The sequence below is a fragment of the Carcharodon carcharias genome, chromosome 16 (genome assembly GCF_017639515.1).
Source record: "Carcharodon carcharias isolate sCarCar2 chromosome 16, sCarCar2.pri, whole genome shotgun sequence".
NCBI classification, from domain to species: domain Eukaryota; kingdom Metazoa; phylum Chordata; class Chondrichthyes; order Lamniformes; family Lamnidae; genus Carcharodon; species Carcharodon carcharias.
This window is the reverse complement of record NC_054482.1, coordinates 13361597-13433685: the sequence shown is the minus strand read 5'-3', so window position 1 is coordinate 13433685 and position 72089 is coordinate 13361597. Positions and strand designations below refer to the sequence as shown.

Here is a 72089-nt window from a genome sequence, read left to right as displayed (position 1 = left end):
AACAACCATTTATTATTACTCTCTATTTCCTGTAACTTAGCTAATTTCTTATCCAAATGCCTACTTTCCCCTTTATTCCATGACCTAGGATTTTGCTCACAAGTCTGTTGTGTGGCACTATCCAAATACACCACATCAACATGGTTTTCCTTTAATGAATCCATGTTGGTCTTCCTTAATTATCCTGCGCTATAGATTTTATCCTGAACTATTGTTTCCAGAAGGTTCCCTGCCACTGAAGTCAAACTGACTGGTCTGTAATTGCCCGCTTTATCCTTGTACCCCTTTTTGAACAGGGGTATAACATTCGCAATTCTCCAGTCCTTTAGCACCTCCCCTATGTCTAAGGAAGACTGGAAAATTATCGCTTGTGCCATTGCAGTTTCCATGCTCACTTCCCTCAGTCCCCTTGAATCCACGTCATCCAGTCCTAGAATGACTAAGTTTTTACAATTTATTACTTTTGATTTACTGCGAAAGAATTCTTTTCGTTCCTTTGCTCCACATAAAACTCAGACTAAGTGCAACTATCAATAAAAAACCTTTCCTTACCAGATGTTGGAGGCAAAAACTTACCCTCAGCTCTGTTGAAATCAATGCAAACAAGGTGGTTCAGTTAGCTTAAGCGTGGTTGAATGGAAAACACGGGTGAATTCCATGAGGATGCTGCAGGCTACTCTGGGACATCTTGGCTTGATATTACAACAATAAGTTCTGTGAGAAAACAGGCTAGAGAAGAAAGACCTTGAGGCAAGGAACTGTAAGCATCTGAAACAGATAAGTTTCAGTCAAGAGGAACAATAAGACGACCATAAGATGTGGGAGCAGGAGTAGGCCATTCAGCCCATCGAGTCTGCTCTGTCATTCAATGAGATCATGGCTGATCTGATAATCCTCAACTCCACTTTCCTGCCTTTTCCCCATAACCCTTGATTCCCTTACTGATTAAAAATCTGTCTATCTCAGCCTTGAATATCCTTAATGACCCAGCCTCTACAGCCCTCTGAATTCCACAAATTCACTACCCTCTGAGAGAAGAAATGCCTCCTCATCTCCGTTTTAAGTGGGTGCCCCCTTACTCTGAGATTATGCCCTCTGGTCCTAGACTCTCCCACAAGGGGAAACAGCCTCTCAGCATCTACCCTGTAAAGCCCCCTAAGAATCTTATATGTTTCAATAAGGTCGCCTCTCATTCTTCTAAATTCCAATGAGTACAGGCCTAACCAACTCAACCTCTCCTCATAAGAAAATCCCTCCATACCCAGGTTCAACCTAGTGAATCTTTTCTGGACTGCCTGGTGTGGTCTAACTAGTGCCTTGTATAGTTTTAGCAAGACTTCCCTATTTTTATACTCCATTCCCTTTGAAATAAAGGCCAACATTCCATTTGCCTTCCCTGTTAGCCGCTGAACTTGTATGTTAGCTTTTTGTGATTCATGCACGGGGACCCCCAAATCCCTCTGTGCTGCAGCTTTCTTCAGTCTTTCTCCATTGAAATAATATTCAGCTCCTCTATACTTCCTACAAAGTGCGTAATCTCACACTTTCCCACGTGATATTCCATCTACCACATTTTTGCCCACTCACTTAACCTGACTATATCCCTCTGTGAATTCTGTGTCATCCTCATCACTTGCCTTCCCACCTATTTTTGTGTCATCCGCAAACTTGGCAATAGTACATTCACTTCCCTCATCTAAGTCATTAAGATATATTGTAAATAATTGTGGCCCAAACACTGATCCCTGTGGCACTCCACTAGTTACCGATTGCCATCCTGAAAATGCCCCCCTCCCACCCAACCACCCCCCCCCCCCCCCACCCCCCCCCCACCTTATTCCAACTCTCTGTCTTCTATTAGTTAGCCAATCCTCTATCCATGCTGATATACTACCCCCAGAACCATTGGCTCTTATCTTATTAAGTAGCCTTATGTGCGGTACCTTATCGAACGCGTTTTGGAAATCCAAATATATTACACCTACTGCTTCCCCATTAACTCCCCTGGTTGTCCTCTCCTCAAAGAATTCTAATAAATTTGCTCTTCATGAAGCCACGCTGACTCTGTTTGATTGGATTATTGCATTTCTAAATGCTCTGCTATTACATCCTTTATAATAGACTCCAACATTTTCCCAATGACAGATGTTAAGCTAACTGGCCTATAGTTACCTGTTTTTTGTCTCCCTCCATTTTTGAATAAGGGCATTACATTGGCAGTTTTACAATCCTCTGGAACTTTTCCAGAATCTAAGGATTCTTGGAAGGTTACTACCAGTGCATCCACTATCTCTGTAGCTACTTCCTTTAATATCCTAGGATGCAAACCATCAGGTTCAGGGGACTTATCGGCCTTTAGCCCCATTAGTTTCCCTAGTACTTTTTCTCTAGTGATAGTTATTGTATTTATTTCCTCCCCAATTTTGCCCCTTGATTATTTAGTATTTTTGGAATGCTATTAGCGTTTTCTACTGTGAAGACTGATGGAAAGTATTTATTCAACTCCTCTGCCATTTCTTGGTTCCCCATTATTATTTCCCCAGCCTCATTCTCTAAGGGGCCTATGTTCACTTTGGCCTCTCTCTTCCTTTTTACATATTTAAAGAAGCTCTTACTGTCCGTTTTTATATTACTTGTAAGTTTACCCGCAAAGTTTATTTTCTCCCTCTTCATTATTTTTTTGGTCATCTTCTGTTGGTTTTTAAATCTTTCCCAATCCTCTGGCTTACCATTAATCTTTGCCACATTGTATATTTTTACTTTCACTAAGGATACTTACTATCCTTAACTTCCTTGGTTAACTGTGGTTGGTTTATCCTCTTCCTTGAATCCTTCTTCTTCACTTGGATGTGTCTTTGTTGTGAGTCGTGGGGCAGGATTTTTCAGTCTGCGTGGAGGGGGCGGGCCTGATATGGTGATGCGTAAAATGACGCGTGATAATGTCAGGCGTGCGTCCTGATGTCATTGCGCAGTCCCACGGTATTTCGTTCGGTGGGCACACGCTGGAGTTGGCTGCACGCCCACTGATATGTAAACGGCCTATTAAGGCCATTAACGAAGTAATAGATGTAATTGTGAATGCTGTCTGCCCAACCTTAAGGTTGGCGGGCAGGCGAAATGACCAAGCGGCCTTCACGTTTTTTAGGAAACCTCATCCACGAGTGGGATAGGTTTCCGAATGCTTTTATTAAATAAATAAAAAGTATTTCCTAAATATAAAAACATGTCCCATCTTATGTGACACAGTCACATGAGGGGACATGTTCAAATAAAATTTTTAATCCTTTTAATTATTTCAACGTCGATTCAACTTCCCTGAGGCAGCTCCGTGCCTCGGGGAGATTGAAGCGCTTTTTCACGTAGGTGCGCGAAAGAGCACTGGCCCTGACTCTCCCTCCTCTCCCCGCCCGCACAGGTAGCACTGAGCACTATGGCTCATGTATTACGCTGGGTGGGCCTTTATTGGCCCGTCTGCGTAAAATGGCGGCGTGGAGCCAATCGCGGGTGGCGATGAGTTCAGCAACTGTTTCCACCAAGCCTGCCCACCGCCTGAAAAATTCAGGCCATGAACTATTTTCTTAAACATCTGCTATTGTTCATCAACCATTTTTTCTGCTAAACTCCTTTCCCAGTCCACTCCAGCCAACTCTGCCCTCATTCCTTTGTATTTACCCTTAGTTAAGTTTAGCACAGATGTTTCTGAACAAAGTTTCTCACTCTCAAGCTGAATGCTAAATCCCAACATGTTATGGTCACTGTTTCCTAGGGGATCTTTTACTCTGAGATTATTTATTAAACCTGCCTCATTACACATTACCAGATCCAAAACAGCCTGATTCCTGGTTAGATCCACAACATATAGCTCTAGGAAACTGTCCCAAATGCACTCCACGAATTCTTGCTCATGTCTACCTCTGCCAATTTGATTTTCCCAATCTACATGGAGATTAAAGTCATCCATGATTAATACACTGCCTTTTTTTACATGCCCTCTTTATTTCCTGATTTATTTTTTGTCCTACAGTATAGTTACTGTATAGACTACTTCCACCAGTGTCTTCTTCCCCTTGTTATTTCTTGCCTCCACCCATATGGATTCTACATCATCCAATCCAAGATCATTTCTTGCTATTGTACTTATTCCATCTCGTACTAACAAAGCTACCCCACCACCCTTTCCTTCCTGCCTGTACTTTCGAAAAGTCATATACCCCATATCTCCTTGTAACCATGTTTCCGTAACGGCTATAAGATCATACCCATTAATCTCTATTTGTGCCACTAATTCATTTATTTTGTTCCAAACACTACGTGCATTTAAGTAAAGAGCCATTAATTGTGCCTTTTTACCATTTTTCCCCCCTTTGACTCTATTTGCTGCTTTTTTTTTATGTTTGTACACTCTGTCCCTTCCTGTCACACTGTGGGTATCATTACTTAAGTAGCTGCCCTGCAATGTTGCCATATTCTTTTGCTTTGTAAGCCTACTTATCGCCTCTCCAGAACCCTCCCCCCACTTCTGTTTAGCTTAAAGCCCTCTCTACAGCCCTAGTTATTTGATTCACCAGGACACTGGCCCCAGCACAGTTCAATTGAAGCCCATCCCACCTGAACAGTTCCCTTTTACCCTAGTACTGATACCAGTGCCCCATGAACTGAAACTCATTCCTCCCACACCAATCTTTGAGCCACGCATCTAACTCCTTGACTTTATTTACCCTATGCCAGTTTGCCTGTGCTTCAGGTAGTAACCCTGAGATTATTACCTTGGAGGTTCTGCTTTTTAATTTAGCTCCTAACTGTTCAAATTCTTTCAGCAGAACCTCCTTTCTAGTCTTATCAATGTCATTGGTACCAATGTGGACGACAACAGCTGGATCCCTCCCCTCCCACTCCAAGTTCCTCTCCAGCTGAGGAGATGTCCTTAACCCTGGCACAGGGCAGGCAACACAGCCTTCAAGGCTCACGGCTGCAGAGAACAGTATCTATACCCCTAATTATACTGTCCCCTGCTACTACTACGTTCCTATTTCCTCCCCTCACTTGAATGGCTCCCTGTACCATGGTGCCGTGGTCAGTTTGTTCATGGTCCCTGCAGTCTCCACTCTCATCCACACAGCTTGTAAGAACCTCGTAACTGTTGGACAATTTCAGGGGCTGAGGTTTCTTGAATGCTACCTCCTGGGACCCCATACCTGCCTGACCTGCAGTCACACCCTCCTGTCCCTGATCACAGACCAAATTCGAATTATATAACCTGTGGGGTGTGACTGCCTCCTGAAGCCAAGTGTCCAGGTAACTTTCCCCCTCCCTAATGTGGCACAACGTCTGCAGCTCAGACTCCAGCTCCTTAACATGGGTCCAAAATTCCTTGCGCTGCAAACACTTACTACAGATGTATTTGCTTGGATCATCTTGGTGCCCAGCAGATCCCACATGCCACAGCAGCAACACATCACCTGCCCTGCCATCGCTCTCTTGTTTAATTTAATTTATTAATTAATTACTCTAGTATCCCTGCTCTTTACACTTTATTGAAATTAATTATTTACTCCAGTATTGATCCCATACTTAATCAGCTATGTTTAAGAAAGAGAAAATAAAGACTAGAGATCTAAACACCAACTATAGAACTTTATTTTAATTTAACAAGACAAGATCAACGTAAAAGGAAGTAAAAACATGAGAAGATGTGACTGTTTATGGTCAATCGTAATGTCTCCTAATCAGGAATGAATAACGGATTATGTCAGATCACAATATGATTTTAGCACAATAAAAACTAAGATCATTAATAGAAGGAAAGGTAGCTGCAGATAAGTAGAATGAGAGTTTTGTGAAAAGGCTGAAATCAGATAATTAAAGTGGGTTCCTGGAAGTCAGACTCCAGCTGGAATCTAATGGAAAAGAAACTATTGAACAGAAAAACCTTGAAGAGATAAGGCCTAACGTCTGTCCTGCAGAACTTAACAAACCAGTTTCTACCGTTTCTCTGAGAATAGGGCATGTTGCTAACTGGCTTTAGTATACTTCACTGGGAGTAATCTTGCGTTATTATCCTGGAGGCCTTTTTAAAATCTGAAACTGAACTCCTCAATCTCCCTTTGCAAGACCTCCATCTAGTTTTTCCCTATGTTATTGGTTTCTGTGCAAACTAGAACTTCAGCGTGTACCCCTTCCAAAATTTAGTCCATTATCTCGGCACCTGAATGACCAGACAATGTGCGACTTTCAATTGTGGCCGTTGAAAAGATTATCTAAACCTTTAAGGATTGCATTTCCTTACTGCCATATTGTTTCCCTCAACGTTATTATTTGTCCCTCTCTTCCCCCCTTCCCCCCAAATAACTACGATAATACGCTCCAAAATAATCATTTGATAGTACAGAGCTTGAGTATTGCTGAAAAAAAGAGACATGTCAAAGATTTTTATCTGGCACTCATCAGGACACTTTTCAAGAATACCAGTACAAGGGAAAAACAACAATTTATGCTGTATGAGAAGAGAGTGCTGATCAGTTGGCAAGTGGACTCTGATTGGTAGAGGCATTGCCGTGGCGAATACACCAATTGATGGTGACTGACTGTTAATGGCCAAACATTGTTGGAAATTTAAACCAGGCAGCTTGACCATGATTGATCAAGGCATTGCCTTGACCAATGAGTCAGTGAATGGCTACCACTTATTTTGTTTAACTGAAATAAGTGCAATATGTGTACATGTTCTTTCTGTCTGCAATGAATAGGACCCTATGTATTAATATATGTGACTTCCAGTACACGCAAATGCACCACATTGTGAGCCCAGCTGACAATCTTAAATCAGTTGTCAGCATAATTCTTAGCACACTGAGGATTATTTAGCAAATGCAGTCCAGTCATGGAATTACATCTAATGTTGGAGACTGTGTTTTGAGTTTTGCAAGCACGGGCTGGTTGGGTACGGTCTGTACCTTGACCGTTGTGAACAGTGGCTGGGACATGCAGTTTGATATGATCCTCCAGTCTTTGAGACATACGGCTTACATACCTAGCATCACACTGGCACTGAAATTCATACACCACATTACTCATTTGTGTGATCGGCAGTACGTCTTTTTGGCTTGACGGCAGCATCCTATTAATGGCGAATACCACTCGTGTTGCTATAGCAGCGTGAAACAGCTAGTTTCACCTGTTGCTCAAATTTTTGAGATATGAAAAGCTTCAACATGTCTCTTTTTCAGCAATACTCAAATTCTCCAAAATGTTAATGTTCCTTGTGATTGTCCTCTCCTGTATACCAATCAGGCCCTACAGTGTTTCCTGGACCTCTGATAGCAAAATCCTTCCTCACCCACTTTCCAGGGAATGGTCATCCATTTCTTTCCTCTAAATCAGTATTTATTTTCTCCAGGATGACCACCTCCATTTCCATACCAGCGCACACTGAATTGCACAATGTGCATGCCACAATAGAATGGAAGGAGTCTAACTGGGCCTTACATATTACACTTGGTCATTTAATGGTTCCTACATGCCACTGTAGGATGAGGGGTTTAAATAGGTATCAAAGGCTACCAAGTAGGGATTTAATGGGTCCCCTTGGACGACTGCTTAGTCATTTAATGGATTCTGCTTGCCACTGCTCATGAAACCAATGGGTCCTGTGTGCCACTGCTTGAGGATTTAGTGAATCCTGTCAGTGACCACTCAGACATTGAGTAGCTTCTATAAATCACTGTTCAATGCTCAAGGGACTAATGGGTCCCCTAAGCACAAGGATTTCTGTATGCCTGTGCATGGCCCCTCAGGAGTTCGACAAGTCAACAATTTGACAGCCTTTATGTGCAACTGCTTGTTTTTTCCATTCTTGTCCCTTGAGGAACTCTAAGTTCCACTGGCATTAACAAAAAAAAACAAATAATGTGATGGGAAATGGAGCTTTCAACAATAGTTAGTGCAATTAAAGCAGTGGATTAAAGCAGAATGTCAAATCGATTATCTTCGGTGCTGATGTGTAAAATACAAACCTTTTGGCCATCTTTTCTTTCCTCTCTGGCATCATTGCCATCATATTAATGACAGAAGGAGCTTAGCCAGATCTAAAAATATAAGCACAAAATTAAAAGGACATTGTATCATACAGGGAAATTGATGTACCTCACTGATATTATAAAAGCAAATGTATTTCCAGTATGTGGCAGCACCATGCTGTGCTTGACAGAAATGAATACATTTTAACTTGCTATTCTACTAGTGATTGAATCACCAGGGATTTAGATGAAGGAGGGAAATAGTTTTGTCATAAGGGCCTGCTTTGGAATCACTAGACCAAAGTCCATGGTGCAGAGCAGCACCAAGGTTGAAAAGACTAAACGAGATGGATGGGGTACATTAGTAAGCAGTATTCATCAGTGCATGTGATGCTCGAACAAGTCATCTTTATTTTTCCAATTTCTTCCTGAAGTTACTGGTTACTGCTGGGAATCAGCAACCTCATGGTAGTTCTTTATATACAAGTCTAGGTAATGAGTCTTGATGGGCTACTCACAGTCCAGCAACCAGCAACCTCAGTCACCCCAATGCAGTTTTCGTCCAATGATCCGCATGGATGCCAGTTATATTGTATTAATTTGGACGTCAGACAAGGACCAAGATGAGCAACACATCAGCAGGACTAGGAACAGCAGCAGCCTTCTCATCGCAGAGCTGTCACTCCACAGGAGGGGATGTGCTGTGAGTTGCAGCTCGCAGGAAGTGATAGGCACAACACAGTGCATCGGCAGAGGATGTGCTTCCTGGACATGATAGACACGCCAGTGTCTCAGGAGGCTCAGGTTGTCATGTCAGGTGGGGGCCTGCTGGAACAATGCTTGTCGCCAGCTGGACCTGGTGGCGACACTTTACCAGAGGCTGTCAAAGTCAACACCACCCTCAACACCTCCTCGGCCCAACCGTCTTCAGCTGCTTCATCAATGACCTTCCTCCTAACATAAGGTTAAAAGTGGGGATGTTTGCTGATGATTGCACAGTGTTCAGCACCATTCGTGACTCCTCATGTACTGAAGCAGTTCATGTCCAAATGCAGCAAGACCTGGGCAATATCCAGACTTGGGCTGAAAAGTGAAGTAACATTCATGCCACACAAGTGTCAGGCCATCTCCAACAAGAGAGAATCCAATCATCACCCCTTGACGTTCAATGGCATTACCATCACTGAATCCCCCACTATCAACATCCTAGGAGTTATCATTGACCAGAAACTGAACTGGGCTAGCCATATAAATACTGTGGCTACAAGAACAGATTACAGGCTAGCAATCGTGCGATGAGTAACTCACTTCATGACCCCCCCCAAAGCCTGTCCATCATTTACAAGGCACAAGTCTGGAGTGGGATGGAATACTCTCCACTTGCCCTGGATGAGTGCAGCTCCCACAACACTCAAGGAGCTTGACACCGTCCAGCCCGTTTTATTGGCACCACATCCTCAAACATTCACTCCCTCCACCACTGACGTACAGTATCAGCAGTGTGTATCATCAACTAGATGCACTGCAGGAATTCACCAAGGCTCCTTTGACAGCACCTTCCAAACCCATGACCATTACCATCTAGGATGATAAGGGCAGCAGATGGATGCGAACATCACCACCTGGAAGTTCCCTTCCAAGCCATTCACCAACCTGACTTGGAAATATATCACCGTTCCTTCACTGTCGCTGGGTCAAAATCCTGGAACTCCCTTCCTAACAGCACTGTAGGTGTACCTACACCACATGGACTGCAGTGGTTCAAGAAGGCAGCTCATCACCACCTTCTCAAGGACAAATAGGGATGGGCAATAAATGCTGGCCCAGACAGTGAAGCCCACATCTTGTGAATGAATAAAAAAAAACTTATTTTCCTCTGGTTCCTTCACAGCTAATCACCACAAATTGTAAAGAAAATATAATTTTTTTTTCAAAATTACAGTGGAATACTGTGAAGCAGGCTTGTTGGGGCTGTGTGTGTGTGTGTGTGTGTGTGTGTGTGTGTATGTGTGTGACTAATTTAATTAGACTGAAGACAGTCAGACTGCAAGGTTTAAATCATAAAAGAGTTTGGTATAAAGCATGCATTTTTGTAGTGGAGATGAACGAGCTAAAATGAGATACCAGTAGATACAGCATCAATAAGAATTTGTTTTAGGAGATAACTGAGGAGTACATTTTTAGCTATTGAATTTCAGATTAGAAAACAGAAAGTTTTACAACTGGCAAAGTTCACAAATAAGTAAAGCAGGGTTAAGTTTATTTTCGCAAAAGTGGTGGCCATAAAGACAACATGAAAGGTTTTTAGATTCTGGGAAAGGTAACTTTCAAAAGAAAGTTAAGAACAATGGGTAAAGATAAAAGGGTGAAAATATATTTAAGGAAAGGTTGAAAGCTGTGTGTATGTGTATATGCATGGCCATGTGCTCTTGAAGAGTGTGCTGTGCCTAGAAAAGGGTGTTTATTTGTGAGTCTAGCTAAATAGAAATATTTTGGGAAGCATTATAAGACTAAATTTAACTGTGTAAGTGTAATCTTGTATGTTTAAGTTTTCTTTCATTAATAAATATTTTAATTTAATATTTAAAATCTCCAAGAGTGGTGGTGGAATCTTTACTTCTGACTTCAGTACACTTATCTTCTCGTAATATATACAAATTGCAAAATCATTGTGATAGCCTGAACAAGTTTCCCTTTGGGATTTGGTCAGCCCGGCAAATACCACCTGCCACATCATAACAAAGGTGACTGATGTCAATGTATGTCAGGGAAAGCAATTACACTTTGCCATCAGTGATGCCAGTCACATACCCAAGGACCTTCTGTATGTTGAGGTAGCTGGCGTCCAGGATTCCACTTCAAGGATGCTTGCAAGCGTGACATGTAGGTGCTAAAAATTAACTATCTCATCTGGGAACCACTAGCTGGCAAAAGTGAAACTATGACACTCTCTGTCCACTGGCATGCACTACCATGACGATCAGTGGCTACAGCAGCTTGGCAACAGATTCCAACACCAAAAGCAACAACGCACAATGTCACTTGGCAGCTTCATGTGTGGTGCTTGTGGCAGAACCTGCCTCTCAAGGATTGACTTTCATGGCCATGCACAAAGGTGCGCTAAATGAAGATCCCAGATCCAAAAGGATTGTTTGCTATGTATCCTGATCTGTAATAAATGGAAGAATGCCATTACAAGATGCCAGTCAGAATGAGCGGACACTCAAGTTTACAGCTCTGTTGCAGGGTGTCATTGATTGCCCATGTATGGTGAGTAAGGCAACCCCAGATCTCCCAACTGTATCAACTGCAAGTGCTTCCAGTCCATCACATGCAGCTGGTGTGTGACCACAAAAATCTTTATGCAGATGTGCACAAAATTCCCAAGCATCTATTCAGATACTTTGTCCTGCGCCCAATCATCCCCAATTTATTCGCACCTCAAAGCAGGGTGGCTGCTTGGAGATCAGGGATATCCTCCCAAAATGTCGCTGATGGCACCCATGAGGAATCCAACCAGTGAGGCCAGGAGCAACATAATAAAAGTCATATGAAAACCAGCAAGCCATATTGAGCAAACCATTGCCATGTTGAAAATGTGTTTCAGGTATCTTTCAACAAATCTCAAGGTGCTCTTCAGTATGCACCAGCCACACTCCAGAATGGTAATGGTCTGGTGTGTTCTGCACAACATTGTACAGCAGTGAAACTTGGATCTTCAGGTGGAGCAAGGTGCAGGGCATAAGTCCTATTCGAAGGTGGTGAGGAGGATAAGGAGGAGGATGAAAAATGTGGTGCGGCCAATGCTGCCAAGCATGCCCTCATAATGCCAGATTCATATAGAACATAAGAAGGACATAGGAAATAGAGGCAACAGAAGGCCATTCAGCCATTCAAGACTGCTCCGTCAGTCAATACGATCAAGGCTGATCTTCTGCTTCAGGTTCCACCAGTGCACCTGTCTGGCCGGCGCATGTTAAACCAACTTCCCCATCCCCCCACCCCACTCTTACCCCAACACTAAACTGTCTTTAAATCAACCAAGCATCTCTTTCACATCGCCTCATTGCTCAGCATCACTTCATGTGTTCCCATCCATCACAAGTGAGGAGGTCACTTGCCTGGCAGCAGCCAAATGGGAAAAGCAGGAAAGTAGTGGAAAGAAATAATATTGGTGTGGCTCAAAAATGAATCAGAAACTTGCCAATCTAACATGGTGTAACATACCCATGTGTATACTTTGTGCAACTGCAAAGACATAAGAAACAGGAGCAGCAGTAGGCCATGCAGCCTGTCCAGCCTGCTCCACCATTCAAAATGATCATGGCTGATCTTGGGCTTCAGCTTCACTTTTCCACCTGCTCCCCATATCCCTTGATTCCCTGAGAGACCAAAAATCTGTCTATCCCAGCCTTAAATATGTTTAAAGATGGAGCATCCACAACCCTCTGGGGTAGAGAATGTCAAGGATTCATGACCCTTTGAGTGAAGAAATTTCTCCTCATCTCAGTCCTAAATGATCAGCCGCTTCTCCTGAGACTGTGCTCCCATGTTCCAAATTCCCAGCCAGGGGAAACAGCCTCTGTGTCTACCCTGTCAAGCCCCTTCAGAATATTGTATGTTTCAATTAAATCATCTTTTATTCTTCTAAAGTTAAGAGAGTATAAGCCCAATTTACTCAGCCTCTTGTTATAGATGTTGGTGTAGTGGTAATGTCACTGGACTAGTAATGCCCAGGCTTTGGGGATATGGATCAAATCCCACCATGGCAGCTGTGGGATTTAAATTCAATTAATACATCGGGAACTGAAAACTAGTCTTGGTAATGGTGAGCATGATAACTATCACTGATTGTTATAAAGACACATCTGGTTCAGTAATGTCCTTTAGCGAAGGAAATCTGCCATCATTACCTACATGTGACTTCAGATCCACAGCAATGTGGTTGACTTTTAACTGCCCTCTGAAATGGCCTAGCAACTTCAAGGGCAATTTGGGATGGACAACAAATGCTGACCTTGTCAGCAACTCACATCCCATGAGAGAATAACTTTAAAATATCCTCTCATCCCAGGAACCAATCTAGTGAACCTTTGCTGTACGGCTTCCAATGCAAGTCTAACCTTTAAATATGGAGAACAAAGTGTTCCAGGAATGGTTTCACCAAAGCCCTGTATAATAGTAGCAAGATGTCTTTATCCCTATTCTCCAATTTTGTTGCAATAAAGGCCAACGTGCCATTTGCTTTCCTAATTGTTTGCTGTATCTGCATACTAACTTTTTGTGGTCCTTGCAGGAGTACGCCCACATCTCTCTGAACATCAACATTTACACTTTTCACACCTGGTAGAAAATATTCTGCTTTTCTATTCTTATGGTCAAAGTGAATAACCTCATTTCCCCACATTATACTTCATCTGTCACCTTGTTGCCCACTCAGATAGTCTATCCATATCCTGTGTCATCCTTACAGCTTGCAATCCCAGCTAGCTTTGTATCATCAGCAAACTTAGATACATTACTCTCTCTTTGTCTAAGTCATTATTATAGATTGCAAATAGCTGAGGCTCCAACACTCATCCTTGTGGCACTCCACCATTCACTGCATGCCAAAATGAAAATGCTCCATTTATCATAACACTCTGTTTCCGGTCCGTTAATCAATCTTCTATCATGAGCCCTTATCTTGTGTATTAACCTTTTGTGTGGCACCTTGTTGAATGCCTTTTGGCAATCCAGGTAGACTACATCCTCTGTTTCACCTTAATCTGACTTCCTAGTTACATCCTCGCAAAACTCCAATAATTTTGTCAAAATTTCTCTTTCCCAAAGCCTTAGGATTTTGTCTGATCATACCATGATTTTTGAAGTGCATTGTTAAGACTGTCTCAATAATAGATTCCAGTACTTCCCAATGACTGATTTAAGGCTAATTAGCTTGTAGTTCCCTGTTTTCTCTCTCACCCGTTTCTTGAATAGTGGTGTTACATTTGCTAACTTCCAATATGCTGGGACTGGTTCCAGAATCTAGGGAATTTTGGAAAATCATGGCTAGCGTGTCCACTATCTCATTTAGAACCCTGGGATGTTGGCCATCACATCCTTGGGATTTGTTGGATGTTAGTCCCTTGAGTTTCTCCGGTACTTTATCTTAGCGATTTTAATTACCATAATTTTCTCACTCTTATTAGCCCTAAGATCACCCTGTATTCCTGGAATGTAATTTTATCTTCTACTGTGAAGCCAGACATAAAATATTTGTGCAGCGTCTCTGCCATTTTCTCATTCCCTTTGATTTTTGATTAAGTTTTCTGTCTCTGCCACTAAGGGACAAACATTTACTTTAGCTACTCTCTTCCTGTTTATATACTATAGATGTCAGCGAATAAGTCAAATCTTTACTGCTCCTCTTCCTAGTACTTCATGTGGTGCATCCCCTGTGCCTTCAACAGCAGTAGAGACAAGCTGCTCAGATGACCACTCTGATGGCTCAGATGACCTTGACCATGCCCTGACAGTTTTGGAGCCCATGAGGGCCCTGCCAAAGACTGCCTCACCTTTACCTGTGCCGGGGCAGACTCAGACAATGGGATACAAGGCAGCATGAAGGTACTGACCGACGGTGGGGCCAACAGGTAGGAAGTGGAAATGCTTTCAGTCAAGTCTCCAATTCCATGTCCCCTTTCACCATCATCCCTCTCATGTCCTCCACTCCATTAATGAGCCGGAGAACACTTCGCTGCAGATCAGTCGGGTAATGCCCCGTGCTAGGGTTTTGTGAATCTTATTTCAGCTGGCTTTGAGAGTGTGAAAGTCATTAGTGAGAGTCTGCATGTACTTGTTCGACGCTCAATGCAGGTAGCCACTCCTTCCATGGACGGAGACATCATGCAAATACCTATGACGTCGTGCTGCTCACGCTTGAGATAGACTCTTCCAATCTCTCTGCAAGCAAGTGCAGTACATCACATATTCTCTGCTGCTGCTCCACAACTATCCACTTTGTCAACGGTCCCCAAGGTAAAGCCCCTCCATCCAGCTGAGCAGAGCTTGGAGTGTCCTGCAGCCTCCATCGCAGACTCTTCACTGGTGTTCTTGTCTCTACCATCTTCTCTTGTCCCTTTGTGATGTGTGAATCGCCAGGTAAAAACTCAACTACCTGCTTTACTGGTTCTACTGAAGCGAGAGCTGATGCATGATCTGCATGAGTCCTGGGATGGTGAACCCTCAGAGAGAGTGATCTCTGAGAAGTCATTGTTGTCCTCATGTGGGGGTGATAAAAGACCCTGTGGGAGATTAAAAACATAAATTACAACTATCAAGGTGAGAATATTTTAACTGATTGTTATGCAAATAATCAAATTTCACTTGCAACCTGAGTGAGTGCTGTATGCATGTGTGCTATTTAATTCTGTTACCAGGTGGCTGGAAGCATCCCACCTTTCCATCCCCATGGACCAGGCAAGCTGAGACTTCACGGATCTCCTGCACCTCTTCCTCTGCAGATATTAATTAATTACAAATATTGATGGAGGACCATCTCTGGTTCTCTGCCTTTTCTTGGTCTTTTTGAGTAAAGAAGAGACCTTTGAGTGAGAATATTGAAATGTATCAAACAAATGGATGGACAACATTTATTGAGGATGACTATTGGGGAGAGGCATGACATTGTACTAAAACGAGGGTGAGTGGTCAGTGCATGAACACACTGGGATGTGAGGAAATGCATAGACAGAGATAGATGGGTGTGTCTGCAAGTTGTTAGTGTGGAGGAGTAATGTGCTGGAGTAGGTTTGAGGAGGCATTGCGAGCAAGTTGGCGTGATACACACGCCAGCATGTAGTTGAATTTGCCACTTTGCTCACGTTTCCTGCCCTGATGAGATCATTAAACCGCTTTCAACACTGAATATGCCACACACTCCTGCTGCTCACCCCCTTGGTAAACTCCAAACATGCTTTCTTGCTTTTACTGTCCTGCCACTACCTCTGGTCATTAGAGAATGGTATCTCTCTGCTGGCTTTTCCAGCTCCCAGCATCACATCCAGGGAGGCCTCACTGAAGCAAAGTACAGGTTTGGAATGTTGGAACATTATTCTGACAGTTCCTTCTTCTGTTCTCACTCCTCCAGAATCCATTGCAGTGTCCCTTTAAGTACTAGAATTAAAATTGACTAATTGCGAGTCATCATCAAACCCATTCAATCTAACTGGTTGGGAAACCCGGAAGTCAGATGAAAATTCAGTGGTTGGGTTATGGAGGCGCTTACTTTTGGATTTCCTGTGAGCTAACAAGCATCACTCCCAGAGTTTCTTCAAGTTAAAATGGTCACCATTATTTCCTGCCAGCAGCATGCTGGGAAACACACTTGTGTTTAAAGAAGAATGTAGATTTGTAAATCTGCAAAGCACACACAGCAGTCGAAAGATTTACAGCACCACAGGTGAAAGGTAAATACTTAGACTCATCCCCATAGCAACAAACACACACAAACCATGAGTGCTTTGTGGCAGCATCAATTTACTGACATTTAATATCAGCAGCTGTGCTTAAGTGCTCCAATCTATTTATAACCAACAATGACCAGAATGTTAACCTGTAACTCTTGGCTTCCTATAGTCTGAGCAAGTTAAAAAGCTATTATACTGGTGTGGCAAAATCAGGAGCAACTTTAGGTGAAACTTTCTTCTAAAAAAAAAGCAGGATAGTTAAGTTTGTGGTCTATTTGTGCTGTTCATACCAGATCAGGTGATGGTGAGAGCCGCTGTTAACAAAATTATATGGGCCAGTGTGGCGCTCTGACAGTGAAGTTTCCATGTTTAATTTCTAGTCTGTGCTGGTCTTAGCAGGATAGCAATAAGGTACTGCAATTAGTCTTACAGCCACTGGGTAAGAACGGGGAAAATTGGCCAGGATTCCCATTCCGGACCATTCAGAGGGTGAGCAATGTTCCAGGCTTAGGTCCGGCAGGGAAGGGCAGCAGTTTGGGCCCCAAACTGGCAGAAGAAAGCCCCAATGCAGGGTTGGGTGATAGCAGGCAGGAGTGAGTGTCTACAGACTAGGGAATAGGGACGTTGGATAGTATTGTATTGGATATTGTATTCAAACACGACTGCTTTCTCTCTTTGCCAATTGGTTGGACGGATCAATCCAATCAATGGTTAAAAAACTTCGACAGCCGTACATCATTTTGATATTATTGGACAGAATTTTCAATGGACTCTTTAGACTGGGTGATTCTACCAGTAACAGTGGTCCCACTGTTTATCAGGGTGGCTGCCCCAGCATCAGCTGACGTGATCTAACTTTTAATCTCTAGTCCATTTATATTGTCTTTATGACATGCACATCCTTTTGGAACTGGGCAGGGGTCAAATGTCTGTGATACAAAGACAGAGAACTCACATTCAGGAAATTGACATTCAAGAAATTGCCATCGCTTTCATTATCAAACTGTGCTTAAAAGCCTGAAAATTAATAATTAGCAAGATGGTGTAATAGATGGGCATTGGTTTTCATTATTGGAACATTTCTGTGTGGAATGAACTTCACAATCTACACTGTAGGGCAGGGTTCAAAGCTTTAGCAGTAGGCACTGAACCACAGCTGTCCACATCTGTGGGAAGGTCTTCAGAAGCCATACTTGTGATTGCACGTTTCTGATCACAGACCTTCCTTGATGATGTTGGGGGAAGAACCATGCAGAAACACAAAAGCAACATGACCAGCCTGAACTCTCCATCTACTTCAGCCAACAAAAGAATGTCAAAGTTACTGTGGCCAGCATTCATTTCTGGTTCGGTCACACCTTGGCTCTCAACACTTCTTGGAACTCTGACCTCAGGCTTGGAGCCTCCAGAGTCAAATTCTCAAATGCACAAACGCCTAGATTGGTTATCGCATTTGCTGTGTTAAAGGTTCCTCCAATGTGCCTTGCATGCTGCTGATGGAGTCCTCTACGTGACAGCCCCCACTGTGTCCGATACAGCCCCCAGTACTCTTGATAATTGATAACATCGTAAAACATCCCATGGTGCTTCTCAGGAGCATTATCAAACAAAATTTGACACTGTGTAACATAAGGAAATATTAGCACAGGTGACCAAAAACTCCCTTTTATTCTTTTTATTTTATTTTGATCTTGGGGCATGAGCTTCGCTGGCAAGGTCAGCATTTATTGCCCATCCCTAATTGGCCTTGAAAAGGTGGTGGTGAATCATCTCCTTGAACCACTGCAGCACATGTGGTGTAGATACACCCACACCGCTATCTTCTGTAGTAGTTTGGTATAACTGAGTGGCTTACTACACCATTTCAGAGGGCAGTTAAGTCAACCACAATGCTGTGGATTTGGAGTCATGGCAGATCTCCAGTTGGATTTTAAAACAATCTGGTAGTTTTATGATTGTTACTAATTTTATTCCAGATTTATTAATTAATTGAATTTAAATTTCCCCAGCTTCCATGATGGAATTTAAACTCCTGTCTCCAGAGCATTAGCCCAGTAATATTACCACTATCCAACCATCCCCCTTGACCAAAGAGGTAGGTTTTAAGGGTTGTCTTAAAGTGGGACAGAAAGGTGGACAAGCAGAAGGGTTTAAGGAGGCCATTCCACAGCTTAGGTCCTCGGCAGCTGAAGTTTTGGCCTTGATCTGTAAATATAGGTGGTGCAACTGTATCCTAAAGCTACCTAGATTAACAGGTGGAGAATGATGGAAATCAAGGCGGCGTTAGAAGCTGGAATGGGAGAAGCACAGAGATCTCAGGATTGCATGACTGGAGGAGGTTGCAAAGATGGGGAGGGGCAAGGCCTGGAATTGGTGTATTTAAATTGCAGGAACTGTAATCTGTCCCTGGTCCATCATTGTCAAGGTAACCCTATCCTCTTGCATTGCTTCCTCAGCATGTACCAATGCCAATTGTTTCTGCACATCTGGATTTTTTTGTGCCATCTACTGAGCTCCTTTGTTCCTCACTGCCTAATTCCCCTGGACTGAATAGTGTATGGAAGTGCATGCTTCTAATTCTGCTTCCACTGGATGGTGTGTGGTTTCTTTTTTCCTTAAGCACTGGAACATCTATTGCAGACAAGAGGAAGAAAGTTTAGAATGGTTCCTGAGGAGTGGAGCTCTTGTCACTAGCTGTGAGGTACTTCACAGATAATGAAGAGAACTGGAGAAACAGTGTATTCTGCTTAACCCTCAGCTGGTCAACGCATCCTTGTACTTCAGCATCTTGAGGACAGATATTAGCCAGCTTCTCCAGGATGTGTAAGAAAGGTGCTTTAAAACCCATGAGTAACAAATATTAGCTGAAAGAATCAGAGGCAGGCATAAAGCCAAGGGAGAGAAGCTGAGAGAGAGAAAGAAATCAGAGGGATTGTTGGAATAGAGAGCAAGAGAGGATGAAAGACTAGAACAGAGGAGGAGAGAGACAGAGAAAGAGAGATCGATCATGGAGGTAGGGAGGGAGGAGAAAGAGACAAAGCATGCGAAGGTATGCATGAGACAGAGGGGAGACATGAGAAAGAGAGGGAAAGAAGGAACGGTGTGATAACAAGAGAGAAGGACAGGGAGAGACATAATATCTGGGAATTAAAGGGGACTGGTAGAGGGATCAGGTCACAAACATATCCACACAAACAAAGCAAGAGAGGAAGTCAGAAAGAGGCAGAGATCACAGTGTAATTTCTCCAAACCTTGCTGTTTTCAGAGACAGAGGTCATGGAAACAGCATGAGATAACAAAGACCAGATGAAGTGGTTCATGAGAGATTGATTAGTAATTTAACATTTATCTTGGATATTGCACCTAAAATAACCTTAGTCCATGCATACGGGCTGTGAAACTGCATCCTAAAGTTACCTAGATTAAGAGCCTCAAGTTGTAACTGTACTCTGCTCAACTTCCATCCGGAAATATTATAATCTTTATAAAGATTAAATTTTAATCCCACAAGTCACTTCTGACTCATTTATTCTGAACAGATTTTTATGTCTCAGCGCTGGTCATGGCAAGAGTATTGCTTAAGTCACTGAAACAGAACCAGCCCATCATATCACAGGAGGTGGCAGGACCAGGCCAGCTTTAAGGTGTTTCTGATCCATCTTAGCAGCCACCTGATTGGAAAGAGGATCATAATTTAACTTTATGGCTCAAATTCAAAAACATTGATGGGAAGCGTAAAAAATTAAGCCTGCTTCTTCATGATGTATGCTGGAACAAAGACTGGTGAACTGAGTAATCTTATAATGAGTTTACATAAATTAAATCTGTTACTGTTAAATACTGCATTCAGTGTAGCTACATGAACAGATAAAGGCCAATTCTCAAACTGCAAAACATTAGAGCAACCCCGTAAAAGTTAATGTACATCTGGGATAAATATCAAACAAATAAATTGTTTCAATAAAAGCAAAATACTGCAGATACTGGAAATCTGAAACAAAAACAAAAATAGCTGGAAAAACTCAGCAGGTCTGATAGCATCTATAGAAAGGAAGACAGAGTTAACGTTTCGAGTCCGTGTGACTCTTCATCAGAGCTAAAGAGGAATAAGAAATTGTTTTGTTTATTATTTAAGCTTATGCTATGTTTGCATATATAACAATAGTGACTAAAGCAGCTGTTAGCAATTCATAGTTGTATTCAACTGTTCAGTTCTTGATGCAAAATATTGAAAGGTTTACAACCATTACCACATTTTAACCTATGGTAGTTTAATTGTTACTAAATATTTGTTAATTGTTATTAAATAAGAAATAGGAGCAGGAGTATGGCCATACTGCCTCTCGAACCTGCTTTGCCATTTAATAAGGTCATGGCTGATCTTTGACCTCAACTCCACTTTCCTGCCTGATCCCCATATCCCTTGATTACAGAGTTCAACAATCTATCAATCTCAGCCTTGCATATACCTCAACAACTGAGCATCTGCAGCACTCTAGGGTAATGAATTCCAAAGATTTACACCATTTAGTGAAGCTGTCCCCTTATCTTGAGAATATGCCCCAATCAGGGAAAACAGCCTTTCAGCATCTACCTCTGTCAAGCCGTCTCAGAATCATATTTATTTCAATCACATTACCTCTCATTCTTCTGAACCTCAGAGAGTATAGGTCCATTCCACTCAATCTCTCCTCATAAAACAGCCCTCTCATGCCAGGAATCAGATTGGCGAACCTTGGTTTCACTCCCTCTAAGGTAAGTATATCCTTCATTCTGATTAAATTAGGGGAGGGCTGAGTTATGAAGCTCCTGCCAACTTGAGGCATGGGGCAGGCTTGATGGATCAGCTGGTCTTTTCAGGCACTCCTTCAGCACCTCACTGGAATGTCAGCCTAGATTGTGTGCTCAAGTGTCTGGAATGGGACTCAGAGATGGACTGACTACCAGTCAAAACTGAACCTAAAGAGTGGAACAAAGCACATGGGCCAAAGGCAAGTGAAATGTTGATTTAACACAAGATGCAAAGAAACATTTCTGCACACAAAGACTGAGCACCGTTTGGAGTGGTCTTCTGGGCAGAGTAGTGGGAGCAAACATTTAGATTTATTTATGGTCCAGTTGTATGATGCAATGGGGGTAATGTAAGCTTTTTCTGAATGGATGAACTAAGTGGGCCAAATATCATTCACCAGCTATGTTTATCACCTGATATTTGTGCTTAATCCACATCTGTACACATAACTGCTCAGGCTGCCTGCCAACTTTCCACTCACTGCTCTCCAGATGCTGATCTAAATCATTTTAACATAACCTTCTTCAACAGACTCACAGGCTTCCAAATTGTTTCCTAGTATCAGTTTTCATCCTTTTGGGAGGACCTTTAGCACAATGATGCTGGATTTCACATCCTTTCTTTGAAAAAATGAAATATAAAACATACAAAGTTATAGCCTGTGATTGTATCCCACGCTGAGCAAAAAATGGCATAATTTACCAATGAAAATGAAAGTAAAAATATATAAAATCCCAAAGATTGGAAAATGGGTACAATAAAAGTGAGACTATTCGAAACTCATTGAGGTTCACCATGCACATTTTATCCATGAGGTCAACACAATGGTTGTTAAGTGTGTAGTCAGCACCATATTGACACAACTCAGATGTAGAAGTGTCCGTATGTGTAAATTTATGTAAACCATTCCAGTAGAAGCTCTGACTGTCTCTGCAAATGCAACTCAAGGCAGTCTTTAAATGTTTTCTATCTTCTGCACTGTTATATTTTGAGCATTCATATTTGTAATTCTCCCACTGTATTCTGCCATTTTTACCACGATTGACCTACAAAGATGATTGACGAGTACAGATCAATATCCAAATAGGCATACTTTCACAGTCTGCGTGCTCAGATTTAAATGAAATTGTCAGTGCCTTGGGCTGAAGCCAATACTGTGGTGCAGTCTCATTTGAATTCAGCCTCATTGTCAGGGCTGATTTATGTATATTCAGCACTTGTGTATGATCCCTGTAAATGCAACTTACTTTCAAACTGTCAATAGCCATAAACAAAGTATTAAAGATTTAATAGGAAGAGTAGCCATAAACAAAGTATTAAAGATTTAATAGGAAGAGTAGCCATAAGCAAAGTATTAAAAGATTTAATAGGAAGAGTAGCCATAAACAAAGTATTAAAGATTTAATAGGAAGAGTACATTTCCCTTATCCCTAACCTAGTCTAAGAATCATTTCTTCTGCAGATAAGAAGCAACTGTTATTCCACTCGATGCTAAATTGCAGCTTCTTAGCCACATAAACATGAATCTTATCTTGAAGTGCAGCACATCTGACAATTGTAATAACTTGGAGTATTTTAAATGTATCTAGCAAGAATCAATAATTCCTCTAAGCATCTTTGTTTGCAAGCTACCTAGAGCCTTGTCAACTTCAACCTTGTAATCTGTCATTCATTCATTCACAGAATCAAGAATCAGGTAACCAAATCAGGTTGATTTTAGATGACAAGGTGATCGGAGATCTACCCTTGCTTTAAAGATGTAATTTTTCAAGCACTAGAATAGATGCTTCTCTCAGCCTATAAGAAAAGCTTTGGCCTCCCATACCCCAGGCTCCCCAGTTACGATACACACCTGGTACTCGATCCCAATACTTACCATGTGCCTCCGAGCTGTCAGATTTTTCCCACTGATTTCCCACCCAGATCTCGTTTCTGAAACAGTGGGTGAGTTTGACTCTCAATCACCTGCCCAGAATTAAAATCAGGACCATTATCCTCATTCCACATTTAAAAAAAATTCATTCAAGGGACGTGGGTATCACTGGCTAGACCAGAATCTATTGCCCATCCCTCATTGCCCTTGAGAAGGTGGCGGTGAGCTGCCTTTTTGAAACACTGCAGTCCATGTGGTGTAGGTACACACAGAGACACATAAACCAAGAACAACCAAATCCTGGACTAAAGGCCACTTGTGTTGTTTTCATCAGAATACAATTTTGCAGCACATGATCCAGATGAGGAGTTTAATATGGGATTATCAGGCAGTGACTCTTTCATAAATGCGCCAGTGAGATGACCAAACATCTGATGACTCTGGGCTGGGAGCAAAAGAGGGAGATTCATGGATTATCCACAAAAGAAAGGTAAGTTCACTTGTCAGTTTCCTCATTGCTCAAATATACTCAGGGTCAGTGTTTTGTGTGGAGCTCCCTCTGAGTATGTGACTATGTGTATCAACAATCTATTTTATTCCAGTCAGGCGCAGGACAGTTACTATCAGAGATAACAGCACAGCTCCCATTCTAGGTGCTTCAGTTGTACCTCCTGTAGTAGTGCCCTGTCAATCCACCCATAGTCAGCAGTCTTGTATGTGAAAAAACGATCTTCCAAGTCCAGGTTTCCAATCTCACTCCTGTTTGGACACTGTTGATAATTAATTATCAGTACGCCTCTTGTAAATTAGCAGGAAAACGCTTTTGAAGTGGGCCTGTATTCTTAACGAGGAGGAATTTCTTCAATCAGAGTGTGGTAAACCTTTGGAATTCTCTACCCCAGAGGGCTGCGGAGGCTCAGTCATTGAGTATGTTAAAAGCAGACGTTAGTAGATTTCTAGATACCAATGATAGTAAGGGATATGGGGATAGTGTGGGATGGTGGTGTTGAGGTAGATCGTCAGCCATGATCCAGTTAAATAGCAGAGCAGGCTTGAGGGGCCAAAATGGCCTATTGCTGCTCCCATGTTTCTATGAAGCATTTTCACTGCCATTGAGTGCTACAATAATTCACCTTAAAAGGCTCATTTGCTTTCTCTTACTGAAGTGGGGGAGAAAGCACAAGTAAAAGATGGTAGCACTTGCATTTCAGGGAATTGTGCAGGTAGAAAAAGGCAAGTGAAAACCGAATAAGACTATAGATTCTTATAGCACAGAAAGAGACCATTTGGCCCATCAAGCCTGTGCCAGGTCTTTGCAAAGGCTATCCAATTAATTCAATTAGATTAAATTGCTGACTCTTTCCCCATAACCATTTCAAGTATGTATCCAATTCCCTTTTCAAAGTTAATATTGGATCAGCTTCCAATAGTTTAAGGCAGCACATTCCAGATCACCAACATGCCAACTTGTGAGATAAGGGCGTGAGATGCAATTTCTGGGTAAAATTATGCCTCTCTTGCAATCTCACGAGAGGTCACCAACATCTAGAGCTTTTACTGCTGAAGGATCAGGTAAGGCTGGCAGCAGAGATGGGAAGTTGGCAGTGACCTGCAACACAGAAACCCAGGGAAGAGAGCGGGAATGTGGGCTGGCAGTTGCTACCAGTGGTATGAAGAAACCCCAGCAATGGCCATGGCTCTTCAAGTCAGGGGGCGAAGGTCAGTGTGCACCAAAGAACACATTTTCAGTACCTGTTGTGTTCCATAAACAAGATATCACATTAACAACACTGGTGTTCACTGTAAGGAAAGTACAACATTTCAGATTAGACAATCAACTCACGTCTGCAGCATTATTTTGTAAAATGGCCACTGTTTATGGCACAAGTGAAATACCTTCAGAGAAAGGGCTACTTTAGGATATATTGAACAATATTAAACTTATCAAAAGTTTAACAGACCCAGACTATTCCCTCCAACAGTTTCTGCAACCACATTACAGCCTTGTCTCTTACTGAATAGAAGCAACATCTATTCCCAGTCAAACTCTGACCTTTTTTGCTGTCAAAAGCTCATTTTGAATTTAAAACAGCCCAAACAGAACCAATTCCAGAAATGTTGCTATTACTTCTAACTCGTTGAACCCCACCATTAAATTGTGCAACTGATAACGTTCAGAAGAATGGCTGTCTACCCTGCTTTTCTTCCACAAGTCTACAAACTATGCACCCACTTTGATGCAGTTTCTACCTCTGGTGCCAATACTTGCCATTCGCAAGCTGTTGATTTTTTTTGATGTTATCAAAAATATATTGGTGTTTTTCTGAGTTTTCAACACCATTGACAAGAAGGATGCGGAAAGACAATTGGATCAATTACCCTCTCTATCCAGCCCTGCCCTGTGTATCATTGCACGCCTTAAAGGAGATGCTGATCACAAATCAACACAAGGGGCAGAATGTCAATTCACGTGCATTGGTGAGAAGGAACACAAGTACAGGGTGTAAACAAAAATCAAATTTTGTCCATTAAGTTAAGGCTGTCATTAACAAAATTTAAAATTTTCAGACATTTACTTGCCCTTAACACAGGCGAAGTAGTACAAACATAAGAACAAGGAGGAGTAGGCCATTCAGCCCCTTAAGCCTGCTCCCCCGTTTAATAAGATCATGACTGATCTGATAGTGATCTGAAATCTGCATCCCACCAACCCTGATAACCTATCATCCCCTTGCTTACCAAGAATCTATTCGCCTCTGCCTTAAAAATATTCAAAGACTCTGCTTCCACCACCTTTTCAGGAAGAGAGTTCCAAAGACCCACAACCCTCAGAGTGAAAAAATTTCGCCTCATCTCCATTTAAATGGGAGACCCCTTATTTTTAAACAGTGACCCCTAGTTCTAGATTCTCCTACAATGATATAGTAATGTTAGTAAAGGAGTTCCCTGTAAAATGAATGCAAGCATTTAAGTTAGATGTAGTTAATTTTTAACTTCACTGCCCTTGTGGCTTTTCTGGCTGAGTGAGCCCCTTTATAGAACGAGCCCAAACTCAGTAGATAAGACAAATGACCGAGGTGAAAAACAGATGTCCAGACTGCTACTGCAAACTCTTCGTCTGTGCTGAAGTTGCAAATTACCCCATTGTATTATATGGCTAAGAGACCAGGCCCTTGATTCATGATGGCATCAAGGTTATAAAGCATTGTCATTAGGTGACACCAAGCTTGACTGTAAGTGCTTGATCATTGTAAATTATAGACATTAAAGACTGCAATGACAGGTCTACTTCAATGAGACGCATCCAAGCTCAACATGGCACTTACACTATTCATGCAGCTGAGATTGGCACCACTGATTCCAACAATTCTCCGGTGTTAAACAACAAACTTAAACCACCAAATCTTCAGAAATAAAAACAAAAAACTGTGGATGCTGGAAATCCAAAACAAAAACAGAATTACCTGGAAAAACTCAGCAGGTCCGGCAGCATCGGCGGAGAAGAAAAGAGTTGACGTTTCGAGTCCTCATGACCCTTCAACAGAACTAGGCAAATCCCAGGGAGGGGTGAAATATAAGCTGGTTTAAGGTGGTGGTGGTGGGGTTGGGGGGGGGGGGGGGGGGGGGGCGGGGGGTGGTGTTGGGTAGGGGGAGAGAAGTGGAGGGGGGTGGTGTGGTGGTAGGCAAAAGCAGTGATAGAAGCAGATCATCAAAAGATGTCACAGACAGCAGAACAAAAGAACACGTAGGTGTCGAAGTTGGTGATATTATCTAAATAAATGTGCTAATTAAGAATGGATGGTAGGGCACTCAAGGTATAGCTCTAGTGGGGGTGGGGGGAGCATAAAAGGTTTAAAAATATTTTAAAATAATGGAAATAGGTGGGAAAAAGAAAAATCTATATAATTTATTGGAAAAAAAACAAAAGGAAGGGGGAAGAAACAGAAAGGGGGTGGGGATGGAGGGGGGAGGTCAAGACCTAAAGTTGTTGAATTCAATATTCAGTCCAGAAGGCTGTAAAGTGCCTAGTCGGAAGATGAGGTGTTGTTCCTCCAGTTTGCGTTGGGCTTCACTGGAACAATGCAGCAAGCCAAGGACAGACATGTGGGCAAGAGAGCAGGGTGGAGTGTTGAAATGGCAAGCGACAGGGAGGTTTGGGTCATTCTTGCGGACAGACCGCAGGTGTTCTGTAAAGCAGTCGCCCAGTTTACGTTTGGTCTCTCCAATGTAGAGGAGACCGCATTGGGAGCAACGAATGCAGTAGACTAAGTTGGGGGAAATGCGAGTGAAATGTTGCTTCACTTGAAAGGAGTGTTTGGGCCCTTGGACGGTGAGGAGAGAGGAAGTGAAGGGGCAGGTGTTACATCTTTTGCGTGGGCATGGGGTGGTGCCATAGGTGGGGATTGGGGAGTAGGGGGTGATGGAGGAGTGGACCAGGGTGTCCCGGAGGGAACGATCCCTACGGAATGCCAATCTTCAGAAAGCACATTTCCAGTCCTGTTGTGTTTGATGGGGAAGGTTATGTAGCATTCAGTAAAATGGTGCCTGTAAAAAGCGTGCATGATATTAAACCTAGGTGGGGGTGGGGGGGGGGGATTAGGTACATTTCTTCATTTGGAGAAGTGTCAGGGTCTGGAACGCTCTGCCTGAAAGGTGATGGAAGCTGATTCTGTAAATAATTTTTAAAAGGGAGTCGGTTATTGAGGGTGAAGAAATTATGGGGTTATGGCCAAAAAGGGGAAATATGGGGCCAGGCACAACAGCTCCTTCACATTCTTATGTTTGTACCTTGGTCTGAAACAATGAGCTGTATTCAGATTATTCAGCTGTCCAGGCCAAAAATGTCCTGGATTCTGCCCCTGCGCTCAGTTTGCTGGGTCAAGCTAGGCAGCAGAAGGTGTGGTATGAAAAGTTAACAACTATTATGCTACTAGCTAGAGTGCATCATCTGTGATGTCAGATGACATCAGATCACATGTAACTGGAAGCTGAGGGAAGAGGGTTCTAATGGAGTCCTGCTAAAGTCATTCTCCGTAAATAGTGTAAATAGTCAATAAATGTTCACTGGTTTGCAACAGCATAGTTTCCAGCTCTCTTCTATCAAAAATTCCCAGAGCCCAGTCGTGATAATAATACATGGTGGCAGTGGTCTGAGAACCATTTACTAAGGATCCCAGTCAATGTTGATAACGGCAGGAAAGTGAAAGTCATCAGCCAGGCAGGGCACCCTTGAAAAATGCCTGCAACAGCAATCGGCACAACTAATCATCATCCGTGTCCCACGACAGCCGACTAGAGGTGCACAGACCTGTGGAGAAAGCCATAACTCTGCCTGAGCCCCTGGACCAAGCTGTGCACTGGAGAAACTGGCATCACCGATCAGGTCAGCATGCTCCTCTAAACAATCAGCAGCTGATGAAGAAACCATTAAATATGAAGAAGTCATCCAAGCCTATGACTCCTATCCTAGCACAATACTATAATAGACTGGGCAAAATTCAACTGGTGTAACCAGGACCCTGAAGAGAATATTGATTAATATATAAATGACCTGTATCACTTGGCAGATAACTGCGAATATGGCACATTGAGAGAGGAGATCATCCTAATTGGAGTGATTGATGAAGCAGTCAGACTTCTTACAGTCCAGACAAAATCTCACTTTGTCCAAAGCAGTCCCGTTAGCCACTAAGATGAAAGCAAAAGACTGCTGGAAATCTGAAACAAAAACAAAAATAGATGGAAAAACTCAGCAGGTCTGACAGCATCTGTGGAGAGGAACACAGTTGACGTTTCGAGTCCGTATGACCCTTCATCAGAACTAAGGAAATAGAGAAATGAGGTGAAATATAAGCTGGTTGAGGGGGGTGGGACAGGTAGAGCTGGATAGAGGGCCAGTGATAGGTGGAGGCAAAGAAGAGATTGCCGAAGATGTCAGAGACAAAAGGACAAAGGGGTGTTGACGGTGGTGATATTAGCTAAGGAATATGCTAATGGTGACATTAAGGGTAGAAAGCAGGATGAGCAATTGGCAGATAGCCCTAGTGGGGGTGGAGTGGGGGGGAAGGGATCGAAATGGGCTAAAAGATGAAGATAAAACAATAGATCGAAATAAATTTAAAAATAGGTGGGAAAAGAAAAATATATTTTAAAAATTATAAATCATTGGGAAAAATGGATTGGAAAGGGGGTGGGGATGGAGGAGAGAGTTCATGATCTGAAGTTGTTGAACTCAATACTAAGTCCGGAAGGCTGTAAAGTGCCTAGTCGGAAGATGAGGTGCTGTTCCTCCAGTTTGCGTTGAGCTTCACTGGAACATTGCAGCAGGCCAAGGACAGACATGTGGGCATAAGAGCAGGGTGGTGTGTTGAAATGGCAAGCGATAGAGAGGTCTGGGTCATGCTTGCAGACAGACCGATGGGGTTCCACAAAGTGGTCACCCAGTCTGTATTTGGTCTCTCCAATGTAGAGGAGACCGCACTGGGAGCAGCGAATGCAGTAGACTAAGTTGACTGAAGTGCAAGTGAAATGCTGCTTCACTTGAAAGGAGTGTTTGGGCCCTTGGGCGGTGAGGAAGGAGGAAGAAAAGGGGCAGGTGTTGCATCTTCTGTGGTTGCATGGGAAGGTGCCGTGAGAGGGGGTTGAGGTGTAGGGGGTGATGCAGTGGACCAGGGTGTCCCGGAGGGAATGATCCCTATGGAATGTCACCAGGGGAGGTGAAGGGAAGATGTGTTTGGTGGTGGCATCATGCTGGAGTTGGCGGAAATGGCGGAGGATGATCCTTTGAATGCGGAGGCTGGTGGGGTGATAAGTGAGGACAAGGGGGACCCTATCATGTTTCTGGGAGGGAGGAGAAGGCGTGAGGGCGGATGCACGGGAGATGGGCCGGACACAGTTGAGGGCCCTGTCAAACACCGTGGATGGAAAACCTTGGTTAAGGAAGAAGGGAGACATGTCAGAGGAACTGTTTTTGAAAGTGGCATCATCAGAACAGATGCAACAGAGGCGAAGGAACTGAAAGAATGGAATGGAGTCCTTACAGGAAGCGGGGTGTGAAGAGCTGTAGTCGAGGTAGCTGTGGGAGTCGGTAGGCTTGTAATGTATATTGGTGGACAGTCTATCACCAGAAATTGAGATTAGGGATCAAGGAAGGGAAGGGAAGTGTCAGTGATGAACCACGTGAAAACAATGGAGGGGTGGAAATTGGAAGCAAAATTAATAAATTTTTCCAGATCCAGACAAGAGCAAGAAGCGGCACCGAAGTAATCATCAATGTACTGGAGAAAGAGTTGTGGGAGGGAGCCTGATTAGGACTGGAACAAGGAATATTCCACATACCCCATAAAGAGACAGGCATAACTGGGGCCCATGCGGGTACCCATAGCCACACCTTTTATTTGGTGGAACTGAGACATGTTTAAGGAGAAATTGTTCAGTGAGAGAACAAGTTCAGCCAGATGGAGGGTAGTGGTGGTGGATGGCGATTGTTTGGGCCTCTGTTCAAGCAAGAAGCTAAGGGCCCTCAGACCATCCCGGTGGGGAATGGAGGTGTAGAGGGATTAGATGTCCATGGTGAAGAGGAGGCGGTTGGGGCCAGGAAACTGGAAATTGTTGATATGATGTAGGCCGTGAGAGGAATCGCGAATGTAGGTGGGAAGAGACTGGACAAGGGGAGAGAGAATGGTGTCAAGATAGCAAGAAATGTGTTCCGTGGGACAGGAACAGGCTGACACGATCTGTCTGCCGGGACAGTCCTGTTTGTGGATTTTGGGTAGGAGGTAGAAGCAGGCTGTCCGAGGCTGGGAGACTATGAGGTTGGAAGCTGTGGAGGCAAGATCTCACTTCCTCCTACCTCCCCCTGGACCATGACCCCACCACTGAACATCAAGCCATTGTTTCCAGGAGAGTCACTGATCTCATCTCCTCTGGAGATCTTCCCTCCACAGCTTCCAACTTCATAGTCTTCCAAACTCGGACAGCCCGCTTCTACCTCCTACCCAAAATCCACAAACAGGACTGACCTGGCAGACCGATCGTGTCAGCCTCTTCCTGCCCCATGGAACTCATTTCTTGCTATCTTGACTCCATTCCCTCTCCCCTTGTCCAGTCTCTTCCCACCTAAATCTGTGATTCCTCTGACACCTTACATCAGATCAACAATTTCCAGTTCCCTGGCCCCAACTGCCTCCTCTTCAGCATGGACGTCCAATCCCTCTACACCTCCATTCACCACTACTCTCTTCTGTCTGGCTGAACTTGTTCTCTCACTAAACAATTTCTCCTTAAACTCGTCTCACTTCCTCCAAATAAAAGGTGTGGCTATGGGTACCCGCATGGGCCCCAGTTATGCCTGTCTCCTTATGGGATATGTGGAATATTCCTTGTTCCAGTCATACTCCGGCCCCCTCCCATAACTCTTTCTCCGGTACATTGATGATTACTTCAGTGCTGCTTCATGCTCTTGTCTGGACCTGGAAAAATTTATTAATTTTGCTTCCAATTTCCACCCCTCCATCATTTTCACATGGTCCATCTCTGACACTTCCTTTCCCTTCCTTGACCTCTCTGTCTCAATTTCTGGTGACAGATTGTCCACCAATATCCATTACAAGCCTACCGACTCCCACAGCTACCTCGACTACAGCTCCTCACACCCCGCTTCCTGTAAGGACTCCATCCCATTCTCTCAGTTCCATCGCCTCCTTCGCATCTGTTCTGATGATGCCACTTTCGAAAACAGTTCCTCTAACATGTCTCCCTTCTTCCTTAACTGAGGTTTTCCACCCACGGTGATTGACAGGGCCCTCAACCGTGTTCGGCCCATCTCCTGCGCATCCACCCTCACACCTTCTCCTCCCTCCCAGAAACATGATAGGGTCCCCCTTGTCCTCACTTATCACCCCACCAGCCTCCGCATTCAAAGGATCATACTCCGCCATTTCCGCCAACTCCAGCATGATGCCACCACCAAACACATCTTCCCTTCACCCTCCCCAACAGCTTTCCGCAGGGATCATTCCCTCTGGGACACCCTGCTCCACTCCTCTATCACCCCCTACACCTCAACCCCCTCCCACGGCACTTTCCCATGCAACCGCAGAAGGTGCAACACCTGCCCCTTTACTTCCCCTCTCCTCACTGCCCAAGGGCCCAAACACTCCTTTCAAGTGAAGCAGCACTTCACTTGCACTTCCCTCAATTTAGTCTACTGCATTCGCTGCTCCCAATGTGGTCTCCTCTGGAGAGACAAAACGCAGACTGGGTGACCGCTTTGTGGAGCACCTTTGGTCTGTCCGCAAGAATGACCCAGACCTCCCTGTCGCTTGCCATTTCAACACACCACCCTGCTCTCATGCCCACATGTCTGTCCTTGGCCTGCTGCAATGTTCCAGTGAAGCTCAATGCAAACTGTAGGAACAGCACCTCATCTTCCGACTACGCACTTTATAGCTTTCTGGACTTAGTATTGAGTTCAACAACTTCAGATCATGAACTCTCTCCTCCATCCCCATCCCCTTTCCAATCCCTCTTTTTCCAATAATTTATAATTTTTAAAATATATTTTTCTTTTCCCAACTATTTTAAAATTTATTTCAATCTATTATTTTATCTCCACCTTTTAGCCCATTACGATCCCTTCTCCCCACATTACCCCCACTAGGGCTATCTGTACCTTGCTCATCCTGCTTTCTACCTTTAATGTCACCATTAGCACAATCTATAGCTAATATCACCACCATCATCACCCCTTTGTCCTTTTGTCTCTGACATCTTTGGCAATCTCTTCTTTGCCTCCACCTATCACTGGCCCTCTATCCAGCTCTACCTGTCCCAGCTCCCCTTTCACCAGTTTATATTTCACCTCATTTCTCTATTTCCTTAGTTCTGATGAAGAGTCATACGGACTCGAAACGTTAACTGTGTTCCTCTCCGCAGATGCTGTCAGACCTGCTGAGTTTTTCCAGCTATTTTTGTTTTAGTACAGTTAGCCAGGCAGGCTGAACTTCACAAACAAAACCAGCTATTCATCCTGGGGAAAGACCACTGACTCAGTCCAATTCATCAAACACAGAGATATCAGCATGCCCATCAGAAAACAGCGCTGGTCTGAAGAGGGTGCAATCGCCACTATTGTTCCATGACCACGCTGTGGCAGGAAAAAACCTCATTGGTGCAAAGCTTGCCCAGCCATTAATGCTGAGTGCTGCTCCTGCCACCGGAGGGGGCATTTTTAAATAGTAAGCTGCAGCAGCAGGAAACTTCCATTTACAGGTCCAAAATTTAAAGACAGGCCCTTCCAATCTGTCAGCGTCAAAGAAATGGAGGATACTGAAGAAACAGGATTATTTTTCTTCGTTGAATTGGCAGAGCTGCATGAATATTTCTGGTTATGCAGATATCACGGTTAATGGCTGGAACACGCACTTTAAACTAGACACAGGAGCAGTAGTGCCCATTCTTTCTGATATCGCATTGTGATTGGAGTCTGAATTTCTCCAACCTCTATCATTCAACTTCACGGCACAGGAGGTATTCCACTCAAGGAGGGATGACTGCTACATTTCGTTATAATGAAATAGAGCTCACTGATACTCTGTCATTCTTCACCAATATTGTTCGCTGTTGAGCAGAGAAGCTTGTATAGCTTTGCAACTTCTTTATTCACCAATTGCAGAAGAAACTCAAGTTGACTCAGAACACTGTGAACCAGTCTTCAGTAACAAAACTCCATCTCTACAACCACAGGAGGACATCGTGGATTGTGGGAGACAGATATGCCAAGGATGAAGGTGACCAGCAACAAGGTGACATTCTAGAACTTAATTTGCTCTTTCAGGAAAGAGTGGAAGAGGATGATAACCACAATGCCACTGAGATCAATGATTTGTCGCAGGCGGAGATCCTGAACCTTGCTTTACTTTTTGAAGACAGAATAGATGATGACGATGATGGTCTGGATATTTCTGCTGTGGAGGGGGGGGGGCGGTGTCAACATACTAATGAAGAAGGTCATTGCAAATCCATCTGTTCATTCTGCTAAACACACCAATGAGATCCAATAACAACCTGATGCAGCAACTCTTTTGTACAATGAAGAACTAAGACCAGAAGTTCTTACTATTGCCAACTAGTAACTGTTGTGGAACAAATTCCTGCCATCAGTGACTTTGAAGTTAGACCTGGAGATCAAAAAACTGCAGAGGTGCTTACCACAAACCTATCACCATAGGGGCACAAGAAAGTAATTTCTCTGTCTCTACATATTTCTTTCACTGCTGATACTGGTGACAGCACACATTCCGATTTAGAGAGGTTCAATTCTGCTAAGGAACAAACTCACGCTGAAGGGAATGTGCAAGTTGAACCATTACCTACAGAAAAAGAAATTCCTACAGTATTAGCAGGACAATTATCACTTTTTCTTCAGAATATTCTTCGTCCTTTTCTTTGATTCATTCATGGATGAGGCATTGCACAGTACTTTGTTCATCGCAGCACTAGAAGTCTGAAGACCCTCTACAGGCTATACAGATCTTCACAGGAGCTGAACAAGCTTCATTCTTTCAAGTCAGAGCAGCTAGCAGTCCACCCTTTTTCCAGAGTACCAAGAAGAAGGGAAAGAAAAAAGTGGAGAGGAAAATCTCTGTTCATCGCCCTTCTACTGCAGACCAGAAGCAGAAATCTCTCTGTGGAGGTCAGTGCTTTCCAAGGAAAAGATTTTGTGGAGCATACATCCTACGCACCCTCAAAGAGAGCCAAAAACACAATTGGAGATGGATGCCAGTGGCGCAAGAGACTGTGTAGGGAGTGGGGGTGGGGAAGACGGGGAAGGGTAGTACAATGGATGCATAAATAGTTAATGTTAAAGAGTAGAACAAAAGACCTGGGGGAGATGCAGTATAAAGGGTTGAAAGCAAGGATGCTAGAGTGCACCATCAGTGATGTCAGATGACAGGTAACTGGAACCTGAGGGAAGGTGGTTCTAATGAAGTCCTGCCAAATTCCATCTTTGTAAATAGTGTAAAATGTCAATAAATATTCCCCAGATTGCAATAGCATGGTTTCCAGCTCTCTTCTATCAAAAGTTCCCAGAGCCCGGCCATGATAATAATACACAAAGGCCCTAATTGGCCTCATTGAGCATGAACTATGGAGAAGAAAGATTAGAGAAATCTAGTGATCTCTACAGGGAAATGCATGGAGGTATGGATTTGTGTGTGTGTGTGTGTGTGTGTGTGTGTGTGTGCAGATGTGTGCTTATGTGTGGATATTGGGTGAAAACCAGGTTGTGCTCACCTCTGATAACCTTTGTGGTTGAATAGCTGACTGAAGGGCTATTTGAGCTGCCAGTTGAACTGTTACTTGAGTAAGAAGCAGTGCCTAAAATTGGAGGGGACAGGAATTACAGGGCTATGAGGAAAGATCACAGGAGTGTGATTAATTGGATAGCTCTACCAATGAGCTAGTACAGGCATACTATGCTGAATAGACCTTTTCTGTGCCATATCATTCTACTGTGGTAGGCAGGCAGATCCTTCTTTAACACCTGTGGGTATAAAATTTTAAAAGCTTTTTGTAAAGCTATTTCAGATGGAGTAATATAGTTTTTGAAAAGAGCTCTGATCTGCTAGAGGTTTAATGAGCCACTAATGAAATTTACAATTGATATTGTTTATGTTTGAAAACAATAGCACAAATGACATTTATGTTAAAGCTCTTGATTTTTAGGATTGCTAAGATTTATGAGATTATGGGGGTTGGCGTCAGTGCAAGATCACAACTCACTACATGAAAAAAAATCATCCCTTCTCTCCACTGCTTCTTTTTGCAATTATTTTTAATCTATGTTCTGTGGTTACTGACCATCCTGTCAGTTGAAACAGCTTCTCCTTAGTTACTCTGTAAATATTCCTCATAACTTTGAACACCTCCATTAGATCTCTCCTTAATCTTCCCTGGTCTAAGAAGAAAAATCCCAGCCAGGGAGAAAATATATTAATGCCACATTTATATTGCATCTCGGATGTAATATTGCTTCTATTTTCACAGCAGTGTAGTAGTCAGGAGCACTTTTTCACTGTCTGCTTGCATCACTGTGTCATTGGGGAAGGCAGTGCTCCACTTCAGGGAGTCAGATAGTGCAGTGCAATTTTCAGAGATTGAAAACAATCGACAAGAGAGTTGGCTTCTAATCAACTGCTAAAACTTAAAAGTGGTACACCAAGGTTTTCAAAAAAACAAAATGTTGCAGTGGTTTGAAATCTGAAAGAGAAGCCAAAAATTCTGGAAACACTCAGCATCTCCAGAATGACAAAGTGGTTAAAGTTTCAGGTCTCCATCAGAATGTGCTCACTTTAAAGTGAAAAAGGTACCTTTTTTTGACGAGGCTTTTAAACTCCAGCCAATGCCCATTCTTCCAGTTGCAAGACCAATTCATTGAAGTAATTTCTGATGGGCTGAAACTGCTTCTTCCTGTAGCTTCCAGGAAACATAATTCAATCTCTCTTCAATCCTCACTTGAGCATCAATGAGATAACATTAACAGTGATGGCACAACAAATTTGGGATTAAAGAACTGTGTGTCTCCAGTTATCTATGTAACATATGCAGCTTGTCATTTTCAATCTTTTTAGTGCTTTGGGTGCAAGTCAATGCTGCAGGTATGTGAATGACTCAGGGTTGAAAATCTCATCATTGGGTTTGCCCAATGTTCATGGCTCTGTGCTTACAGTGTGGATGGAAAGGGCCTGGATTTGATGAACAAAGAATGAGTAAGTAAACCTGTATTGTTCATACACATCAATGCAAGATCAAATCCTTTTATTTAAACAAGTAGAAGCACTCATAAATATAAGCCACATACTCTTAAAAGTTTTTTCTGCCCTACACATGTGTACACAAAGACAGGAATATTAACGCTGTCATCAGCAGCAGCCTCCTTCTAACTATGAAAGATGGACACAGCAAACAATCCATTTCAGATGGGGTATCTTGATATGGTGCACCTTTGCTAATGGCTGAAGAGGCCAATCCTTGAGAGGCAGGTTAATGCTGTAAGTTTGCAATAATAATGGTGTTTAAATTCAATGCTGCATTAATAAGAAAGCTGGGACACCAGTAATGCTGAGCTACCAGCTGGTTAAATGGCTGGTTCACTTTCTTGGAATGACAGCGCAAAATTTATAGCTGATGTTTGTCTCTGTACCAAATTATATGTCTCCTCACACCACTAATTTGATGCTCTGATTGGCTGGTGGTGATGATGTGACTTATAATATGCATGCAGTCTTACTCTTGCATATTCATGACCAGTTTGGACCTTTGACTTATTCAACTTCAAAGCAGAGGACCCTTGAAACGAAAATCTTTTTAAGCACATAAGATTGCTGATTACAGCATCACAGCTAAAAATTGACTCAATACATACTGTAAGATACCCTATTCTTACACACAGATATGTAGGATTTTGTTTAATCTTATATGATTAAGATTAATGCTGTCTTTTCACTCATACTGTAGACTTGCACTAGAGCTAGGAATAATAAAGTTGCGCAGTCCTAGAATGCTTCAGGAGACAGATGACAACCTTACAATACTTTCAGCTTCTAATAAAAACACACAAAGGGGCAATTAAATTAGAAATGCATCATCAAATCTGAAGTTCACTTGATCCATTAAACAATATTGGTTAATGCGTCACCCTCTCCAGCCGTTAGTAATACTTATCCTTGTGGGTGGCGTGCGATGGTGGGGAGCCAGAAAGAGGAAGTTGCGCTAATTTCAGGAAAATCCAGAAGACTGTGGTTAATTGTGACCTACTAAAACCATCCCTTTCCGATTCCAATTTCCATAGAAGAAAGAAACTACCTCTTCGCCAAAAGATCACAGTTTTTAACTTCTGACACCCTCCAGTAGCCCTATTTGACAAAAATTTAGCTAAAGCATTCTTGACATTTAAAACATACTCCACAGGTAGGTTATTCTATTGGGCTAAATCTTGTTGGAACAGGGCATCCCTTTACATGCCTGGTTAGACATCCTTTTCAATAGTATCCTTCAGCTCAAATATTGTTGCCCTATATCTTCCTGGAAGGACCTGATAATGGCATGATGAGGGCAATGGGGCATCTGGTGAACAGTAGGGCCAACAGTTCACCTCCTTAACCAATGAGATTTAAAGATTAAGACCTAAACAGTGCAAGAACACTGGTGCGGCCACAGCTGGAGTATTGCGCCAGCTCTGGGTGCCACATTTTAGGAAGGATGTGAAGGCATTGGAGAGTTCAGAAAAGCATTATGAGAATGGTCCCAGGAGTGAGGAACTTCAGTTACATTCTTGATTGGGGAAGTTGGTCATGTTTTCCTTGGAGAAGAGAAAGGGAGATTTCATAGAGGTATTCAAAAGCATGAGGGATCTAGACAGAGTAGATAGGGAAAAACTGTTCCCATTGGTGGAAGGATTGAGAATAAGAGGGCATAGATTTATGGTAATTGGTAAAAGAAGCGATGGCAAAGAAAAACATTTGCATGCGGCGAGTGATTAAGATCTGAAATGCACTGCCTGAGAGTGTAGTGCAGGCAGGTTCAATTTAAGTATTGAAGAAGGAATTGGGTTGTTACCTGAAAAGGAAAAATGTGCATGGCTATGGGGAGAAGGAGGAAGAGTGGCACGAGGTGAACTGCTCCTATGGTCAGCCGGTGCAGAACACAGTGGACCAAATGGCCTCCTTCTGTGCTGTAATAATTCTGTGGATTTGTGAAGAATTGAAAAGGTGGGTGAATTAGAGTCAACTCAGATACCGAAAGAAATAAAATGAGAGGGGGAAGAGATTGGATTGAGGGAGGCAGAAAAAAAACATTTTTAAAATCTTCCAATTACAACTCATAGACTGAAAGAGTGAGATTCCACACTTAATTGTTCACTTTTTGGGTGAGATATTGATTGTCAGTTATTAATAATCACATCATTAAAAGGTAACTCAAGCTATTCATTTCTACTTGATTTTCTGTGGCAAGATTTGTGGGCAAATACTGCGCAAATACAGTAACCAACTTCATAAATGAAACACGCAGGGAAGTTAAAGGCAAAATTCCATTTTTGCAAAGATAAAATAACAGAGTGACACAAATTATCCGGTAACTTCTGGAGATTCAAAATTCATGGGGTCTCTCTTCCTCATTACATGTTGCTGGCAGATTTGCTGGCTCGCTTCTTTCGTATACCATTGTTTTTTCAGCAGTTTCTGGCCCGACATTTTTTTTAACTACCCACTGTCTGAAGATATATCATAACTGTATTCATCTTTTGTTCTCTAAATTTGCGATGTCTTCTAGTCCTAGGAATACTGCTCATCATTCTGAGATCCAGTTCATCTAGTCTTTTAAAGGTCTTAATACTGCAGTAAGGTCACCACTAAACACTGAACAGTACCCCACCCTCAAATATCCTTAGCTTTTTCTCATTGTTCAGGTACCCAGTCTTATTTACATTTGCTCATCTTCAGTTGTCTAATACAATTCCCGTATTTATTGATGTTGAGTGATTTGTCAAAATCTGCCCAATTCCATTGCTACCTCCCTTAAAATTTTATTTTAGAGTCCATCAGCACTGAATGCCATACTTTACTGTATTCTATCCATCAGCACTGAGTAACTTCTATATCTGTCAGTTCTTGCGATTTAAATTCCTATTCTGCATGAAGGAATGCAGTCCTTGTAAGTCAGCAAGGACAGTGTGATGTATGTGTGGCATTTGGTGCACGATAGATACAACAGGGTTTTGGATGAGTTGAATTTATGGAGGGTGGTTAATGGGTGACCAGTTAGGACAGCATTGGAATAGTTGAGGTTTCAGCAGCAGATGGACTGAGGTAAAGACAGAGGTGGGTGATGTTAGAGGTGACAGCCCCTGGTCCTTCCAATGTAGGGGATAAAAGAAAGAACAGCTTTAATCTATATAGCACCTTTCACAACAACGGGAAGTCCCAAAGCACTTTACACTCAATGAAGCACTTTAGAAGTGTAGTCACTGTTGTAACAAGGGAAAAGAATCAACCAATTTGTGCATGGTAAGCTCCCATAAATAACAATATAATGACAAAAACAGATTATCTAGTTATGTGAGGGACAAATATTGGTCAGGAACCGGGTGGAGCTCCCCTGCTCTTCTTTGAGATAGTACCATGGGATTATTTATGACTATCTGAAAGAGCAGATGGTGTCTCCTTCTAACATCTCATCTGAAAGACAGCACATCCTCAAGTACTGCACTGGAGCGTCAGCTTTGATTTTGTGCTCAGGTCCTGGAGTGGGACTTGAATCCACAATCTTCTTATGCAGATGTGAATGTTACCATCTGAGCCAGAGCCGGCACTGTCAGGGTTTGAGCGCAGAAGCTTAGATGGGGGCCAAATAAGAGACCTAGGATGCATATAGCTTGGTTCAGTCTTAGATGGAAATTGAATCATGGTAAGAGTCTGTGTTGTAAGTTTATTATAGCCATAAAATTCTCTGGCATTTAGTAATGAACCCTCCTCCAACCCCCTCCTCCATTTTATCTCAAACTAATAATAGTACCATAAGTGTATAGAATTCTGTTAAGCATTTTATCCATTACCTCAGCTAATGGACCTAATCAATATAGTGGATAACTTGTGTGTTAGACAGCTAACCCCTATAAACTCAAATTTATCATCTTGTAAATTCAATTAATCATATCCCTTGCAAACTACATTGATAAAAACCTCAGAACTTGTTTTGTTTAAACATCACTTTAGTAAACTTAATTTAAGTAAAAACATGTTGTAACTAACACATGGCTAATAATACATTGTTGCAAATTGGTTAACTCAAATATAATTTTTATTTCAGGGCTTTGCTGGGATTCCAAAAAGTGTTCACATTCCTACATCATAACAGGAATGAAAACACAACTTTTCACTTCAGTGACTAAGACATGCAAGTGGAATTTTAGAGCAGCTTGTGACTTATCATTTCAACTAATCTAAACTCAACATGACTGCAGCTGAAACTCTTCCCTTTCTGGTCAAACTCTGCACTGGATGCCAAAATAAAGTTAACAAAGCACTTCTACACAAAAGAGGAATTTGCCACTTTGGCTGTTAGTGCTCTATCTGGAGAATTAAGTTTTGTTGCACATTTTTTTTTCCTGTACTGAAAAGACAGTTATCAGTCAAACTAGATTATTCATAAATTTGTAAGCTTTAAAAAATATCACAAAACTTAGCACAGGTTCTCTCAACTATATAAAGATGCATATTTACTTTGTGTTCCTCAGGAGACAGATTGTGGATGAAGTCTGTTTGTAAATTATGAGTGCTTTTTCATGGAAAAGTATGTTGGGTGATGTGTGTGGGGAAAGTTTGATATTGATACACATGGACAGGGTGTATGAGATTCCAGGGCTTTATGCAGTTGCAAAAAAGACCTAAAAAATGGTTTGCAGACGAGGATTAAGGTGGGAATGCAGATGGAGGCATTGTGAAAGTTGGCACTGGAACTCTCACAATGAAGACTGTGCCAAAGTATCAAGGGGAAATTAGCTCTTAAAGTAACAAAGTCAACTGTAACTGAGAATATCAAGGCAGAGGAAAATGCATAACTGAAAACCAAAAAGGTTTCTGCAATACAGTAGTGATTACTTCTGTACAACCCCAAAGACAGGTTCCTTATTTCAGTAAGAGTCCAATTTGAACCCACCCCCAAAAGATAATCCTGAACACAAAACTGAGTATCCTTTTAATACTTCAGTCCTCTTAATTTTTGTCTTAACCCTCCTCACATGAAAAAAAACACTTGCATTTATATAGTCTCATATTACATCTCTCCAAGTCCAAAAGTATTATATCTACCATAAATTGTTTTTACACACATAATCATATCATATAGGCAAAGGTGGGAAGTAAAGTTTCACATTCACCAATAATGCTCTGCTACTTCAGCAAATATCATTGTGTGTAAGCCTGGAAGCAAATGTTGACTTGCTGTTAACCTTTTGGAGGGAAGAAATTACAATAATGCAATGAGCATTGGCTTATATAGTGGCATCAACGAATTGCAGTGGGGCAGCTATACAGTCCATTTAAACAATGTCTAGTTAATGAGTCTCTATGTATTGCCTGCGATTGCAAATTCACCTGATAAAAGCAGGATTATTTGTTCAGCAAGATGAAGTGGATAGTTACATAACACATTTGATTATTTCTCCAGCAAAATGCAGTAAGTAGGCGATATCATAGAAATTTGGTGCAGTCTTGAGGCATGATCTTTGGGGTGTGTTACCCAATCATCCCATCCTGGCTGGGTCTTATGTCATGATATGCATTTATAGTAAAACTTTGCCCTATTCTCAACAGGGAGGCACAGACTAGGAGTCATGGGGTAATGACCAGAAATTTCAGTCTTTGTTCATGTCACTTTCCTAGTCCAGGGACAAGACAATTTTCAATATCCTCACTCTGTCCCTACCTAAGGCTGGATAACCCAACATGTACTCTGGGATCAAACTAAAGGCCTTTCCAATTTGTGCACCTCCACATTTTCCTGACCAGTGACTCTATCAAATGAATCAATAAATGGTAATCTTTTAACAAAAATATTGAAATGATTTCAATACATGAAACCTGATACAGGTGTCATCTTTATGTTTCACAGAAACATGCCCAACTGTGCCTAGATTAATTGGAGACTTTACATTATAGTAAGCAAAGTTTTTAATATTATAGATGGCAGGTTGCTAAACTTACGAACAAAACATACATGTGGAAAAGAACAGTCCAGATCTTCTGAGTTACAGTCGGAAACAAGCGGAAAAATGTCATAGTAGAAAACGGATACATTAAACATGCCCGGGATCATTAATTTGAGAGTGTTTTGCCTAAATACCAAAGCTCAGTTTACATACTGATGTCAAGAAGAGATATTAAATTCTACAATGTAATTGGAAATTATTTTTAAATTGGAATTGTAGCAGGGTCTGTGTGGCTTAATTGGATTAAAGGCAGCTTGTCTGGATGCTTTGATGCATAGTAGTTTTGATATGTTAATTAGATAAACGTAAGGAGGAAAAGATAAAGTGTATATTTGTATTTGTTGAATAAACCATTCAAAAGAATGGGTAAAATCTTGCACCTGGCTGGGAGATGCCAAGCAATGTGTTTATATTACTAATAAAATTGGTGGAATAAAGGGATTATTGTTAGGAAAGGTAAAATTTTAAAAACCTAGTAATACACTGGAAAATTTACATTCAAAGGGGAAGCTAGGTATAAACAGAATGGAGTTTTGTGTGTGAGAGTCAGAGGCATTTAAGATCTAACCAGCCTGTAAGCCTACAACTGTGTCTGCAAAGGGATCAAATTGCAAGGGACCTCATTTTGAATTCGTAAGGTCAAGTGTGCTTTGCCTGGGGTCTGTTTAAAGTTTATGGGTTATTGTTGCCTTGATGAAGATTTACCTGGGAGTGATTAATTTGGGGATGTTTAAAAGTTATTGTGGTAGTAATTTATAGACATACGTGTGTTTAATTTGTTGTTAAATTAATAAATGTTTTATATAAAAAACCTCTTGAGGCTTGGTGGTTTTATTCCTAAATTCAGAGCTGCATCACAAACTTATCCAACAGCTCTACGACAGGAGGACACCTTGGTGGGCTCATGCAGTGAGCCAATATGGGTAGAGCTCCAGATTAGGAAGAGTGCAGTCACAATGTTGGGGGTTTACTATATACCTCCCAATTGCCGGCGGGACATTGAGGAAGAGTTATGTAGGCAGATTTTGGAAAGATGTAAAAGCAGTAGGGTTGTTGTGGTGGGTGATTTTAACTTTCCTTATATTGACTGGGAATCACAGTGCTAGGGGTTTGGATGGTGCAGAATTTGTAAGGTGCATCCAAGAGGGCTTTCTGAGACAATATGTAGATAGTCCAATTAGGGAAGAGGCAATACTAGACGTGGCATTAGGGAATGAACCTGGCCAAGTGGTCGAAATTTCAGTAGGGGAGCATTTCGGGAAAAGTGATCATAATTCAGTAAGTTTCAAAGTACTGGTGGATAAAGATAACAGGAGTCCTCAGGTTAAGGTGGTTAATTGGGGGAAGTCTAATTATAACAATATTAGGCAGGAACGGAGGAATCTAGACTGGAGACGGATGTTTGAGGGCAAATCAACAACTGACATGTGGGGGGCTTTCAAACGTCAGTTGATAAGAATTCAGGACAGGCATGTTCCTGCTAGGATGAAGGATAAGCATGGCAAGTTTCAGGAATATGGGATAATGAAGGATATTGTGAGATTAGTCAAAAAGAAAAGGGAAGCATTCGTAAGGGTTAGAAGGCTAGGAACAGATGAAGTCCATGGAGAATACAAAGAAAGTAGGAAGAAACTTAAGCAAGGAGTCAGGAGGGCTAAAAAGGGTCATGAAAAATCACTGGCAACAGGATTAAGGAAAATCCCAAGGCCTTTTATACATATGTAAAAAGCAAGAGGGTAGCCAGGGAAAGGGTAGGCCCACTCGGGAACAGAGGTGGGAATCTGTGTGTGGAGCCAGAAGAAATGGGAGAGATACTAAATGAATACTTCTCATCAGTATTCACCAAAGGACTTAGCGGTTGATTTGTCTAGGGAAGAATGTGTAGATAGCCTGGATCATGTTGAGATCAAAAAAGAGGTATTAGGTGTCTTGAAGAATATTAAGGGATAAGTCCCCAGGGCCAGATGGGATCTACCCCAGAGGGAGGCAAGGGAGGAGATTGCTGGGGCCTTGACAGAAATCTTTGTATCCTCACTGGCTACGGGTGAGGTCCCAAAGGACTGGAAAATGGCCAATGTTGTTCCATTGTTTAAGAAGGGTAGCAGGGATAATCCAGGAAATTACAGGCCGGTGAGCCTTACGTCAGTGGTAGGGAAATTATTGGAGAAGATTCTTCGTGACAGGATTTACTACCATTTGGAAGAAAATGGGAGTATTAGTGAGAGGCAGCATGGTTTTGTGAAGGGGAGGTCGTGTCTCACTAACTTGATCGAATTTTTTGAGGAAGTGACAAAGATGATCGACGATGGAAGGGCAGTGGATGTTATATACATGGATTTCAGTAAGGCCTTTGACAAGGTCCCTCATGGCAGACTGGTACAGAAGGTAAAGTTGCACGGGATCAGAGGTGAGCTGGCAAGATGGATATAGAATTGACTTGGTCATAGAAGACAGAGGGTAGCAGTGGAAGGGTGCTTTTCTGAATGGAGAGCTGTGACTAGTGGAGTACTGCAGGGATCAGTACTGGGACCTTTGCTGTTTGTAGTATACATAAATGATTTGGAGGAAAATGTAACTGGGCTAATTAGTAAGTTTGCAGAAGACATTAAGGTTGGAGAGTTGCAGATAGTGAAGAGGATTGTCAAAGGATACAATGGGATATAGATCGGTTGGAGACTTGGGCGGAGAAATGGCAGATGGAGTTTAATCCGGATAAATGCGAGGTAATGCATTTTGGAAGGTCTAATACAGGCAGGAATTATACAGTAAATGGCAGAACCCTTAAGTGCATTGACGGGCAGAGGGATCTGGGTGTACAGGTCCACATGTCACTGAAAGTGGCAACGCAGGTGGATAAGGTAGTCAGGAAGGCATATGACATGCTTGCCTTCATTAGCAGGGGTATTGAGTATAAAAGCTGGGAAGTCATGCTGCAGCTGTACAGAACTTTGGTTAGGTCACACTTGAAATATTGCGTGCAATTTTGGTCGCCACATTACCAGAAGGATAAGGAGGCATTGGAGAGGGTGCAGAGGAGGTTTACCAGGATGCTGCCTGGTCCGGAGGTTATTGTCTATGAGGAGAGGTTGGAGAAACTCGGATTGTTCTCACTAGAGCGATGGAGATTGAAGGGCGACTTGATAGAAGTTTACAAAATTATGGGTGGCATGGACAGAATAGATAGTCAGAAGCTTTTTCCCAGGGCAGAAGAGTCAATTACTAGGGGACATAGATTTAAGGTGAGAGGAGAAAACTATAGAGGAGATGTATGGGGCAAGTTTTTTTACGCAGAGGGTAGTGAGTGTCTGGAATTCGCTGCCAGAGGAGGTGGTGGAAGCAGATATGATAGTGGTGTTTAAGAGACAGCTTGACAAATACATGAATAGGATGGGAATAGAGGGATACAGATCCTGGAAGTGCAAAATGTTTTAGTTGATGGGCAATATGATCGGCGCAGGCTTGGAGGGCCGAAGGGCCTGTTCCTGTGCTGTACTTTTCTTTGTTCTTTGTATCAATTGGAAATATAGGTTATGACGGTTGTTCAAGTTTCCCTCTGGGATTTAAACAACATAGCCTTTACCAACTGCCTGTGTCATAACACTGAACATGGATAATGTAGAAGGAGCAAATAAATAAAGTTCACACTTTTTTTTATTGTAGAAAATAATTTAGGAGGCACAAAATATTCAATGACAATTGCACATTTGTAACCAGATTTGTTCTCATCATATTTTTACACACAGCAAGTTATGTCAACATATCACATCATTTTAAAGATAGCACATAGATACCCAATGTCAGACATGTTAATATCTTTAACTAGGAAGAATTGGAACAAAGTTACATTTAAACCTCTGATAAAAAGCAAATGTAAAAAAAACCCTCATTTATCCTTAATTATATTATTTCCAATGTCTTTGTAAATTTATCAAAGAAGCAGTAATCTATGGCAGCTTTTCAGAGTAGATACATCTGAATAGCTGAGACACTGCATTTTAATCAGAAGTGATGAACAGACATTTGTGACAGACCACTTGCTGCATGGTAATCAAGCAAAATGAAAATTAATTCCCAAATTCAGAACAACCGTATAAAAGATTCTTCAGTGCAATCATCTTTCTGTGACACTTTGCACTTATTAAATTACATTTTAAAGTACTTTCTGTTCAGCTATGATCTTCAAGTGTACTCAGTAAATATCATCTAATATTCTTTCTAAACTGCTTCAATTAAAGCCAACCAGGACACTTCTTTTCCACCTCCCTTCAAAACTTGCCAGAATCTCACCCTGAATGAGTCATTTTGCAATGTATAGATTTCCCTCAGTGTAAAATTAAAAATTGTGCATCATCACAATCAAATTATAAATCCCGTGGTGGTGATCCAATATAATTCTATATTGAAAAGCAGCCTCATTAAAGCAGTTTTCTGGCAATCAAGGATGCATTTTGATTGGTCTCCACCTCCAAATTATCATAGGCTGGAGGAGGCAAAGAGAACTGGAAAGTGTTTTGAAATCAATGGGAGGTCTAGAAAAGGGGCAAAAGCCAAGCTATAAGAAAAACTTGAAAACCCAAATAGAAACAGGAAATAAGATGAGCTGAATAAGATGATTTACTTCATTAAAAAATTGCAATTTTAAAAATTCTTTCATGGGATGTGGGTGTCGCTGACAAGGCCAACATTTGTTGCCCATTTCTACTTGCCCTTGAACTGAGTGTCTTGCCACATCATTTTAGAGGGCAGTTAAGAGTCAACCACATTGCTGTGGGTCTGGAATTACCTGTAGGCCAGGCAGATAAGGGCAGATTTCCTTCCTTAAAAGGCATTCGTGAACCAGATAGGCTTTTATGACCACCGATGTTAGTTGTCATGGTCACCATCATTGAAACTAGCTTTCAATTTAGGTTTATTGGTGGAATTTGAACCGGGGTGTCCCCAGAGCATTCGCTTGGACCTCTGGATTACAAGTCCAGTGACATTACCATTACGCCATCATCTCCCCCTAGTATTTCTGTGCTACAGAGTTATTATAACACTTATGCTGACATTGTCTTGACGACTAGGTAGATACAGTGTCTTAATATTTATATTTGTTCCAGTCAGAAAATGTACTAGCCAGCCCAAGAGGCCACAAATACTCCAGGATCTACGACTAACCTAAGCATTGTTCAGAGGTATGGTCATACTTTGGTAAAGATGGGAAAGTGCACAGGTCGAGTTCTAGTGTCTCAGGCACTGATTAAATATGGCAGGCCCAGTAAATGAGAAGAATTGCTGCTTCTCTGTGCTAATTAGTTTTGCAAAACTGGCAAACACAACCACACAGTCAGTTGTTATTTATAGCTAGCAATAAAATTGATGATTAACAACTCTGTTGCTAATTAGGGTTAGCAGGATCACTCTTTAATTGTATTCCAATCCTGAGAACTGCAAGTGTTATACAAAGGAAGATTATTAAGAAAGCCTGAAATAACTTGCATTACAACACAGGTGTAACTTTGGCAGAACAATATTCTCTGTTACAAATATTTACCATGGCAATCAGTGCTCCCAAAAAATATTTATCATAATTCACAAATTATACACATTAACCACAATTGTGCACAGACATACTGAAATATTATTACACACCACAAATATCAGGTTTATAATACTGCAGCTCTACATTATGGTAAATGAAGAATCTATTCATGTTATATGGCACAACTTCTCTCAGTTATATTATCACAGAATATATTATTCAAGCAAATGTTTGGACACCTTAGCTGCCACACTGAAGGTCGTAAATACAAAAGGATGGTTTTATTAACATTTCTGTAAATAAGTGTATTTTAAAATATGCAAAATGTTGTCTTGAATGTGATAGACTAATAGTTGTATTTCAATGAATTGTGAAGGATGTTGAACATTTTTGCATTTGCACACAGCTGGTACGATCCATATTTTTAATTAAATCTTGATGTAAAACCAGTTGGCCTGAATAATAAAACTGGTCTATCTTTAAAAAAATTTAACTAAATTTATTTAATTTCATAACACATTGCATGCTGATTAAGAGGCAACACTTTCCTTATCAGGTAAATCTACATAGTACATGCATAGTATAAGCTGGGAATTTGTAAACCCACAATAAAAACTAATATCTAAGATCGTAGCAAGCTGTGTTGGTGATTTGGGGGAACTTCAATTTGCCTGTTGCCTCAGTGGGGAATCATGTAAGTGATTTGGGACTTCTGTAAAAGCTGTGCAGAAGCATTGTACAACTCCAGTAAAACAGACAACCTACAGACATTGCAGAATGGACAACAAAAGCATGCTAGCTGGACAATAGAGTCACACCTAAAACAGCACATCTATTTTACACACACACACACACACACATATATATATATGTATCTACTTACATGGAGGATATGGGTTCTGGAATGTCACTAAGTTGCAATGCATAGGAATTGCTCCCAATGGATAGTAAAAAAAAATGTTTCTGGAAGGAGAAGTGCATTTTATGGAATAGCTGTCATCAGTGCAGTTGCGTCACATGCTTTGAAACTGCTGGTTAGAAGAGCAGGTCTTTTTATAGCACTTTCTACATATGATAAAAACAGTAGGTTGCGTTCAGCATTCCCTATTCATAACATCATGTCAGTAGCTGCCAGAGGAAAGGCACTGGATGAAGGCTTGGTGCCTTTATTGGATAGGGAAGGAGACGATACTTACAATAAACTATTAAAAAAATCAAATATGCACAAATTGCTGGTTGAACTCATGCACAGAAAGGAATAGCTCTGTACTTGGTGGTGGGGACAGTGAGGGGGTAAACAGTAAGAAAAAACAGAAACAAAAGGGGGATGCAAAAAACGTAATTCATTTTTACATTTTATATTGCAGTTTTGTTCGCTACAGACAGCTGGATAAACTGTGCCATTAAATCATTCAGCAGGTAGTAAGCTTTACTGTGATGGAAACGTGGTGCCCATGGAAAGATAAGTAAATCATGCACCTGCCCAAAACAGGGAAACATGTTGATTTTCAGCTTTATCTGCACCTCTAAGGGAGGTGGGGGGAGAATTTCACAGGCTTAACGAATCCTGTAAAGGAATGACCAGGATCTATTTTAAAATATGTTAAAACTACAGAGGGAGTTAAGGGTTAGCATTTTATTGAACTTTACCTATTTGCTATTCATGAATAAAAAAAAAACCTACAGAGAGCATTTTACACGAGTTCCTGGTTAGCACACAATGGCCCTGGCAGAAATCAGAGAGAACAGCTAAAATGGTTTTTGCCTCGGGGACCTGGCTAAAACGTAGCTCAAATAGGTGGGACAGAAGCTTTTCCACCAATGGGATTGAAATTAATTCAGGACCAGCTACTTACGTTCCTGGGGAGAGGAATCCACATTAGGAAAACTGGCCTGAAATACTTGACTGATTCACCATTTATAACTCTGAAGGCTGTAATGTAATGTCAGACTGGGCTAGTAGTAAGACTGCTCTTTAGATTTGAGGCTCACAAAACAGAAGCCTGGAAAGTGCATCTGATCTATACCATAGATAGCATGATGGTACCTCATATACTCTGGGAAAGAAATGGAAAACGCTTCTCAATTTGCCTCCTTTCACCTAAACAGACAAATGCGCAAGAATTGGGAAATAAGCAGAAATAATGTTTTCATAGAGGTTGTTCTGGCAGTTCTGAAGGTTAACCTAGATTGGCTAAAATAAGATCCAGTCTCAAAGTGAAAGGTCATAACATATAAAATCAAGTAATTAAACACTTCAACCCGACCAAGCTACATAGTGTTTCGGGTATACAGTACAATCATAGGTTGGAACACACATACCTTGCAAAGAAAAATTCTACACTAATACATAATTATTTAAGTCCCCACAATCTCAGGAATATCTGCAGGTTACTAGATGACAACCACATATACTCCACCAGGCTATACTGCAGATACCCCATGATAAATCCACAAACAACATCAGTCACATTGTGTCTTCCCAGCATCACTCGTGACAGTCCCACGATACACACCCACAGCACAACCAGAATACGCAGAGGAACAGCTAAAACTAAGTGATTGAGGAAGAATCGGCCTCCCAATGCTGCTCTAGTTGCATGGCCCGACGGGAATGAGTATCTGTCCACAGAGAACGTGGCAAACATGTCCATCTTGTTATGTGTGGGCCGACGCCTGCGGACCAGTGACTTGACAATGCCTACCAGGACCAGATCCAAGATCAGAGCTAAACAAAGAAACAAACTGGTTATTATACTTTTATAAACCAATGTACTGCAACATGGTTCCCCATCACATCAACTGACTGACATTAAATTTCTGAACTCTTGGGCTAGAGAGAGGAAGCAGAGGTATTTTTGAGATATTGAATCTCCTGTTCACAATGCCATTTGTGAAGATGACCATTGTAATTAAACCAGAAGTTCATTGTACAGATGGCGTTAGTCTTGTGCACAGTAGGGGCAAAGCTTCCTTAGGAGATGCACATGTTAATGCATTCCTCAATAACCGAACAAATCTCCATTCCATGACTATACAGAGGACTGAATTTATTCCCACACATTTGTAAACAAAGGTAAAGGAGCAGAGATATTGATTGAAAATATTTATTTTGGAGCTATTTCATCGTGGAATTGTCTTCTGTAAAGAAGCCATGATGACTTAAGTTATACGTAGGTTTCTAAGGAAGTATTCAAAAGTCTCCAGTCAGAATGCGGAAAAAATTAAAATGATATTACAATACATAAGATTTATTTCTTTAAAAAAATTTAATAGGATAGAAATAAGTCTGTGTCACATGAATATACAGAAATACCAGGATTTTGAAAATATAAGAGCTGTTGGGCTACATCATTTATATATGCAGTAACAATCTGTAAACACAGGTGTTGCAGATTTAAGAAAATAACTTATTAAATCCATTTCGCACATTAGGACTATAAAATATACAGTTTGGGCTATTATCTAAAGAGGTGCTCAAGCATACAACTACCCTGCCAGGACTGGCAAGAAAGGAACATGTCTTATTTTATATACACACCAGCTGATCTCCTATGGCCTTGCTCATTGTTAGCTGAAGGAATTTGTATGGCCCAGATTTTGTGTCAGTTGCAAATGGATGCCACTTGCCGTTCTCATTACACTTGCCGCAATAAGCCATATGGCCCCTTAAGCATGTTCTATCATTCAAAAAATGAGAGATTTTGACCTTGATTCCACTTGTCCACCCAATCCAATAATCTATTGATCTCAGCCTTGAAGGCACTTAACAACTGAACGCCACAACCTGAGTGGAAAGATTTATTATATCGGTACAAAGTGACCATCCCCTTATCTTGAGACTATGCCCCCTAATTCTAGAAAGTCAAGTTAATGGGCAGGTGTGGTAAGCTGTAGCTGCATCTGACTACAATGTAATAATGAAATATTGCGCTGTATTGTTTGTCACTTGTTTCTGCAATTTCAATTATAACAATTTTTTCCCTTTTAGTAAAATGCAGCAACACAATGAGTTTAAATTTTGAAGGAACATAACTTGAGCTACATCCAAAGTCAATCTTTTTATAATTATTTTTTTTTGCAAAAAGAATAATCTGAAATTTGAGAAACTGTCATTGTACATAATAGGCAGGTTTCCCAAATGAATGTAAAAATCAATTCCTTGAGATTTAAATCAGTCACAGGCAGGCTTCATGGAAGAACACATCCATTTCAGCACAGTAGGGGCACTTCTTATGATGGCCTTTTGGCGGGGGGGGCAGGTGCTGGAAGCAGGAAAGTTGAGTTATAAGGCCACATAACCAGAACAGCCATGATCTTGCTGACTAGCAGAGCATGTCCGAATGGCCTGCTGCTGCCCCCATTTTTATGATCTTATGCTCGTAACAGGACAAGCAATGGCATGTCTCCTTAACCAATCAACTTGAAGAATTATTGTTGAGATATGCCGAGTCTAAACCAGAAGTGCAAAGTTGAATATTTAATGTAAAATCATCTGAAAAGTGAAAAAAATGAGGGAGAAGATTGATGGGATTGAGAAAGATATAATAAACAAGGTAAATGTAAAAACATTTAAAAAAAAATCTAACAAAATTAAAATCTGAATAAGTTGTAAAGGTAAAATTTCAGTAAGAGGTTGTTTGTAGTAATTTAGACTCAAAGCTATTAAAAATTCATTTACACTTGAATGAATGGATAAGCCCTACATATTTCTGGCATTTTTAGTGGGTAAATATCACAAATTTATGCTTTTATGTATTTGAATGGTGAGTTTCTTGGCCAGCTACTAACATTGCAAAGCTTGTTTAAGAGCAGGGTGACTTACAACAACTTCCGGATGTTCCTGTACAATTTACACCTCAATAAGCTTAAGCACCGAAGCCTCACCATTATTCCTACCGCAAAAGGAATAATAGAGTGTCTGTCAGCTCTCACCATTTTAAAGTAGTAAATCAGACAACTTCTGGCATCTGCACATGCACAGGCAAACCCAGAAATCAAGATGCTGTTGCCCAAGTTGCACTGGAAGTCATCAAAGTTGCTTTCAAAGTTTAGAATTCATTCACAAGAAACAGTTTACTGAAGAATTAGGACACAATTTAGATAGGCATCTCTATTCTGAGATGAACTATGTTTGCACTTCTCACATAATACAAGATAAAATAACAATATATTAATTATACAAGCTTTGAGTTTAATCACACTTTAAAGTGTCAAAGGATATTTAAACAAAAGGGAAAAGAAAGGCATTCATCTCATCTTGGTTTCTTCATATCTAGAAATTTCCAAACTCCGCTGATATGCAAACTTCCCTCTCCAACATTTAATTTCTAATTAATCTCACCACATGTTCCTCTGACAAATAGTTGTGGGCAGGTAGTAGAAATAAGAAATGGTTTAATTAATATATAAACACATATTTGTGGATCTGTCTAATGGATGGAACTCAATTGCAAAACTTATTACCTATGTGATCTTATTTTAGATCACAGCAAAAGCAGAATATCCATCCCATTCATCAGAAACTCTGTCCAGAAATAAAGAATGAAGAATCTGCATGCCGGAGGTCCACAAGAGTGATGCTGACCTGATTTGAGTGTTATTTTACTCCTGCTCCAGCTCGTTTTAAAATTCCTGTTTCCAGATGTAGAGGAGTTGGTTACTTCTGTTCAGCCTTCTGTGGGCAAGTGGTGAGGGGAGGGAAGTTTAGTCCAATTTTTATACAACATAGGTAATGCCACAGAAGCTGTCCTTGGGTAGGAGAACACAAGAACAAAGAAAGAGGAGTTGGCCATTTAACCTCTTGAACGAGCTTCGTCATTCAATGCGATCTGGGCTGATCTTCTACTTTAACTCCACCTTCCCACATTCTCCTCATATCTCATAATTCCCTTAGCTCCAAAAATCAATCCATCCGTCTTGAATTAACTCAACAGCAAAGCAGCCAAAGCTCCCTGGGGTAGAGAATTCCAAAGATCCTCAACCCTATGAGTGAAGAAATTTCTTATCTTGGTCCTAAATGGCTGATGCCTTATGCTGAGACTGTGACCCCTAGTTCCAGACTCCCTACCCAGGGTTAACCTACTCCCAGCACCTACTCCATCCAGCTCCTTAAGAATTATATGTTTCAAAGAGATCACTACTTATTTTTCTAAATTCTAGGCAACATAGGCCTAGCTTTCTCAATCAGGAGAGTGCCCTCACCCCAGAGATCAGTCTAGTGATCCTTTGTTCACCTAGTGAACTCCCTCAACGGTAATATAAAAGGAAAGAGGAAGAAAGGTGCAAGAGAGATATAAAAAAAACTTCCTCCACTGATGGTGAACACCTTGGTTTCGTCTTACTAAGGCCTAATAAACATCAACAAATATACGTACAAATGTGAACAGAAGACAGCTCTAGAACTTGAACTCAAACTACCTTGGCTAACCTGCTTTTCAAATTAACCCCTTTAACTCAGGAAATTCCATTTTTTTGTTGTAGGCACATTTTAAAAAATGCCTCACAAGCAGAATCTAATTGAGTGCAAAGTCTTACCAAGATAAATATTTTCCATCTAGAAAGAAGTGCACAATCCTTCTCATATGGGTATTTACAAGGTTAAATGCTCATTGAGATCTGCTGCGCCAAAATCCAGGGTTATATTATGTTAACAAACTGGGGGTTGAATTGGTGCTGCCAATGATTTTTTGCAACTGCTCTGGGAAAGAAACTAAAGGAAAAATCACCACAGTAAAAAACGGAATTGGGTGTTGTTCACTAAGTATTTTCTCACTGGTTTTCACAGCACAGCCCTTCGATCTGAATAGTTTTGCACCTGCCTCCTGTGTACTTCTCCAATCTTTTAGAAAACAGACAAACATTTGGTAAGACAAGGCCAGATAACAAATTAAGCGCTTTATTCACAAATTAGCAGTCAAAATATACTCTATTTATATAGCTTGATCTCATTTCTCTCCTCCAAAATGAGGAGAAAGAAACCACCACATATGCTGTCCTTTTTGAGAGCTAAGTCACTGGCTATTTGCAATATCTTTCTTTTAGACTAATAATTATAGAAATTGATTGACATTGCTAGCTTCCAGGCTCACGACTCAGGTACTCTGCAAAGTCTTATTTGACCTTGTGGGTACCCAGATGAAAAGGATTGTGCAATTCTATGTGGAAAACAGATGTCTTCATAATACTTTGCACACAATTAGATTGGGATTGCAAAGCATTTTTAAAAAATATACCTCAAACAAAAATAAAATTGCTTGAGGGATGGGGTTAAGTGGAAAAGCAGGTTAGCCACTAGGTGGCTTTACGTTCAAGTTCCAGGGCTGTCTTCTGTTCAAATTTGCATGTTATATCTTTTCTTTTTGAGACACTGACTGATCAAGTTTTTTTTTGTCCATTACTGTGCGTGTTCCTGTCAAGGGGTGGATGAGGACTGTAATGCTAACTTCCTTCCCATTAGTAATCTGTCTATAGGCCGTTTAATAAAGTTGGCTTCTTTTCCTTCTCAGGTGAGATGCAGGTTTACGAGAAAACATCTGCCGTTCTCAAATTGAATGGGGATCATCTGGCTAATGAGCCTAGGATGAGATAACTGACCATCGCACAATAAGGTAGGAATAGACTGGATTATGGTTTCATAAAAAGACATTCTCAAAGGTCAGTGTCTGTTAGTATTCATTATAGAATTACCAGACATATCCATCTGGATTGACAAAGGAATCATAACTGCTTTACTGAGGCTCTTGAAGTTTTACTGCATGACAGGTGTATTTAAGACAAAGGTGGCTTAAGTGTGGAGACAGGCACTTGCTACTGGCATGAACAACCAAGCAAGCAAAAAAAGTCTGCACGAGTTCATCTGGCTTTATTTTTTAAAAAATTAATTCTCAGGTTGTGGATGTCACTGCCACAGATATTCTAGTTGTCTTAAACTGAGTGGCTTGTCAGGAAACATCAGAGGGCGCCTAAGTGCCAACCACACTAAAGTGAGTTTAGAGTCACACACGCCAGGCCAGGTAAAGACAGTCAGTTTCCCTCCCTAAAAAAACATTGGTTAATCAGTTGTCTTATTTATGATGTTCCAATAGATTCATTCTCATTTTTGCTAACACCAGCTTATTCCCAGACTTTTTAAAAAAAACTGAATCCAAATTCTCAAACTGTCATGGTGGGATTTGAACTTATTATTAGTTCATGCCTCTGGGTTACTCTTCTGTAACACTAATCTAAAATTGCAATTGGAGTCCCAATTACATCATAAGGCATGGGTTTCCCTATCAAATGAGACCTGTACCTGGTGACTGTTTCGGCCCCTCATTGGTAGGCCTCTTTCTAAATGGAGTCAGCCACATGGCCAGCGTTAATGAATCAGGAAGGGCACTTTTAAAAAGTACCTGGATGAGCACTTGGCATGTCTTAACATTCAAGGCTATGGGCCAAGTGCTGGTAAATGGGATTAGATAGGTAGGTCAGGTGTTTCTCATGTGCCGGTGCAGACTTGATGGGCCGAAGGGCCTCTTCCGCACTGTGTGATTCTGTGACAATCACTACACAGTCTCTATGCCTGTGACATATCGTTTTAAATTTAAAACAAATTCACTGTTATCAAGCACAACTCTATACCAAAATTCTTTACATAAATGAAACATATCAAAAATCCAAAAGCATGGCAATGTGACAGGTTAATTTCAATCTAGTTGTTGCATTAATGTTGGTGTGGCTGTATAAATGGCAAATGTGCAAAGGGAAGAAGTTATAGATTTTACACCACAGAAACAGGCCGTTCAGCCCAATGGACCCAAGTCAATGTTTATGCTCCACATGAGCCTATCCTTCTGTCAACATATCGTTTTATTCCTTTCTCCCTCATGTTTATCTAACTTCTGCTTAAACTTGTCTATGCTAGTCTTCTGAACTACTCCTTGTGGTACATTTAACCACTCCCTGGATAAAGTTTCTCCTGAATTCCCTAGTGGATTTATTAGTGATTATCTCATATTTACATCCCTTAGATTCAGTCTCCAAGGCATTTGGAAGCAATTTTGCCTTAAACTCTTGCATTGTCTTAAAATACCTCTATCAGGTTACTTTCCAGTCTTCTCTTTTCTAGAATGAGAGCCCCAGCATGTTTAATCTTTCCCAACAGATAGTTCTAGCTTGATTCGAGTAAATATTCTTCACACCTTCTCCAATCCTACTATATCCTCTTTATTATATGAAGACCAAAACTGTCCATAATACTCCAAGTGTGGTCAAACAAAGCTTCTAAGCACACTTAACATAGCTGCTCTGTTTTTATATTCTACCCCTCAAGAAATGAACCAGTGATTTTTTTCAATGACCTTATTAACCTGTGTTGCTACTTTTAATAATTTGTCTATCTCTGCTCCTGAATCCCTTTGCTCCTCTACCCCATTTAGACATTGATTTTCCATTGGGTGTGTGGGCTGCTTATTCTTCCTCCCAAAATATAGGGGAATGGAGGGTGAGAAGTGGAAGATTCCACATCAGAGTTTGGCACACTTTGTTTAAATAGGAGCTGAAACCCACAGAACAATTCCTTATTCTTATGTTAATTGGCCTTCATTTGAATACCAAAAGACTGACAGTCTATAGATATAATTTCTTTCAAATTATATGAATCATTAAGCATGTAAGTTCATCAAATAAGACTGATATTATTTCTTGCCAGTATCAGATCTACAATCCATTGCTCCTGTCTTGCATGTTGGCTGATTTACACCCTATGTGATAATCTTTTAAAATCTTTTAAACACCCTATGTGATGCTGCCTGAATTCACAATGCAGCCAACAAGCAGCAAAACCAGTCTCAGCATCAATGCCAATTTCGAAGTTGAGTGAATGAATGACAGTTGCATTGCCCTGACATAGTGGTATTGTCGCTGGGCTCGTAATCCAGAGATCCAGGGTAATGTTTGGGGGACCCGGGTTTGAATCCCGCCACAGCAGATGGTGAAATTTGAATTCAGTAAAAATCTGGAATTAAAAGTCTAATGATGACCACAAAGCCATTGTCGATTGTTGTAAAAACCCATCGGGTTCACTAATGTCCTTAAGGGGAGGAAATCTGCTGTCCTTACCTGGTCTGGTTTACATGTGACTCCAGACCCACAGCGATGTCCACATCCTGCCCACAAAAAAATTTGAAGCCAAAACTAAGTGAAGAATAAACGCATATGTTTAATTCAGCACTATAAATGGCCCAATGTGGTTCTGTTAATACAGAAACCTCCAAATGATCTCTTGATAACCTAATAAGAGTCACCCAGTGTAGTACTAAACTATACACAGCAGAATACCCCATGTTTAATTCCTGATTTGTACTGAGGCTGACTAGATTAGCATTCTGTAATTGGCTACAACACCTTCAGTTCACTAGATTGATTCCGGGGATGTCTTTTGAGGAAAGGTTGAGCAAGATGGGATTGTACTCACTGGAGTTCAAAATAATGAGAGGTAATCTTATTGAAACATGAAAGATTCTGAGGGGCTTGACAGGGTAGATGGTGAGAGAATGTTTCCCCTCGTGGGGGAATCTAGGATGAGGGGGTACAAAATAAGGGGTTTCCCATTTAAGATGGAGGTGATGAAGAATTTCCTCCCTCAGAGGGTTGTTAATCTTCGGAATTCTCTATCCCAGAGGGCAGTGGAAGTTGGGTCACTGAATAGATTCAAGGCTGAGTGAGACAGATTTTTGAAGGGCAAGGGAGTTGAGGGTTATGGGGGTGGGGGAAGGCAGGAAAGTGAAACTAATGCCACAATCCATGATCTTATTGAAAGGCAGAGCAGGCTCATTGGGCCAAATGATCTATTCCTGCTCCTATTTCTTATAGTTAGGAAAGGAGTGATGAAATGAAAGTCAATCATCCTGTGTTCCTATACTTGGTCACCAAAAGCATTTGATAAGGTGCCACACGTGAATTTATTACACAAAATTAGGGCTCATGGGATTGGGGATATTATAGAAGCAAAACAAAAACAGAATTACCTGGAAAAACTCAGCTAGAAGCAGACTGGTTAATGAACAAAGAACAGAGTGGGGATAAACAGAACATTTCAGGCTGGCAGACTGCAACTAGCAGAGTATTATAAGGATCAGTACTTAGTCTCATCTGTTTATAATTTAAATCAGTCAGTGCCTTAGCTGAGGGGACCAAGTGTAACACATTCAAGTTTGTTAGGTGGGAAAACAGGCTGTGAGGAGGATGCAAAGAGGCTGTAAAGAGATATTGACAGGTTAAATAAGTGGGCAAGGAAGTGGCAAATGGATTATAATGTGCTGAAATGTGAACTTATCCATTTCTGTAGGAAAAGCAGATTTTTTTTTAAATGGTGAGAAACTATTAAAGGTTGGTTTTCAGGAGGATTTGGGGTGCCTTAAACAAGACAAACATAGTTAGCTTTAAGGTAAGCAAGCAATTAGGAAGGCAAATGTAAGTTGTACTTCAACCTCCTTGCAATAAAGGTCAAGTGTAAAGAAGTCTTGCTCCATTTGTAAAGGGCTATGGTGAGGCCACATCTGCAGCAGTGTGTGTAGTTTTGGTCTCCTTACCCAAGGAAGGATATACTTTCCTTGAAGGAGTGCAAAGGTTCACTAGATCAATTCCTGGGATGAGGGGATTGTCCTACGAGGAGAGATTGAATAGACTGGACCTTTATTTTCAAAAATTTAGAAGAATGAGAGAAAACATAATTGAAACAAAATATGTTAAGAGGCTTTATAAGCTGGATGCTGGGAGGATGTTTACCCTGGCTGGGTGGTCTAGAACTAGGGGGTCACAGTTTCAGAACAAGGGGTCAGCCATTTAGAGCTGAGATAAGGCTAAATCTCTCCACTCAGAGGGTTGTGAATCTTTGGGATTCTGTATCCCAAAGGGTAGTGGATACTCAGTCCCTGAATACATTGCAAGGTAGAGGTCAATAGATTTTTGGATACTAAGGGAATTAAGGGATTATGGGCATAGGATAGGAAAGTGGAGCAGAGGTTGATCAGTCATAATCTTATCAAATGGCAGAGGAAACTCAAAGGGCCAAGTGGACTACTTTTGCTCTTGTTTGTTATGTTCTTATTTCGTGACCTCTGCTGGAATGGGCGAATGTGTGGTGATTAGGCAAGAACATGATCGGGCTTTACTGCAAAGCCTGTCACAGTTAAAACAGCCTGACAATATTCATGGTTTAAATACACATCTGAAAAATATTGAGGCTACCAGGGAGCTGCTGATGCTCACAGAAATATACCTCAGCAAGTCAGTGCCTCCAGAAACACATTCTGCTTTTGAATGCGTTCAGATATGCTTACTAGCAACAGTTTGAAAGAGCTAAGACAAAAACTGTGACACACAGTAAATAGAATTCATGCTATTGAAGCAATCTTGTCATGGCCCAAGAGTTGCAGGTGGACTTAAGCCTCCATTCACTGACATGCATATTCAACTTAAAAACAGTACGTACATAAATAGCTGTCAAATGTATCTTTATTCCATTCAGATCAAATAGAACTGATCTAGCATGCTTTTCTAAACAAAAATGCTGCTTTGATGGTTAGTCCTGCTGTCAGTATGTCAAGAGCTAATTAATAGATATCCTGCCAGTTGTTTTGTGCGTCTAAAACAATTTCACTTCACAAGCAAGGAGGTATGTTGAAATACTCACTACTTAATTAAACTCTTTAAAAAGTGATATTTTTCAAATGTTTTGGTTTCTAAACCACTAATTTAGAAAGTTCTTAATGAAAATATTGAAGTATAACACTGTGTGAAGCTTAGAAGTTAGGAAATCGAAATTTAGTGAGAACCTTACCAAAATCTCTAGTGTCCAACCCTTCACATTTCCAAGGAACTAGAAAACATCGGAGTTTCTGCAGAAGTGACTTTTAATTAAGCAAAGAAGCCTGCACACTGGAGTTAAGTTAGCATGCATATTTAAAAGATAATTTACTTTAAACTTCCACTTGGAAAATACTGGTACTGCATGTCATTTTTTTTCCAACTGCATACAATGTTCAAATGTATTGGCCCTGACCAAAGCAGCTGTAGTTGTCTTGTTCTGGTATGCAAGAGGGTAGCTATAAATTGTGAAAGGTTGGAGAAGTGTTAAAATCAAAACTTCCAACTTTTGAAAACTGCTGGATCGAGTTCAGAAAGCTCCTTAATATTGAACTAAAATTGATTTGTCAACTTAATATTCTCTGAGGCAAAGGGAGTGCATGAACAGAGAAGCCTGGAGGCTGTACATCCACAAATCTTACAAGGTGGGCAGGACAAATTGAGAAGGCTGTTAAAAAGCATATAGGATCTTTGGCTTTATAAATAGAGGCAGAGAGTAAAAAAGTAAGTAATGTTAAACTGTTATAACTGCTTAGGCCCCAGTTGGAGCATTGTGACAACTCTAGGAATTGTGCTTCAAGAAGAATGTCAAGGTCTCAGAGGGTTCAGGGGAAATTTACTGGAATGGTACGAGGGATGAAGTATTTCAGTTATGTGGATACATTGGAGACATTCTCCTTAGAACAGAGAAGGTTAAAGGAAGATTTAATAGAGGTGTTCAAAATCATGAAGGGAGATGATAAACAACAGTCAGAGTGGTAAGCAGGCTGGTAAGCAGATGACACATTTAAGGCAACTGGCAAAACCAGGGACAAGATGAGGATTTTTTTTAAACTGAACGTACTGTCTGAAAGGATGGTAAAAGCATTTTCAATAATTTCCAAGAGAATCAAATAAATAATTGAAGGGAATGGAGGAAGACTATTGGGGAAGGGCAGGAAATGTGAATAAATGGATAGTTCTTTCAAAGTGCTGTATAAGCACAATGGGGCAAGTAACTTTTTTCTATAATTCTATTCATAATGGTGAACCATCATCTCACTGAAGCAACAATTGGAAAATGTAGTTTCTCTCGTTTGCCTTTAGTCAAAATTGAAAAATGTCAAAAAATAACTGACAATATTTTGACCAGAATGCTTTTTAATCATTCATGGAAAATGGGTAAAGCGAGCAGGCTCAGCGCTCCTCATTTACACAAAGACATAAAAGAGGACTTTTAAGACGCATAGGAGACAACAAAACTAATGTCAGTGAGAGGACTTAGCAGGATTGACTGGGCTAGGCGCTCCTTTGTCATATCCAGTGCCTCGGTCACCCACATTGCTATGGGTTTTGAGTCACGAAAGGCTAGATTGGGTAAGGATGGCAGCTTTTCTTCTCCAAGGAGCATTGGTGAACCAGATAGATTTTTACCAACAACTCAGAGGTTTCATAATCATCATTACTGAGACAAGCTTTTTATTTCATATTTATTTAATTAACTGAATTTAAATTCACCAGTTGCCATGGTGGCATCGAGATCATTCTTCCAGGCCTCTAGATTGCTAGTCCAGTAACAGAACCACTATGCCACTGCACCCGATAATAAGTACAAATAATACTCTTGAAGGTGTGTGAGAATTACTTGTCTGGTTTAATGCCAGCACCAAATCTAATAAAATGACTGAAATAGATTCTTTATGAAAGTAACCAAACTTTTCAACAAAACTTTGTGGTACTCTCCAAAATTTAATCCTGATTTTTCTTTACATTAATGTTCAGTTTCCAGAAAAGATGCACAATTGTTTTCACCACTTTTTTTTCTCCTCTTGGCTCATTACAATCTAAAAGCAAATGAATTTACTCCTTTAATTGAGAACTTTTCAATGACTGCACTAGCAGCTCATCACTGTGTATTTCATTTTTCCTCAATGGTCTTCTTGAAGAAACTTTCACTTTGAGTAGGGGCAATCAAGGTAATGGATAAATGCAGGATCCATTGCCAGAACATGTAATTTTAAAAGAATGAGAATAATGTCTAAATTTCCTTTTTGCAGGCTGTGGACTTTGTTAACAGGTGCGCTATCTTTCCATCTGTAGTAGCAGACAGGCCAGAGGATTAAGCATATCAAAAGAAGCTTGTTCTGAAATCTAAAAGCTCCACGACATGCAATGGGATTGGACAATAACTCAGCATACACCTCATTAGATTTATTTAGTTTGCTCTACTTGGCAAATTATAAGAATAGTGTTATCATAAGGTTATCACATTGTCTCAGTCTCAAATTCACTTTATTGGAATCAAAAGTATATCTTATTCCATTCTTAAAACATAAAAGTTTGTGTTGGCTAAGCTTCTACACTTGCTCAAAATCACCAGCATCAAGCTACACTCTACAAAGCAGGCAGCACTGGCATTAGGTTCCAAACATATGAGCTAAGCAAGCACTGAACTTAGGAGAATAATGACTTCAAAATACACACTAATGGCATGAAATTAAACATTATTTTACCATAAAGAGCAGGAATCTATTAAGAGGCTTATATCAGGGGAAAAAAATCACTTGCAGATATTAATGAAACAAGACATGGATTAATTGAATCAAGGTAAAGTTTGAAATTCAACAAGTTAGGCGGAGAGAGGTTAAAGGGAAGTGCTGAGTCTTCTAGGAGACAAGTTTGTTTAACTTTAACAATACTAGAGTGCAGGAGCAGAGGGACCTGGGTTATATGAGCATAAATCATTGAAGGTTGCAAGACAGGTTGAGAGAGCGGTTAATAAAGCATATGAGATCCTGGGTTTTCTAAATAGGGGCAGAGAGAACAAAAGCAAAGAAGGCATGGTAAACCTGTAAAAAACACTGGCTTGGCCTATTGCATCCACACCTTAGGAAGGATGTGGAGGAATTAGAGAGGTGCAGAAAAGACTCACGAGAATGATTCCAGGGATCAGAACTTCAGTAACGTGTTTAGATCGGAGAAACAGATTGTTCTCCTTGGAGAAGAGGAGATTTGATAGAGGTGTTCAAAATCATGAATGGTCTTGATCAGAGCAGATAGGGAGAAACCATTCCCACTTGTGGAAGGATTGAAAATCAGAGGACACCGATTTCAGGTGATTGACAAAAGAAGCAACAGCAATGAGGGGCAACTTTTAAAAAAAAAACAAAGTGGTTAAGATCTGGAATGCACTGCCTGAGTGTAGTGGATGCAGTCAATTGTGGCTTTCAGAAGAGAATTAGGTTATCTGAAGAGGAAAAAAACTGCAGAACCAAGGGAAAAAGACAGGGAGCAGCATCAGGCAAATTGCTCACACAGAGGGTCAGCAGACATGGTGGGCCGAATAGGCTCCTTTGATATCAATGAAACAAGACATGAGTTAATTGAATCAAGATAAAGTTTCACGATGAAAAGGTTGAAATTCAATAAGTTAGGTTAAAGGGAGGTGCTAATTCGTCTAGGAGATGAGTATGTTTTTAGCTTTAACAAAAACTAGGCTGCAGGGGCAGAGACCCCTGGGGTAGATGAGCATATCCTTATATGAGAATATGAAGGAGGTCATAGAAGCAAGCAGCATTGAAGCAGGTCATTCGGTCTTTGAAAAGAATATCCAATTAGCCTCAAGGCCCCACACATTCCAACCATATTTCCTTTTGAAAATTACTACTGAATGTCCTTCCAGCACCCTCCTAGGCAGTGCACCCCAGATCATAAAAAAAAGGCTGCATAAAAGAAAAAAAAATAAAAATAAAAAAATGAAAGTAAAAATAATAAATCTCCCTCCTTGGTTCTTTTTCACAATGATATTAAACATGTGTCCTCTGGCATGGACCCTGGGAAGGTCAGGGATGGAGATTAAAGGCTCCACTTTGTCTCCCGCACTCACCCAGCAGTAGGTTGAGGAGCACTTCCTGGCCGGCGGTGCTATCGCTCTTGCACAGACAGTACAAGGTGCCTCCTATCCAGGGGATGCCGTGGCCCGACACCTCGATCAGCTTCATGATGGGCCGGGCGCTGCCCCAAGCCGAGTCCTCGGTGGCGCAGACCCCCAGGCGCTTGGAGAGCCACAGGTCGATGGCCAGCAGCGAGCGCAGGGCGATGCCGAGCAGGGACGGGTTCAGCTTCATGCAGTCCTCGTCGGGCTGCGGGCAGGAGGAGGAGGCGGCCGAGTCCCGGCGGAGGCCCGAGCCCGGGCCTTCCAGCTGCTGCTGCTGCTGCTGCTGCACGGCCCGGTGCCGGGGTGAGGGAGGCTCGGCGGAGGCCGCTCTCTGCAGGAGGGCAGGCGGCCTGCTCAGCACCAGGAAATCCAGCCTCCCCCCGCCGCCGCCGCCGCCGCCCTTCGGCTCCCGCTCTCGGTTCCGGGACTTGGGGGAGTGAGCCGGCATCTTGTTTCCCCCACCCCCTACAGCTGCTTTCAAGGGAGGAGTGGAGCCTCCTTCACAGGAGCCGTCGCCACAGCGCCATCTTCCACGGAGGGGAGGGGGGGGGGGGGGGGAAGGGGCGGTGTCGGGCAGCTGTCAATCAAAACACCCCCACCCCATCTACACAGCAAAATCATACCGAGAGTGCAAACAACTACAAAAACACCTGTCTGTATTAGCACTGAATAAACTGTAGCAACAGATCCACATTCAGTGGTATTGAATAAACTGCAGCAACAGATCCACATTCAGTGGTATTGAATAAACTCCAGCAACAGATCCACATTCAGTGGTATTGAATAAACTCCAGCAACAGATCTGCATTCATTGGTATTGAATAAACTGCAGCAGCAGATCTGCATTCGTTGGTATTGAATAAACTGCAGCAACAGATCTGCATTCATTGGTATTGAATAAACTGCAGCAACAGATCTGCAATTGGTATTAAATAAACTGCAGCAATAGATCTGCATGCATTGGTATTGAATAAACTGCAGCAACAGATCTGCATGCATTGGTATTGAATAAACTGCAGCAACAGATCTGCATGCATTGGTATTGAATAAACTGCAGCAACAGATCTGCATTCATTGGTATTAAATAAACTGCAGCAGCAGATCTGCATTCATTGGTATTGAATAAACTGCAGCAACAGATCTGCATTCATTGGTATTAAATAAACTGCAGCAACAGATCTGCATTCATTGGCATTGAATAAACTGCAGCAACAGATCTGCATTCATTGGTATTAAGTAAACTGCAGCAGCAGATCCACATTCATTGGTATTGAATAAACTGCAGCAACAGATCTGCATTCATTGGTGTTGAGTAGACTGCACAGCAGATCTGGATTAATTGGTATTAAATAAACTGCAGCAACAGATCTGCATTCATTGGTGTTGAGTAGACTGCACAGCAGATCTGGATTAATTGGTATTAAATAAACTGCAGCAACAGATCTGCACACATTAGCATTTAATGAACTGCAGCAATTGATCTACATTCATTGGTGTTGAATGAACTGCAGCAGCTCTGCATGTATTGATGCTGAATAAACTGCAGCAACAGATCTGCATGCATTGGTATTGAATAAACTGCAGCAACAGATCTGCATTTATTGGTATTGAATAAACTGCAGCAACAGATCTGCATTCATTGGTATTAAGTAAACTGCAGCGGCAGATCCACATTCATTGGTATTGAATAAACTGCAGCAACAGATCTGCATTCATTGGTGTTGAGTAAACTGCAGCAGCAGATCTGGATTAATTGGTATTAAATAAACTGCAGCAACAAATCTGCATGCGTTGGTATTGAATAAACTGCAGCAGCAGATCTGCACACATTAGCATTTAATGAACTGCAGCAATTGATCTACATTCATTGGTGTTGAATGAACTGCAGCAGCTCTGCATGTATTGATGCTGAATAAACTGCAGCAGCAGTTCTGCATTCCTTGGCAGTTAATGAAGTAGGTGTTGGTGTTGAGTAGACGGCAGCAGCAGATCTGCATTCATTGGTAATGAATGAAGTGCAGCAGCAGATCTGCATGCATTAGCATTTAATGAACTGCAGCGATAGATCTACATTCATTGGTATTGAATAAACTGCAGCAACAGATTTGCATGTGTTGGTATTGAATGAACTGCAGCAGCAGATCTGCACACATTAGCATTTAATGAACTGTAGCAATTGATCATTCATTGGTGTTGAATGAACTGTAGCAGCAGTTCTGCATTCCTTGGCAGTTAATGAAGCGCAGCAGCAGATCTGCATTCATTGGTGTTGAGTAGACTGCAGCAGCAGATCTGCATTCATTGGCAATGAATGAAGTGCAGCAGCAGATCTGCATGCATTAGCATTTAATAAACTGCAGCAATAGATATGCATTCATTGGTATTGAATAAACTGCAGCAGCAGATCTGCATGTTTTTTTTTACTTAGTTCTGTTGAAGAGTGATTTGGACTCAAAACGTTAACTGTGTTCCTCTCTGCAGATGCTGTCAGACCTGCTGAGTTTTTCCAGGTATTTTTATTTTTGTTTTTGATTTCCAGCATCCGCAGTTTTTTGCTTTTATCAGCAAGTATTGGTGCTGAATGAACTATTATTATTGAATGAACAGCAGCAGACCTATATATACTAGCACTGAATGAACTTCAGTAGCAGGCATGCATCAATTAGCATTGAACAAACTGCAGCAGCAGACGTACATGGATTAGCATTAAGTGAATTGCTGCAGCAGATGTGTACGAGTTAGTTTTGAACTGCAGCTAAGACCTGCATGTATAAATATTGAGAGCAGCACAATATGCATTCCCAATGAATACACAAAGTACCACTAACAGACCTACATGAGTTTCGGCTTTGTTACACGGCTGCATCAAGTTTGCACTCTCTACCTTTTCTTGCAACACTGTCTGGACGATGGATGTGTTACTGCTACAACACCTTATATTGGAAAAAAGGAAATGAGATTGTATTTAATTTGCACTTTTTATGATCTAGGGGCATTCAAAACGCTTTATAGTGACCAAGGTCAATAGGTTTTAAAAGAAGTAGATGAGCAAATAGCAAGTGCTTCCTCATTATCTTCTGAAGCTCTCTTGATTCTAGAATTGTCCCTTAAGATTAAAAAATTGCAAATGCAACTCCATTATTTAAGAAAGGTGAGAAAGAGAAACCAGGAAATTATAGACAGACCCATAAGTGTAACATCACTGTGGGTAAATTATTGGAATCTATAATTCAAGGCAAAGTGATGATGTTCCTAGTGAAATGTGAGCTGATTCGAGAGAGCCATTATGGATTGGTATAGGGTAGATCATATCTAACAAACCTAATTGAATTTTTTTGAGCAAGTAACTAAAGTAGTGGACAAGGGAATGTCTATGAATGTAGTTTACATTGACATCCAGAAGTCATTCAATAAGGTTTCACTCAGAGACTGTTAGCCAAAATTAAAGTTCATGGAATTAATCATCATTGAAGGAAAATTATGACCTGGTTAGGAGGTTGGTTAGGCGTTGGAAGAAAGAGAGTTGGGATAATGGGTATGCACTTAAACTGGAAGGAAGTGACTAGTGTTGTCCTTTGAAGATCTGTGCTGTTGCCTCAACTTTTCATTGTATTTATTAATGACCGAGATAATGCAATAGTGAGCCATATATCTAAATTTACTGATGACACAAAGATTGGTGGCATTACAAATAGTGTAAGCAGTAGCATAAAGTTACAGAGACATTGATTGATCAAACAAGTGGCCAAAACTGTGGCAGATGGATTTCAATGCCGGTTACTGTAAAGTCATCCAATTTGAATCAAAAAAGGATAAATTTGAGTATTTTTGAAATGGTGAAAAGCTAGGAACAGTGGAAATCCAAAGGGGTTTAGGGATCCATGGGCACAGATCACTAAATTGTAGTAGCCAAGTACAAAAAATGATCAAAAATGCTAATGGAATGTTAGCTGTTATAACCAGAGGACAAGAATATAAAGGGAAGGAAGCTTAACTATAGCAATATAGAGCCCTGGTTGGATTATAGCTGGAGTATCATGTGCAGTTCTGGGCATGCTCCTTAAAAATGATATACAGGTTTTGGAAATGCAGTGCAGGTTCAGTAGAATGTTACCAAGGGTCCAGGGGTTAGATTATGAGGAGGGATTACATAAACTATGCCTGTATTCCCTAGAATATAGAAGGTAAAGGCATGATTTGTGGAGGTTTTTTAAAGGATTTTTAAAGGAATTGATACGGTAACTAGAGAGAAACATTTTCTGCTGAACGGGGAGCTTAGGACAAAGGGATATATCTTTAAAATCAGACAACAGTTAGCAAACATTTTTTCACTCATAGGGTGGTAGAATTAAGGAACAATCTCCCATAAAAAGCAGTGGATATTGGTCAATTAATAAGTCTAAATCTGAGGTCAATGGATTTTTGCTAGCCAAAGTTATTGTTCGGATATACATGGTGCCAAGGTGGGTGGATGGAGTTAGGACACAGATCAGCTATGATCTAATTGAATGGTAGAACAGGGCTGAATGGCCTTCTGTTCAAAAGGGTAGCTTGTCACTCATAGAGTCATAGAGGTCTACAGCACAGAAAAAGGCCACTCGGCCCATCTCTTCTGCGCTGGTCAAACAAGTGCCTAACTATTCTAAGCCCATTTTCCAGTACTAGGCCCATAGCCTTGTATGCCATGGCATCGCAAGTGCACATCCAAAAACTTCTTAAATGTTATGAGGGTTTCTGCCTCTACCACCCTTTCAAGCAGTGAGTTCCAGATTCCCACCACCCTCTGGGTGAAAAAATTTTTCCCCACATTCCCTCTGAACCTCCTGCCCCTTACCTTAAATCTATGCCCCCTGCTTATTGATCCCTCCACCAAGGGGAAAGTTCCTTCTTCGGCCTCGGTTTCATGTCCTCACCTCTTCCTGTACTCGACTGCCAGCCCAGATGTTACGCTCAAATCTCCAGAAAGTCTCTTCAGCACACAACTTTCTGACTCTTGGAGGCACCACTGCAATCACTGAGCCTCCGTCAACACATGTAGAAAGCATTCCGTTGTTTGGCAAATCTTCTCACTCCTTTGTGTGTGTGTGTGTGTGTGTGTGTGTGTGTGGTGTGTGTGTGTGTGTGTGTGTGTGTGTGGGGGGGGGCGGCGGGGGGACACTACCAAACCTGTTTTACAAGCAAAAACAGAAAATGCAGGAAAAACTCAACAGGTCCAACAGCATCTGTGAAGAGAAAAACGTAGTTAATATTTCCAAAACAAAAACAAAATTACCTGGAAAAACTCAGCAGGTCTGGCAGCATCGGTGGAGAAGAAAAGAGTTGACGTTTCAAGTCCTCATGACCCTTCAACAGAACTGAGTGAATCTTAGGAAAGGGGTGAATTATAAGCTGGTTTGAGGTGGGGTGGGGTGGGGGGGTGGTGGTGGGGGGAGAGAAGTTGGGGGGTGGGTTTGGCTGGGGGGAGAGAAATGGAGGGGGTTGGTGTGGTTGTAGGGACAAGCAAGCAGTGATAGGAGCAGATAAGCAAAAGATGTCACAGACAAAAGAACAAAAGAACACAGAGGTGTTGTAGATAGTGATATTATCTAAACGAATGTGCTAATTAAGAATGGATGGTAGGGCACTCAAGGTACAGCTCTAGTGGGAGTGGGGTGGAAAGGCTAGCAGGGCATAAAAGATTTAAAAATAATGGAAATAGGTGGGAAAAGAAAAATCTATATAAATTATTGGAAAAAACAAAAGGAAGGGGGAAGAAACAGAAAGGGGGTGGGATGGAGGAGGGAGTTCAAGATCTAAAGTTGTTGAATTCAATATTCAGTCCGGAAGGCTGTAAAGTGCCTAGCTGGAAGATAAGGTGCTGTTCCTCCAGTTTGCGTTGGGCTTCACTGGAACAATGCAGCAAGCCAAGGACAGACAAGTGGGCAAGAGAGCAGGGTGGAGTGTTAAAATGGCTAATGACAGGGAGGTTTGAGTCATTCTTGCGGAATGGGCCCCAGCTATGCCTTTCTCTTTATGGGGTATGTGGAACATTCCTTGTTCCAGTCCTACTCTGGCCCCCTTCCACAACTCTTTCCCTGGTACATCGATGATTACTTCGGTGCTGCTTCATGCTCTCGTCAGGACTTGGAAAAATTTATTAATTTTGCTTCCAATCTCCACCCCTCCATCATTTTCACATCGTCCATCTCTGACACTTCCCTTCCCTTCCTTGACCTCTCTGTCTCAATCTCTGGTGATAGACTGTCCACCAATATCCATTACAAGCCTACCGACTCCCACAGCTACCTCGACTACAGCTCCTCACACCTCGCTTCTTGTAAGGACTCCATTCCATTCTCTCAGATCCTTCGCCTCCCTCACATCTGTTCTGATGATGCTACCTTCAAAAACAGTTCCTCTGACATGTCCTCCTTCTTCCTTAACTGAGGTTTTCCATCCACGGTCGTTGACAGGGCCCTCAACCGTGTCCGGCTCAACTCCCGCGCATCCACCCTCATGCCTTCTCCTCCCTCCCAGAAACATGATAGGGTCCCCCTTGTCCTCACTTATTACCCCACCAGCCTCCGCATTCAAAGGATCGTCCTCCGCCATTTCCGCCAACTCCAGCATGATGCCACCACCAAACACATCTTCCCTTCACCCCCCCGGCGGCATTCCATAGTGATCATTCCCTCCGGGACACCCTGGTCCTCTGCATCACCCCCTACTCCTCAACCCCCATCTACGGCACCTCCCCATGTCCACGCAAAAGATGCAACACCTGCCCCTTCATTTCCTCTCTCCCCACCGTCCAAGAGCCCAAACACTTCTTTCAAGTGAAGCAGCATTTCACTTGCATTTCCCCCAACTTAGTCTACATTCGTTGCTCCCAATGCGGTCTCCTCTACATTGGAGAGACC

General features: G+C 41.5%; 1 protein-coding gene across 1 annotated transcript; it reads right to left on the bottom strand.

Moving 5' to 3' along the window:
- Positions 1-46534: 46534 nt before the first annotated feature.
- Positions 46535-65722, bottom strand: plpp6 (phospholipid phosphatase 6). The gene is made up of 2 exons (XM_041208333.1): positions 65140-65722; positions 46535-51153 (listed from the first exon to the last, which is right to left on the bottom strand). Exons 1-2 carry the CDS (start codon positions 65636-65638, stop codon positions 50780-50782), a joined length of 873 nt encoding a protein of 290 aa, XP_041064267.1. The 5' UTR covers positions 65639-65722; the 3' UTR covers positions 46535-50779.
- Between the last annotated feature and the right edge of the window lie 6367 nt (positions 65723-72089).

What these genes read in the sequence shown, in the direction of transcription:
- plpp6 (XM_041208333.1), bottom strand. Translation starts at nt 65,638, where the DNA reads ATGCCGGCTCACTCCCCCAAGTCCCGGAACCGAGAGCGGGAGCCGAAG. An exon ending in GCTCCTCAACCTACTGCTGG is followed by an intron (nt 51,154 to 65,139) that starts GTGAGTGCGGGA and finishes TTCTTTGTTTAG; the next exon opens with CTCTGATCTTGGATCTGGTC.